Source organism: Lactuca saligna, chromosome 2, assembly GCF_052625555.1.
Source record: "Lactuca saligna cultivar CGN05327 chromosome 2, ASM5262555v1, whole genome shotgun sequence".
Lineage (NCBI taxonomy): Eukaryota > Viridiplantae > Streptophyta > Magnoliopsida > Asterales > Asteraceae > Lactuca > Lactuca saligna.
Window position 1 is genome coordinate 104682711 of NC_136418.1, and position 72089 is coordinate 104754799.

At 38.6% G+C, this 72089-nt stretch overlaps 1 pseudogene; it reads right to left on the reverse strand.

Moving 5' to 3' along the window:
* Window positions 1-21761: 21761 nt before the first annotated feature.
* Window positions 21762-23160, reverse strand: LOC145031273 (UDP-glycosyltransferase 75C1 pseudogene; annotated as a pseudogene).
* Between the last annotated feature and the right edge of the window lie 48929 nt (window positions 23161-72089).

Genomic DNA, 72089 nt, shown 5'->3' on the forward strand with positions numbered 1-72089 from the left:
GGCATTCACATGCCATGTGTCACCATCTGGTGGCAAGCTGCGGTGAAGAAGCAGTGGCTTAGATCGCATCACGTGTCACTCGTAGATTACTACAAAAAAAAATTATCTTCTAAAATTTGTGACCTTCGCATACGAGCTCTGTTTTTGAATTTCTTTATATCCACGCGTAGGTATCAACGGTATCTACAACTTTCTTTTAGACTCCATTGGCTAATGTTGACTTTCTTTTTAAAGTTATATTTTAACAAGCTTAGACAGTTAAAATTCGTTAAAAATTCATAACTTTTTCTTCCGACGTCCATTTTCGACTGTCTTTATATCATTGAGCTCCTATTAATGAGATCTACAATTCTCATTGAGTTTGTATTGGCTAAAAGTCGATCGATCTAAAGTTCGATTTCCGGGCTATGCACTACTATGCTAAATCGTAGAAAAATCATAACTTCCTCATTTAGGTGGTGTTGGCTAAAAATCGACCGATCACTTTTTGTACACTCTCGGTTTACACATGTACCACGACTTTAATTTAGATCACTAAGACTAAAAAGTAATTTATTAAAACTTCACTTTTTACATTACGCGGAGCCATGTCGGTTTTGTCGCAAAACCTAAATAGGTCATAACATCTTTGTTATAATTCGGATTTCAATGTTCTTTATATGACATATAATATAAGTTGTTTAAGATTATTTGTTCTTAATAATTTTTTATCAAAAAGTTTTTTTTAACGCTTATCATCTCTAAATTGACTATCTCGAATCTGCGGTCGTTACAATTATCTCTCATTTAGGATGATTATATCCTAGAATCATCAACGAGACAAGGCTTGTATAATGACTCAATATGTTATGTTTTCATCCTAGGTAATAACCGTAACTCTTACGTCTTTTGTAATGAGTTTCTAACCCTTTGACTTCTTGATTGTTGGTGGTGCTCAATTCTTATACCTGCTGTTTATACTATGTTGGAACTTCAATCGTAACCTTTGACTTACAAAATCGGTCCTTATTAGAGACTCCTGCTTCTTATTAAACAAACTTAAATTAAGATTAGTTCTTTAGTACGATTATCATAAAAGATCGATGGGTCATGTTCTAATGACCCCTCATCGTATGATGCAACGCTTAGACTCGGGTCTTTTGAGTTAGATTCCAGAATGGAATAAACCTTCCTTCATGTTCTAATGTGATATAATCACTTTGTAGCATGTAGCACTTCTAGATACAAGCTTCTTTCTTTAACAATGATCGCGATACTTCTATTGATTGCTTCGACTATCTTTCACTTCAATCTTATGACTTAAGTAAGATACTACGTCAAACTTGGTTCTCTGAACCACGTAACATACTCATTTTATTCGGACTCGATTTGATATGAACACTAGGGTCGGAAAAATAATCATCTTCTTAGTCATTACCGAAATAATGGTAACAACATGCATGAACAAAACGGAATTAATTACTAGTGCCTTGGTAACCTTGTAGCTTTCCCTGATCAAAATGCAAGTCCTGTGCTTCCGGTAGTATAGACCACTACTACCTTTCACAATTACTCATACTCATCCCAAGTATTGTCTCGCAACTCTCCAAGTTATTATAAAAAAACAATTTTAAAACATACAAATGTGTCCAAACAAGCATAAAATTTTCCCTAGACTCTACTAGGACTTCTTCCATGTGTATCTTTAATCATCAATTCTACTTCAACTCGGTTGGTGGTGGAAATGCCACATGATGATATTTATTCATGGATTATATAAAAAATATTTCTTTCTGAAAATGAAAGTCTACTTCTCCCATACTAGACATATTATTTATTAGACATATTCTAAAGGCAAGATACCGCTCTTATGATATCTTCCGATAGGTATTGTTCACAATCATAAGCCTTCTCATTTCCTCCATTATCTTAGTCTCACACGGTTCACATTATGCCTTTGTTATAGGTTTGGGTGCAGGTGCAATGACTACTGGTTGACCCATCATATGCTCACGTTCAGGTTGTTGACTTCCATTTCCTAATACGCTTCGAGTTCTCACCATGTCGATTTATACACCAAATCAGACGTTTGGTGTGCAGTGACGAGAATTAAGATAGGAAAGCATTATATACAATAGATGTATATATATATATATATATATATATATATATATATATATATATATATATATATATATCATCACTCCGAAAAGTTACATGCCACTTCTAAAATAAGCTAGTGCTCGTGTCTAAAATATAGCAAACACTCATCTCACAATCACCACTTAACATTCTATGTTTAAGTCTAGAAATTTCCTACAATATCTAGTTCGCTTAAACTAATGCTCTGATACCAACTATCACATCCCCATATGAACGGTCATTTCAATAATTTTATTTATGAATATTTGAAAATTAGAGTATTCATTTTAAAGAATAATATTACGGAATTTGTTCCTAAAAACATGATAAATATATTATCAAAGCATTTATGAAAAAATGTATTTTGTTTATATAACAACTTTGTGATGTCATCGTCAATACAGAAACATAAGCATAAATATACATCACATTCATTTACACTAGTGATTTACATCTCCTTTAATCTCTCGGTGTAACGTAGCTTCGTATCGACACTTGTGATACAAATACACTGAGTGATTTAGGTTGGGAAACCTGGTGAGTACATAGGATCCCACAATGTTATATCATACATACATTTTTTAGAACTCATAATATATAAAATTTCACCTCATATAAGCAATTTTACCCCACACCGTTAATCCTCATGATGATAAGATCTATACTATTGGATCTAAAATTAACCTTTTTACCTAATACATATTCCTGGATCAAGTATGTCTAATCCATACTCTCAGATCAATAACTATGCCCATTCCATACTCTCGGACTAGGGACAATTGACTATGTCTAATCCATGCTACAAGATTAATGATAATTCACTATGTCCTCTCCATACTCTCGGACTAAGGATAAATGACTATGCCTAATCCATGCTCTTGGATCAATGACAAGTTTTAAAACTCTACCCTCAGTGTATATGTCGCTCGTACCCATAAGAATATACTACCCGATATTCATCTTAATTAATTTTGGTTCATTTTGTATCCTAAATTATCTTATATTATAAAATATGCTCTTAACACATATTTCAGGTAAACAAATATTTCACACGCAAACATATATTTAATATGTTAATCAATACTTGTATTAGAATAATGTTCTTGAAAAGGACTATGCACTCACTTGTTAAAGTGATGATTCCAAACTCAGGCAGTGCTTCGCTTCTAACATTTACGTTTTCCTTCGACGAAACCTAGTATCATTACCGCTAGATTGTAGTCTAATATTTATCATGACTATTTACGAGTGATATTTTTTTTACAAGTGTTAAACAACACTTCTCAAGTACTATGTATAGACATGGACCAGACATGAAACACCGGAGGGCAGGACCATTTTGGCATTATATCACTTCTAAAAACCAACAACCACATGCAGCCTTTCAAACCAAATTCCCCGTACCTCGAGTACTCAAAATATATTATAAGAACAATTTTCATATTATATATATATATATATATATATATATATATATATATATATATATATATGTGCATTGTTTATAGGTTCATCATAATGATATTGAACATAAACATAAGCTATACATAAAGTAGGGTAATCATAACTCACTTACAAGAGGATTTAGCGAGGAATCGGGCTCTGTGCGGGCAGAACTACTAAGCCGAAACCTCTCCTTCATGGGGCTTTCCAGTGCTCCGGGACTCACTTTTAATACCTTGGAGGTTATATGGAAAAGCCTAGAGGGGTTGGGGGTGTTTGGGAGAGAATGGGTGAGAAAGGTGTGAAGAATAGAGTGATTTGCGCCTTCTATTTATAGGTGGTCTGATGGAAGAACGCAGGGTGTTCCCTAGCTAAACGCTCTGTGTTCCCATGCCACATTTCACCATCTATTGGCAGGTGGTGGTGAAGAATCAGTGGCTTAGATCGCGCCACATGTCACTCACAGATTACTCCAAAAACTAATTATGTTCTAAAATTCATAACTTTCGCATACGAGCTCCATTTTGACCTTCTTTTTATCCACGCATAGGTATCGATAGGATCTACAACTTTCGTTTAGACTTAGTAGGTGAATTTTGTATTTATTTTTAAAGTTATTTTATAACAGACTTACACGGTTAAAATTTGTTAAAAATTCATGACTTTTTTATTCGACATCCATTTTTTACTATCCTTATATTGTTGAGCTCCTATTAATAAGATATTCAATTCTCATTTAGGTTGTGTTGGCTAAAACTCGATCGATCAAAATATCGATTTCTGGGTTGTGCACTAGTATGCTAAATCATAAAAAAATCACAACTTCCTCAAACGAAGATAGATTTGGACGTTTTTTTATACGCTCTCGGTTTAACATTTACTACGAATTTTGTTTAAATTGCTAAGGATAAAAAGTATTTTATCAAAAATTCACTTTTTACATTATGCGGCGCCGTGTCATTTTTGTTGAAAAACTTCAACGAGTTATAACTTTTTCGTTATAAGTCGGATTTCAGCGTTCTCTATATGTACATAATCCTTTTGAAACATATTATAATTTGGTTAAGATTATTTATTCTAAATAATCTTCTTTCAAATAATCATTTTAATGCTTATTATCTCTAAATTGACTAGCCTGAATCTACAGGCGTTATAACGTACGCCCAGGGTACAAGGCCCCGCTCTTGTATGCCCTGCATAGGAAGCGTACACCCAATGTACTAAATCTTTAACCAAAATAACCAAAATTTAACTATGGGCCATTTTTCAATCCTCCTCATACATAAGGGCTAAAATATAATATTGTTCAGATATAGGGTTTAATTCGAAGTTACCTCATCATCGAGATGTTATAGTATATTTCTATTTCTTGCATGGAAGTTTCTAAAAATTGTACACATACATCTAAAATAAGTTTAAATGGAAATTAGGGGTTGACTAAAATAAGTAATAACACATTATTTTCTTTCAGTTCAATTGATATTTTTTTTGATGCATTGTATTTTCAAAGTACATGTAACATTCCAAAAATTTAAACCAATTTTAAAATTTTGAAACATTTCAAACCATTAAAAATCATTACAATTTTGTTCTCAAAATGTATAATATTAGAGTTTTCTCAGAGACATAGGTAAAGAAGGAGTAGTTGTACGATCACGCCTTTGCCTTGTAACAACCTAATTTTTTTTTGTCCAAAAATTTCATTTTTAATTAAACACCTTGCAAAACATTTGAAAATAAACAAAATTCGATCATATCGTTTCTTAAATCATGTTACATGTCTGAAAACAAATAGATGGAATCAACCATAGTGTCAGAGTACAAATCCCAGAACAATCTCATAATACGGAACAAGGGGTGAGTATGATGTGCTGCTACCGTGCCAGCTCCTTCCCCTTCGTTGAAGACGTACTTGAAACCAAAACTCTAAACTGTAAGCACGAAGCTTAGTGAGTTCCCCCATAATACCACATACCATACAATCATATAATGAACAACTAAGAGATACGAGCCTCGCCCACACTCCGCTAACTAGGAGATACGGGCCTCGCCCACACTCTGCTATCTAGGAGATACGAGCCTCTCCTACACTCCACTATCTGGGATATACGGGCATCGCCTACACTCTGCTATCTGGGAGATACGAGCTTCGCCCACACTCCGCTACTAAACCATAACATACAAGTATGACACAAACAACAAGTATAAACAATTCTACCACACTAGCATATATCATCATCAAACTCAACTATGATATATGGTCTCTACCCACATGCCGATACTATCATATCGTCTATACAGGCCGGACTTGGTTCCTTAGACTCGTTCCTACTGGTAGGAAACTCACCTCGAAAAGTAGCTACAAAAAGTCTGACTATTGGACGTCTGACTGCTGCACCGGAAATCCTTCGGCTACAAATCCATAAACATAGGTTAGCCACTCATAAATACCCTCAGATCAAATGACTGACCTACCCCTGGTCCAAGGTCAACTCCTTGGTCAAAGTTAACTTCTAGTTGACTGGACACGCCAAGTCATGGCACAGACTCGCCGAGTCCTTCTCCTACTAACCTGGTCATACACGCCAAGTCCCTCTTCCCGCTCACTGAGTCACCCTTAACTCACTACGTGGGACTATAGAACCGACTCACGATCCGACTCGCCGAGTCCAAGAACAACTCGTCGAGTTTGAAGAACAACTCGTTGACTTCCAGGCAATATTCAGATGACTCGCCGAGTTGTTCATCCAACTCGCCGAGTCTAAGGTTGCCTTCATAGAACTCGCCGAGTTCCACCTTGGGACTCACCGAGTCCCTATGACCCATTTCCCATACAGACCAAATCTGAGACATGCAACGCTTCCAAACCATAGATCCATGTTCCTTGGGCATGCTTATCACATAAAGTTGAAAACTTTACGTGCATGCATGGCCCTATAAGCTCAAAAAGGCAAAACCAAGCTCTTAATGACGTCATACATTCAATGGCGACCTCAATCACTTCAACCACATAAACTTTATACTTCTAATGTGCCCATAAGGTCCAAATCTGGAGTCCTTTCAGAACATAGAGAATTAACACATGGAGCTTGAGGTTTTAGGGCTTGAAAACCACTAATTTGGAACAAAAAGGGGATCTAATGAACTAGTTATCAAGGTAAGAACTTTTCTACTTGAATGGAAGCTTCTCACAGTGTAGATTCCGGATCTACCTCCCCTCCTTGCACACTTAAATCTCTTCCTTCTTCTTCTAAGCTCTAAACCTTCTTCACAAGGCCAAGAAAAACTCTCAAGAACAATATAGGGGCTAGGGTTTCGCTCAAAAGCTCTCTGGAAGTGTTAGGGACAAAGGAGGCCAAGTTAGAGCGTTTAAATAGGGTGTAAACACCCAGATTTGGGTTTTTGCCCAAGCAAGGTCTACTCGCCGAGTCTGGGGACCGACTCACCGAGTCCAAAGTTCAGTTCTTGCACCTTATCCTACTCCTACTCAGTGAGTTGGCCCATCAACTCGCCGAGTCCAAGGCAAAAATGCATTATTTAAAAAAATGTAAATTCCAAGGAGTACGTATCGGGAACCAGGTGCTACAAATTTCCCCCACTTATCTTAGATTTCGTCCTCAAAGTCTGCTGCTCGATCCCGAAACAGCTAGAGGTAGTGCTCCATCATCTCTTCCACCGACTCCCAAGTCCACTCCGATCTCTTCTGGTGCTGCCATTGCTCTTTCACGAGTTCCACCCTTTTGTTCCTTAGATCCTTCGAATTTCTATCAAGGATTACCACAGGCCGCTAGATTTAATTCAGGCTGTCGTCAACCTGAACATCCTCCAAAGGCACTATTGCCGAGTCGTCCACCAAACACTTCCGTAACTGAGAGAAGTGGAAGGTGCTGTGGATCTGGCTGAGTTCGGATGGCAGGTCCAACCTATACGCCAATGCGCCCACCTGGGTTACAACCCTGAATGGCCCGATGTACCTTGGGCCTAACTTTCCTCGCTTTCTGAATCGTATGACGCCTTTCCATGGCGACACCTTTAGAAGAACCATATTCCTGACTTGGAATTCCAATTCTGAATGGCGCTTGTCGGCATAACTATTCTGCCGACTCTAAGCAGTCTGAAGCCTGCTCCGGACCTGCTGAATCTTCTCTGTCATTTGGAGCACCACTTCAGTGCTTCCCATGACCCTCTGGCCAACCTCTCCCCAACATATCGGGGTCCTGCATCTTCGTCCGTACAATATCTCGAAGGGAGGATAGTCAATACTCGTGTGGTAGCTATTGTTGTATGAAAACTAAGCTATAGGAAGACAGGTATCCCAACTACCACCGAAATCTAGCACGCATGCCCGCAACATATCCTCAAGAGTCTGGATGGTCTGCTCACTCTAACCATCCATCTGCGGGTGGAAGGCAGTGCTAAAATGTTGACGAGTGCCCAGTTCATCATGAAACTTCTTACAAAACCTGGAAGTAAAAAGCACATCTCTGTCTAAAATCACTGATACTGGCACTCCGTGTCGCGCCATTATTTACCTGATATAGATGTCGGCCAACTTCTCGGCCGAGATTCTCTCCTGAATCGGGATAAAATGGGCGCTCTTGGACAAACGATGCATGATGACCCATATAGAATCCACTCCTCGCACGGTCCTGGGAAGCTTCGTGATAAAATCCATTGTAATATCCTCCCACTTCCACAACGGGATTTCCAACGGCTGCATCTTGTCGTGCGGTCTCTGATACTCGGCCTTGACCTTCCTGTAGGTCAAGCACCGCTCGACGAACCAAGCCACATCCCACTTCATGCAGGGCCACCAATAGTCCAGACGAAGATCCCTATACATCTTCATCGCATCAGGATGAATGGAGAACCGAGATTTGTGCGCTTCCTCCATCAGAACCTGACACACGCCACCAAGATAAGGGACCCACAACCTACGGTGAAGAGTCAATAACCCCCGACTATCATAGTCGAAGGAGGAAACCTGCCCCACAATCTACTCACTCTTCCGATGTTCCTCCTTCATAGCCTCCTGTTGAGCCTCCCGAATCCGCTCCAATAGCGGAGTCACTACTGTCATCCCTAGACAAATATCTCGGATCGGTGCTGCCTTACGGCTAAGCGTGTCGGCCACCACATTGGCCTTCCCGGGGTGATAAAGGATCTCACAATCATAATCCTTTACCACATCCAACCACCGCCGCTGCCTCATGTTTAGATTTTTCTGATCCATGAGGTACCTCAAACTCTTATGGTCCGTGTAAATGGTACAGCGAACCCTATAGTGGTAATGACGCCAAATCTTGAGGGCGAACACAACCGCCCCCACCTCCAAGTCATGTGTCGGGTAATTCGCCTTGTGAGGCTTCAACTGCCTCAACGCGTAGGCGATGACATGCCCTCTCTGCATCAATACCACGCCGAAACCTGAGATGGACGCATCCCAGCACACAATAAAATCCTCTATGCCCTCTGGCAGGGCTAAGATTGGCGCCTCACACAATCTCCGTCTTAGTGTCTCAAACGCTGCCTGCTATTCAGGCCCCTAACGAAATACCACAGCCTTCCTTGTTAGCCTGGTCAATGGTACGACTATCTTGGAGAAATCCTTGATGAATCTCCAAGAATAGCCTGCTAATCCCAAGAAACTCAGAATCTCGGATGGAGACTTCAGAACCTCCCATCTCATCACGACCTCCTCCTTGGCTGGATCTACTAAAATCCCATCCTGGTTGAGTAGGTGCCCCAGAAACTGCACCTCGCGTAACCAGAACTCACACTTGGAGAAATTGGCATACAAGCTCTCCCTCTTCAAAGTCTCTAGCACCTCGCGCATGTGCTCCTCATGCTCCTCCTGCATCTTAGAGTAAACCAAGATATCATTAATGTAAACTATCATAGACCAATCCAACATTAGTCTGCACACGCGGTTCATGAGGTCCATGAACGCGGCAGGAGCATTGGTGAGCCCAAACGGCATCAACACGAACTTATAATGGTCATAGCGCGTCTGAAACGCGGTCTTCTGCACATCCACCTCTCTAACCCTCATCTGATGGTAACCTAAATGCAAATCGATCTTGGAAAACCAGGATGCTCCCTGTAACTGGTCAAAGAGATCATCAATCCTCGGGAGCGGGTAACGGTTCTTCACCGTTACCTTGTTCAGCTCCCGATAGTCTATGCACATCCGATGCGACCCGTCCTTCTTCTTCACAAAGAAAATTGGGGTTCCTAGGGGGAACTTCTCGACCTGATAAATCCCTTATCTATCATCTCCGACAATTGTGTAGACAACTCCTGCATCTCGGGAGGAGCCAGCCGATAGGGTGCTTTGGCTATGGGAGCCACACCAGGGACTAGGTCAATCCTGAACTCCACCTGACGCTCCGGAGATATCCCAGGAAGCTCCTCGGGGAATACATCTGCGAACTCTCGTACTACAAGCACCTCTTCCACCATCGCTCTACCCGTCTCCCGGGCATCTGTAACATATGCGACATAATCTGCTCAACCCTGCTGGAGGTAGCGCCTTGCCCTCACCGCCGAACAATAGGCTAGCGCTCGCTGTGGTCTCTCTCCTTGAATCACCAACTCTCCCCCACTTGGGGCTCTGACTTGCACTAGCTGCTACGCGCAATCTATCACTACTCCATTAGGGCTCAACCAATCCATACCAATAATGACCTTGTTTTCCCTCAACAGAATGGGAACCAGGTCAACCAGATACCGCTCTTCAAACATTCTCAATATACAATCCTGGAAAACCTCTGATGCTCGAACTGATCGATCGTCAGCAATCTCCACCTCAAAAGGGCAATCCAACCTGCCCGAAGACTCAGGAAACTTCTTGCTAAGCGCAAGGGAAACAAATGATTGGGTGGCCCCCGAATCGAACAACACCTGAACTGGGATACCGTTCACATGGAACGATCCTAAGCAGAGCGCATACACATAACATATCAACATTACAACAACATAACATAAAAGCATAAATAAAGAATCACACCAGTCACCACATCGGGTGCGGCGCATGCCTCCTCGGTAGTCAACTGAAAGGCCCGGCTCCTCACCACTGGAGCCTCTGTCTTGCCCTGTCGACCATCTTTGATCCTCAGAGTCACTGGAGCCAGCGCCTTCACAGGTGCTGATGCTGCTGTCAACTGAGGGCAATTGTCCCTCTTATGGCCCCTCTGGTTGTGATGGAAACACAACAACTCAGATGTCTGAACAACCGAGGCAAGGGTAGTACAATCCCTACTAAAGTGTCCCATCTTGCCGTACTTTTAGTAGCCCGATGATCCCAATCTGCATGCTCCCTCGTGTGACCTGCCGCATTTCCCACAGCGGCCCGGTCCTCCTTGGCCTTTCGGCCTACCATCTGATCCCTTGGGATTCTTCCCCGAAGCCCCAACGACCCGCCCCGCCCCTGCCAACCTCTTCCGGATATGCTCCAGATCAATCTCCCTCTCCCTTGCCTTGGCAATCATGGACTCCAGGGTAGGGCAAGCTGAAAAGCTAACATGCTCTTTGATGTTAGTGCGGAGCATGTCATGGTAGCGAGTCCTCCTCATATCCTCATCTCCAGCATACTGGGGCACCAGTAATGCCCTCTCCTGGAACTTGGCGGTGATCTCCACCACAGTCTCCGTAGTTTGTCTCATGTCTAAGAACTCCCTGGCCAGCTACTGAAGCTCGACAGCCGGTGCAAACTCTGCCCTGAACCTTGTCACAAAGTCCGAACAAGTCATAGCCTCAACAGTCGAGGCTCCCAACGAGTCACCGACGGACTCCCACAAATCTCTATCTCTATCTCTCAAACACCCTGCTGCGTATCTCACCTTCGACCCCTCGGGGCAGAAGCTAGTCAGTTGTGCGGACTCAATGTCTGCAATCCATCGTCTGGCAGCAATAGGGTCCTTTGCCCCATGGAAATCCGGTGCACCACTACCCCTGAAGTCCTTAAAGGACAGTGTGCGAGATCCTGACTAGCCAGATGCCATGTAACTCCTGAATGCCTTGAGGCGGTCCTCCATCAACTCGACTATCCCTTCCTTAATCGACCCGAAAATGATGGGGGTCGACTCAACGATGCCTCTGGTGATCTCTGATGCGATGAACTCGCGTAGCCTCTCATCTACTGGCTCGAAACCTGATCCCGAACCCGATCCCTCTCCAGAACAGCCACCAGCTAGCCTCTGACGTAGTACCACCATTTTGTAGTAGGCACGACAACCATTAGTTATACTGATACTTCTAAAGGAATCACAACTATTTCAAGTTCCTTGGTATTGTCTCAACCTTCCTTATTTCGGGTATGGATCCTCTGCTTTCAGTAGTACGGGCCCATATTACCTTCCACATCTATCCGTACCTTCTTCAAGGACTGCCTCGACTCCACCAGATCCCTTTCACTACTGCCGATCACTGTTATTCTCATCCTAGGCTTGCCCTAGGGAAACCTCTGACTCCACCCTACCTAGTCCTTAACTGCTGAAGGCCTCCCTGTGATGCCAATTAACCATTACCTGAATACCATCACATGTGATGAGGCTCAGATAATCATTCAAGTAACCGACTCGTCCCTACAACGGTTAGACTCAAATGAGAGCTCCCGCAATAAGGCCAAATTCTGCACTCTAAGTTTATTCAACCCTGGTCACATGTGACGTGATGTATTCACCTAATGGCTAACTCCCATCACTCAGAGCCCCACAAAGCACAAAGCAAGAAACATTCAGACAAAAGGGAACAACCTCAAGCAATTCCGTCCTCATAGAGAGAAACGGGTCTAGCATACAATGCTAAACTCATACTATCAGGTATAACCTAAACAGGCTATCCTACTATTGTCTACTTAATCCTAGCATGCAATTCTCATAAGATGAAGCACATAAAGCAGGCACGTAAGGCATCACTTGTATGGGTATTTTGGGGAATACTTACTTGAGCTCGACCGGTCACGCACATCACACACTTCGTTCTTTCGTAAAACTCTTTACTTAATCCTTTAGAAAACTTTTTTTTTGAAACCCATTAATACCTTGATTTTAGTTCAAACATCCCTAAGCGTGTGTCCGAATCCCTCCAACCAGGGCTCTGATACCAACTTGTAACAACCCATTTTTTTTTTTCAAAAATTTCATTTTTAATTAAACACCATGCAAAACATTTGATAATAAACAACATTCGATCATATCGTTTCTTAAATCATGTTACATGTCTGGAAACCAATACATGGAATCAACCATAGTGTCAGAATACAAATCCCATAACAATCTCATAATGCGGAACAAGGGGTGAGTATGATGTGCCGCTACCGTGCCAACTCCTTCCCCTTCGCTGAAGACGTACCTGAAACCAAAACTCTAAACTGTAAGCACGAAGCTTAGTGAGTTCCCCCATAATACCACATAACATACAATCATATAATGAACAGCTAAGAGATACGAGCCTCGCCCACACTCATGGAGATACGGGCCTCGCCTACACTCCACTAACTAGGAGATACGGGCCTCGCCCGCACTCCGCTATCTAGGAGATACGGGCCTCACTCTCCGCTATCTGGGAGATACGGGCCTAGCCCACACTCCGCTAGTAAACCATAACATACAAGTATCACACTGAACACAAGTATAAACAATTCTACCACACTAGCATATATCATCATCAAACTCAACTATGAGAAACAGGCTCTACCCACACTTCGATACTATCATATCGTTATAGGGGCCGGCCTTGGTGCCTTAGACCCGTTCCTACTGGTAGGAAACTTACCTCGAAAAGTAGCTACCAAAAGTCTGACTGTCGGACATCTGACTGCTGCACCGGAATCATCGACTACAAATCCATAAACATAGATTAGCCACTCATAAATACCCTCATATCAAATGATTGACCTACCCCTGATCCAAGGTCAACTCCTTGGTCAAAGTCAACTTCTAGTTGACTAGACTCGCCGAGTCATGGTACAAACTCACTGAGTCCTTCTCCTACTAACCTGGTCCTACACGCCAAGTCCCTCTTCCCACTCACTGATTCACCCTTAACTCACTACTTGGGACTATAGAACCGACTCGCGATCCGACTCGTCGAGTGCAAGAACAACTTGCCGAGTTTGAAGAACAACTCATTGAGTTCCAGGCAATATTCATAAGACTCGCCGAGTTGTTCATCGAACTCGCCGAGTCTAAGGCCACCTTCATAGAACTCACTGAGTTCCATCTTGGGACTTGTCGAGCCCCTATGATCCATTTCCCATACAGACCAAATCTGAGACATGCAACGTTTCCAAACCATAGATGAGGTCATACACTAACGTAAAGTTTGCAACTTTGCGTGCATGCATGGCCCTATAAGCTCAAAAAGGCAAAAACCAAGCTCTTAATGAGGTCATACACTCAATGGGGACCTCAATCACTTCAACCAGATAAACTTTATACTTCTAATACGCCCATAAGGTCCAAATTTGGAGTCCTTTCAGAACATAGAGCATTAACACATGGAGCTTGAGGTTTTAGGGCTTGAAAACCACTAATTTGGAACAAAAAGGGTATCTAATGAACTTGTGATCAAGGTAAGAACTTTTCTACCTAAATGGAAGCTTCTCACAGTGTAGATTCCGGATCTACCTTCCCACCTTGCACACTTCAATCTCTTCCTTCTTCTTCTAAGCTCCACACCTTCTTCACAAGGCCAACAACATTCTCAAGAACAATATGGGGGCTAGGGTGTCGCTCAAAAGCTCTCTGGAAGTGTTCGGGACAAAGCCAAGTTAGAGTGTTCAAATAGGGTGAAAACACCCGTATTAGAGTTTTTGCCCAAACAGGGTCTACTCGTCGAGTCCAGGGACCAACTCGCCGAGTCCAAAGTTCAATCCTCGCGCCTTATCCCACTCCTACTCGGTGAGTTGGCCCATCAACTCGTCGAGTCCAAGGAAAAAATGAATTATTTAAAAAAATGTAAATTGCAAGGAGTACATATCGGGAACCAAGTGCTACATGCCTTCCCGCGTTCATCAGAAGTACCTGAAACAAAAATCAACAACTGTAAGCCCGAAGCTTAGTGAGTTTCCTAAAAATGCCAACGCCATACAGATATAAGCATATCGTATAAATATATAAGAAAAACAGCAAACAACATGTATAATGAGCCATCAGTTTGACTGGATCGATTCCCGATCCTCAGCCTATCTGGACCGCTCTACGAGCCATCGACACGTCTGGACCCCCCCCCCTCGGTGCCTTCAGCCTATCTGAACCGCACGTTGGGCCTTCGGCCTGACTAGATTTTCCCACCCCGGGCTTACAGTCTACCCGGTCCGCCTGGGGTGTCTTGGCACTACAGCATACAGCAGGACCTGCCTTAACCCTTCCCTATACCAATAAACATGTGCACATATTTATCGTACGCTAGCATACAATAACAAAGAGTCATACAGATCTAACCGATCTCTAGCATAGATAACTTCTTACAACCAGGAAGTAATCTAACATAGCAACCATCCTAAACCAGGATGTAATCATAAAGGTTCGGCCTTGGTGTCGTAGACCTTGTTGATATAGTGAGGATAACTCAAGTCGCAACTGATGTCTGAAACTAGAAACCTTCAACTGCCAGATCACCAACACGAACTTCACTACCTGTAAATACCATAAAATCCTCTTTCGTAAATCTAAAAATTACCAGAATACCCTAAGAATTCAGCTGGTCAACTCATGGTCAAAATCAGAGTCCACAGTCAAAGTCAACAGTCCATGTTGACTCGACTCGTCGAGTGCAGTTCACCTACTCGTCGAGTCCTACCTGAACTCGAGAAGTCGTTAAATCCTTGATCGGCTCATCGAGTTCTCCTTTAACTCGCTGTGTTCATATGTGTCGTAGAATTAGGAGAAACCCCAGCTGAATCGTCGAGTCTTCTAACGACTCACCGAGTGTAAGGCAAACTTCAACGGACTTGCCGAGTTATTCATCCAACTCGTCGAGTTCATGGCCATCTTCATCAGGCTCGCCGAGTTGTTCATTCAACTCACCGATTCCTTGCAGACCTTCATCCATGCAGATGCTTTTTAAGCCATGACAAGGCTCTAACTTACAGATCCAAGCTTCTAAGGCATTATTATCATGTAAAGTTGCAAACTTTATGCACATGAAAGGTTCTAAAGGCCCTAAATGACGAATCTATGCCTCCAATGGAGCTTTACACCTTAGGAGAGTCTCATTCTTGCACAAGCTGGAAACTTTATGTACTATGAAGCCCAAAGAAACTCAGTTCTGAAGTTACAACTTCAGATCTGAGATTGCAAAGAAGAAATGCTTCCAATCATACTATGAAAACCCTAGAATTTTACCAAAGAGGGGATCTAGAATGAATGAGGTTAGGGTAATGATTTATACCTTCTAGAAGATGTTAAATACAATAGATTTCAGGTCCTTCAAGCTCCTTTCTTTCGAATTCTTGATCTCCAAGCTCTTTTCTCCAAGAAAATCCTCCTCTAAGCTTAAGAATGCACAAAATGAGTACACACACACATACACACGATTAGGGCTTTAGAGGGACAAGAAGTAGTGAAGGGGAGGCTGGGGAAGGCCAATGATAATTTAAATAGGGTGAAATACCCCGAAATTTAGGGTTTCATATGCCAGCTCCTACTAGTCGAGTCCCTTCATGGACTCGACGAGTAGACCACTAACTTCGCGATCCCACCTCGCTGCTACTTGAAGAGTAGGGAAACCAACTCGTCGAGTAGATATTTCAACAAATAATATTTCATTTAATTCCGTACCTGAGAATCGGGGTTGTACAGTACAATGCCAAAGTGGGTGTATATTTAAATCAACTAATAATCCATGCAGGTTATGGAAATAAAGGTGCCTCTTTTGGGTTGCATAATATTTAGATTATGTTTTCTTGACATGGTCTACTTTGTAGTGAAATAATTTGAAAATGATTACTCAAAATAATTAGAAAATGAATGTATGGTTTTACTTTTGATTAAAAGGATTGGATTCTATTTTAACTTTTTGTTGGATTATTCAATTGGAACTTCTAAAGTTTAAAATCTGTAGCATGTTTTTGTTTTATCAAACACATACATACCTATGTGTCATACACCTAAGGATATAAGTTTCATACTATTACTGCTATTCTAATAAAACTTACATAATGAACAATTACATACCTCTTATGTAGCTATTGATCTCCATGCTTAAAAGCTTGTCCTTCGAAACTTTTATTTGATGAGAAGACCTAAACCAGAATCCTTCTGATAATATCATACCCAAGAAACCAAAGACAGACTCAAAATATAACTAGGAAGCGGATCAAAATTCTTAAATCCTAAATGAGGGTTAAGAATTTCATTCCAAGCAGAGGAAAAAAGGAATCGGTGAAAAATCAAGCCAAGGAACAAGGAATAATGAAATATTTAGCATCCTTTTTATAGCCTTAGATCATTAGTCAAGTTTCATCTCCTATCCCATGTGGGATGGAGTAAATTTCAAATTTTACCATCCATCCCATGTAGGATAGAGTGAATTTCGAATTTCGCTTTATCCTTAAGGGTTCTAGAACACTCCAATTATTCATTCTTTTAACTAATTAATATTCAACCCCTTCAATTAATTAATTCTAAAACAATTTCTAATTAATTTATTAAACATAATAAGATAATAAACTATTTTTTGTCCTTAATTCCTCAAATGTGTCATGAGGGCAATCCAAAAGGACCATGTTATTATTAGAAATATTACCAATGGTTAATGTCCTTGGTCACTCTTTCCAACAGTCTCTTACTTGGACCAGTCATAAACTATACAAAGTCTAATACTTCTTCAATAATTAACATAGAGTTAGCCATCCAAATCAACAATCGAACTCTACTTAGATAAGTGATCAACTAAACCTTTATTCTACAAGATACATGTATGAATTTGATACATAGATAAGGGTCAATCTGAGTGTTCAAGATTATGATTCCCAAAATCGATTTGTGAAGATTGCATCTGACTACAAAATTCAATACATCAGTTTCATTCAGGGCTCAACTAAGCACTTAGATGTCAGCACCAAATTATCGAGGGGCCATATATATCGCTTCTCGTTTTAAGGCAGAAGAAACAAATAAATTTATACTACATAGGTTTTATTTACTTCATAATGTCACACATGGACATAGCCTTTATTACTACCAGTTACAGATAATGTTAGAGTAAACCAATGCATAATTGAATTATAGAGAAAAACCTCATATGTGTCTCAGTTTGAAGAATAGAAGATATTATCATTATAGAATTACTTTTGATTATATCCATGAAGGAATCTCTATGTATGGGTTGTTCCAATAATTAAATCTCTTTTAAGTATTCGTAAGTGTTATCACAATCTATGTAATATCCCCAATCACCATGGACACTCAACTAATACCCATGCCAGTCTTAAATCCCTTACTTACTTCCAAGAGTATGACCAACTGTGGAGGTTTGAGTAAATTAATACTTTGGAAATGGGTTCCAAACATACAAAAAGAGAACATGGTGACAAGCTAAATGAAAGGAACGATCTCCACCATAATTCAAATATCTCTATTTAATAATCTCCAAACCAAATTAAGAATTATACTGCTTAAGCTCTTAAATTTAAAACAAACTAAACTAAAAGTGTTCAAGCTAATTTATTTGCAAATCTAATGTGTCTTGACTTTGTCGGATTGTCAGACTAGGTTAGTTACATTAGGTTAGGGAATAGATCGGCAAGATTATTGTCTGATATGATGTCTATACATTTGACCATCCATCAAATGTGATAGTACTTACTCAGTATGTGTCATTAAGCTTGTATGACTTGGGATCCATACTCAATGTAAATTCACCCTTAAAGAAACTTCAAAATGATCATTAATGATTGGATTCCAACACTAATGTCTTTACTCTTTAATGAATCTCCTTTGATCATATAGATTCTCTTTGTAGTCTAATTAGATACAATGTACTCTAAGTTTATTGTTAGATCCACTATGGTGAATTACTTAGTACTCTTCCAAGCTAATACTTCATTATTTAGTAAAATACCAATTCCGACTATGGATATAATCGTCTATATTAGCCTGGAACATAACATCAATGTAACTTTTACGATGATCTCTCCCATACTAATAAGATCATCTCATTTGTCCTCCTAGCACACTAAGGAATGTTCTTGATTTCAATTTATTTATTCTATCCAAATTGATTTGAACCTGATTTGGCATGCTCAAGGCATACGAGTCGTCAAATATAGTACATGCCATGACATATATAACTGATCCCATAGTAGAAACATGTGGAATACTACTCATTTCATCTAGCTCAATAGTAGAACTAGGATATTAGCAGTGTTTTAAAACTCGCCAAGTTGTCTGATTACTCCTCTGAGTATTTGCAACTCGACCCCTTTCCCATGCGAGTTGCAGAATCCCAAGTACTCCTCGATCAATCCCTTACTGAACTGAGCGGTGTTGTAAAACTCGATCAACTCAGTGATTAATATGTATAATATACTTAATGATTTATTATTTAACAAACACACATGTGATTATTACTACATATGTATCTTAAATTTTCAACAATTATTCACAAAGTGAGACCATTATGCGTTTTTATATTTTTGTGTATTAATGTGTATATATTTTGTTATATATTTCAATCAACTTTTAATTTCAACTTATGATTTTGACATATATAATTTCCATAAAAATATTTATACATGTATTACCAAATCCGACTACTCTCCGAGTACTCGTTACTTGGTAGTCAGTCGAACAGGTACCAAATAACGAGGTTTACAACCTTGGATATTAGCATCGCTCAATGTCATGCCATATTTTATTAAGCATGAAACCTTTTAGAGTTCTACGTGTCAAGTTTTGTCAATATTTCATGTATTTTGTCTTAATCCAATAATCACTTAGATCTATCTCGATAGGTCCTTATATTTTGTATGTGTGTTGTATCTCCCATATGTATCATAGTAAACGAATCTCCTTACCAAGCCAAGATTTTACATTTACTAAGTTAGAACATAGTTTCTTATGAATGTGTACATAATCAATGTACATTACAAAAGAGACAACAATGCTCATATTAGCATTGACATATATTTATGGCTCGTACTCGTTTCTTGAAGTTCAAACTCTTAAATTCTATCATTCAAACAAGGATTCTAATTGCTCCCACTAGCTTTGATATATATATATATATATATATATATATATATATATATATATATATATATATATATATATATATATATATATATATATATATATATATATATATATATATATTATAAAGCATATTAGTCATATATTTTGAATTTTAAGATGTATAAGTTATACAGTTTTTTGTACAAATTCGATATACATAAATAATTCATTAAAACTTGCTAAAAATTCGAAATCACAAATTAAGGAAAATAATTAAAATTTCAATTTGGAGCAAATGAAAATTTTAAAATATAAAATTCATTTATATAAATTAATTTGCATTTTTTAAACTAATCACCAATATTAACTAATTTACATCAATATATAAACATATAATATAAACATAAATATAAACATAAAGTCTAACCATAAATATTCTATTTAAAAATAGATTTTTTCTATTATATAAGGACTAATAATAAAATGTAACAATTATTTCCACATAGGAAACTATTCGCGAAAAAAAATTATTTATTATTATCATTTTGTGCGGGCACAAATCTAATATATATATATATATATATATATATATATATATATATATATATATATATATATATATATATATATATATATATATATATTCATTTCTCAAAACTCAAACTCTTTAAACTTTCTTATTGAAATAAAGATTCTAATTGCTTCTTCTAGCTTTGACATATATATGGTTCATATTCGTCTCTCGAAATTAAAGCTCTATCAACTTTCTTATTAAAAGTAAAGATTTCAATTACGAGGTGATCGTTTCAGTCCATAAATGAACTTCTTAAGAATAGACATCCTTTAAACCTATATTGGTTTGATTCTTAGTTTGTTGATATACATGCTTGTCTCTTCTTGAAGATCCGTTACACATAACCGTTAAGGCCATGTGCTTGATCAACCAAGTTTTAATATACATGGATTGAATCTCGCTCTCCATAACTTCTTTTTATTTTGCAACATTTAGGGCCTACCATAACTTTCAATAGCTGGGATACTTTGATTGTTGATATTCATCAGTAATATAGATTCTACATAACTAGGTGTACGTACCGTTTATGAGCACATTATAAACATGTGTACCTACCGTTTATGAGCACATTATAAACATGATCGTAGCACCATACCGTCTATAGATGAGGTTAAGGATTGCATGTGGAGAGTTCCACATTTGAGTGTTTTTGGAAGTCGCATATATGTTATGATATGCATTACACTTGATCTGGCCGATGAACTTAATGTGGTGGAGAAGACTTGCTGGGAGGCATTCAAATGGATTATATATATCGCTTGAAGAGAACATCTAATATCCATCTAATTTATGATGCTAGAAATATTGATGCTAGAAGTATTTTGACACTTAGAGTGTGTTATGTATCGCAAATAATTGAGTCTATCATTAGAAAGACTAAGGATACTGATGTGAGGTTGAATTTTATTATTGATGTTCTTGAAAAAGACATTTTCTTAATTGAGAAGATAACTACTTAAGAGAACCCACCTTAAGAGAACCCACCGAATGTAGAAGTTCATGTATTGCTTGGAATTGGTGAATGTTGGTACAAGTTAAGTTTGTTCGACGCCAACTAGGAGGAAGGAGATGACTCTTTGGAATGTTTGATTGTCAAAGACAAATCAAGTCAAAATGGAAATTGTTAGATTGCGATTTGATAATAAGAATAAATAACCCGATGTAAATGAAATGAAGAAACCCAAATACCAAATATTAGGAAGTATGCTATAGCAAATACTTGCTAGATTTTCAAACACTTTGTAATCGAAAAGTTCTGCAGGTCCTGTTGCAGAAGAGCTTAATGATAAAACCAACATATTGCATTAAGTAAGGAACGAAATCAAAGAAACGAATATTAGAACGACCACCTAAAATACATATCTCAAGTCTCAACATATAATAAATGCAAAAAATTTAGTCAAATTAAAAGTTTTGATAATGATTTACCTTTTTTTTTTTTTTTTAATAATGATTTACTAAATTATAAATATTCATTAGTTTTATAAAATGCTTTCCAAAAATACTTTTAGATTTATCTGTGACGAACCACCATCTTTGAGAGATTCCATGGCAACCTTTTTCCATTTCTCAACGCTCTTCTTTATTTCTTCCGCCCTCTCGCCGCCTCCCATCACCGCTTCCAAACACCTCTTCACCTCTTCTCTCCTCACCAACATTTTCTCATCCACCACCGCTCTGACACCATTCCCCCACACTTCCTCCACCATCTTTGCATTCGTCGGCTGATCGGAAAACTGTGGACACGCCACAACTGCCACTCCGGCCACCATACTTTCCAATGTCGAGTTCCACCCACAATGCGTAACAAAACACCCGACAGCACCGTGTCTCAAGACCTCCATTTGTGAACACCACCCCACCACCAGCCCATCGTCTCCTACTTTCTCCTTCAATTCCTTTATCTCTTCGTCTTCATCTTCACAGTTGTCACGTAAAACCAACAAAAATGGCCGACTCGATTCTATCAATCCATGTAGAATCTCTTCCTTTTGAGCTTTGCTTATCACAGCCTTGCTCCCAAATGACACGTATATCACCGAGTTTTCTGGTTTTGAATCTAGCCATCGAAAATATGAGCCATGATTGTCGGAGAAAGAAGAAGGAACCAATGGGCCGACGACAACGGCGTTCTTGATGGATTTTATGGAATCAGACTCCAGGTCATCCATAGTGTTCACCAGCACACGTGGATTAGGTTCTTCCTCAAGAAACTTAAGGTGTTCTTGACAAAGAGAAATCATTTCGGAAAAAGTCGGATCAGTTGGTAATAGATACGTTGGAAAATCACTACATTTCAACAAGGGTAATCCTGGTAACTGTAGAGAAATGGAGGTTTCGATATCTTTGTTTACAACAGCAATACCATCACGACTGTTGCAGAAATGGTTATAAATCGAAAAGCAAGTGGCGGTTTGGATGACGAGGATGGCAGAAGGCACGTTTAGCTCACGCGCCACCACCGCTGCCCAAGGTATGAAGAGGGTGTAAACTAGAAATGTAACCTGGTTGCCGCTTTCTGACAAAGTTTGAATAACACATGCAAGGCTCTCGGAGCCCACGCGCTCTAGGTCTTGAAAGTAGCCGGGGATCTTGTCTGGGTTGATGTCATCATCATGGCCGTCGGAGAAGGAAACACAAGAGATGTCATCGAAGAAAGGCAGAGATTTGAGCTTGTTGTTGAAACCGGTGACGGTGGTTGCAATGGTGACACGTGCACCGACGCGTCGCAGGTTCTTGGCGAGCTCAATGGTTGGGTTGAGATGGCCGTACGCGTGTTGAGAAACGAGCAGGACATGTGGGTGATTCATGGTGGTTCTGTGTTTACCAGTAAGAAGTCAGTGTTGGTGCACACTTAGTCTTTAGTTTATGTGATTAATTATATTTAGAGGATCACCATTGAAACTGATTCGGTTGTTTTCGATATGACACATAGGGTTTGCCGTTTCAATCCGTGAAACCTTTAAAAAAGATTAAATTTATATTTGAACAAGATTACATACGAGTACAGTTGATTACAAAAATTAAATAGGAAAAAATAAATATCAAAGATTTTAAAAACTAAAAGGGTGTTTTAACTTTAAACTTTGTGGATATAGGTGACGATGGGTAGAAAAATTAGATAGTTGAGTGTTAGGTGCTGTTTGTTTTTTCTGAGGCAAAATATCTGCAGTCTGCGGACCACATCTGTAGACCTCTGCAGTAGAAGAGGTGGACCAAACGTCTGCAGTCTGAAAATAGAAGACTGTTTGTTTTTTTAATATCTGCGGGCTATTAAAATAAATTGAAATCTAAATAAACTGATTTTTTAAAACTTCAAAGCGAATTTTTTATATATTTCTACGACTTTATTATAAATATATAACGAATCTAGATCAACTTTTATGTATTATTATATAAAAAATAAAAATAAAAATGGTATTAATTCATATACATATTTGATAAAAACCAACAACTTTGATTGCAAAGTTATAACTAAACATTATAATTAGTGATCAAAGAATTTGATGATACTCTATTAAATAAAGTTTTACAAAATTTTGGCAAAAAAATATAAGAATATATTATGAGTTTTTTTTCATATTTATATAAACAACTTCAACGAATATTATTATAATAAATTTTTATTTATAAATTTGTTAAAAATATCATGTTTGTATCGTCAAATGTTTTTTTTTAAGTTTTGTAATTTTTTTTCATATTGTTTATCATTAATAAAGTTGGAAAAAATATAAATTAAAAAAAAAAAAACTTTAAAAAAATAAAGATATATATGTTTTTTTAAGCTAGAAGATGTCTGAAGATGTTACAAGACTCTGGTCCACATCTTCGCCAAGAAGAGGGCGCGCAGATATTTTTAGGTCTGCAGTCTTCAAAAAAACAAACAGTCTGCGAAGACTAATGTCTGCGCGTGGTCTGCGCGGCGCAGACAGAAGACGTCTCGCAGATCTGCAGACAAAAAACAAACACTACCTTAGTGTATATTATATGTGTATAAGTATAACCTAGGTCTTAAGCAAAATGATAGCGGCTCATGTTGTATGCACCAAAGAGTATTGCATTTTGTATGAATATGTGTGATGTGTTGTTTAAAAAGAAATGAAATCCCATTTAATAATATGGTATTAGAGCTTCACTCTTAAAACCTCTCCTAATATCCTCCACTGTCAACCTTTCTCACGATTGTTATCCTTCACTCTTAAAACCTCTCCTAATATCCTCCACTGTCAACCTTTCTCACGATTGTTATCCTCCACTGTCAACCTTTCTCACGATTGTTAAGATCAGAGAAAATGAACAAAAAAGATGAATTGATTTGAAAGATATCTTCTCATTACTTTATTATAGTCTATGATTATTACATATATATGCATGAATAACATTACATAAAAGAGTATCTAACTACTACTAACTAACACAAACAAAATTCTAACTTGAAAAGACAATACTACCCTTGGTAGTTAGAAATGGTTATAACAACTATATTGGCTAGGATGATCTAGCTAATAGCGCCCCCACACCCCCCCTCGCGGCAAGGTTGGATCCATATAAAAAAAATCCAAACTTGGATGTTACATCTATATGTTTAGAGCTAGAGAGAGATTTTGTAAGAATATATGTCCTCTGTTCATTAGTTCAAACATGAGACAAACAAATTAATCCTGATTGTACTCTCTCACGAACAAAATGACAATCCATTTCCATGTGTTTAGTTCGCTCATGGAAAACATGATTTGTTGCAATGGATATAACATTCATATTATCACACTTGAAAGGAACATGATTGATATTAGGAATCTCAAATTCTAAATAAAGGCGATTGACCCATGCAAGCTCTGTTGTGACTCTTCTCATAAAACGATACTATACTTCTGCAGAAGACAAAGAAATAGTGACTTGCTTCTTAAATTTCCATGAGATAGGCGATCTGCCAAACATGATTAAGAACCCACTGGTAAACTGTCTAGTAACTAAACACGCAGCCCAATCGGAATCACAATAGGCCTCTAATCAATAAGATGAATAGTTATTAAACAGAAGAGCTTGATCAATTGTTCCTTTGAGATACTTAAGAACATGAAAAACAGTTTGATAATGAGCTTGACAAGGTGTTTTGTTAAATTGACTCAAATCCTAATGCTGAAAGCAAGATTAGGTCGTGTATGTAACAAAAAATAGAACTTCCCCACAAGTTGTCAATAGTTAGTAGCATCATAAAGGGGATTATCCATGACCTGTAACAACTTGAGATTGGATAGTAGGGGAGTTGTTGATGAAGATGAGTCCAACAATTCATAAGAAGCTAACAACTTTTTAATAATTTTGGTTTGATGAACTACCATTCCTTTGTCTATTGAGTAAAATTTAATTCCTAGAAAATAATGAAGGAATCCTAAATCCTTGATTTTGAACTGTTCCTCATGAAAGGTTTTGCAACTTTGTAATATCTTCAAGATTATTCCACGTATTAATATGTCATCGACATATATAGCAACAATAAAATTTGTAGAACCAAACTTCTTGAGAAATAGAGAGTAATCATTATAAGAATGTGAATATCCTTTAATTCGTAAGGCAAAAGACAACTTGGCATACTATTACTGACTGCTTCAAACCGTATAGAGATTTCTTTCATTGACAAACAAGAGATGATGATCATGTTTCATATCAAGGTGGAAGGTTCATGTAAACTTATTCATTTAATTCTCCATGAAAAAAGGGGTTATTCTAGCCAAATTGATGTATATTCCACTAATTTTTCACTGCCAATGCTACAAGACTATGTATAGTGCTTAACTTGACTACTAGTGAAAACGTCTCATGGTAGTCAATGCCTTCCTTCTAAGTGAAACCTTTGTCAACTAAATGTGCCTTGTGATATTCAATTGGTCAATCATAACAGTATTTAACTCTATACCCACCTACATGCAATTGGTCATTTTCCTTTTGGTAGCTTGACAATATCTCATGTACTATTAGCTTGTAAGGCATCCAATTCATGCTTCGTAGCATCTTCTTGTTGGATTATGTGTAACATACACGTTTTGAAATCGTGTTTCGTAATAAATAAAATTGTGAAATACTATGTGAAATTGAGTGTTGAGTTCTAACAGATGAGTTTTACTAAAAATGAAGTAAAACTATGTTTAGAATCACTCAGAAAATATTAGAAGTCTTATGAGATTCCAATTAAAAGCCAAATAGTGAAATTTAGCGAAAATATAAAATTTTAAATAAGTAAAATTTTATTATTTGATGTTGTAGAGAATCTCGTTAGAAACTTGTAGGCGAAAACCTCGTCGAAATCCGAGTTATAACGAACAAGTTATGATCAACTGAAGATCCGCGATAAAACCGGCACGGCACCGAATGACGTAAAAAGTGAGTTTTTCATAAACTATTTTTTAGCCTTAGTAATCTAAATGAAAGTTGTAGTATTCGTTAAACCGAGAAATTTGATAAAAAGAACGCCAAAATCTGACTTCGTATGAGGAAGTTATGATTTTTCGAAGTTTCAACTTAGTAGTAGACAGCTAAAAACTCGAGTTTAGATCGAGTGATCTTTAACCGATACATCCTAAACAAGAATTGAAGGTCTCTTCATATGTATTACAACGATAAAAAGTCTGACGAAAACGGATGTTGGATGAAGAAGTTATGAATTTTTAACGGATTTTCCTGTCCCGGTCTGTTAAAAATAATAATATTAAAAATAAAGCTAAAATTAGCCAACGAAGTCTAAAAGGTAGTTGTAGAACATAATTGTAGCTACACGTGCATATAAAGAACGTTAAAAACGGAGCTCGTATGCGAAAGTTATGGATTTTAGAAGTTCGGGGCCCGAAAACCAAGAATTTTCGCATGAACAGTGTTCGAACACGTCACCTCGCACGAAGCAGCAGCATCACCGGAGACGTGGCCATTGCGAGAAGCAACACGTGTCGCATGCTGATTCGACCAAAGTGTGGTCCAAGGGAATTCCGACACTTGCCCCAATCCGAAGCAGCCACGAGCCCCCTAACGCGCCTTCACATCGCCTCCACATCCGAGCATCGCAGCAGGCCTCATGGCCTTCGCTTCTTGCTGCTGATGCCACCAAGCTGCTTCGCATCTGCTTCTGGACCGAGCCTCGCTGGTGCGACGTGGACATCACCCAGCCACTAGGTCTCAGCCCTCTCACCCTATATAAAGGGAGGTTGCGAGCCTTCCCGGGTAACTTTGAAAAATTGACACTTTTTCACCCTAATTTCATATATTCACTATTTTGACTTTTCCCGAAGCCCTGGTATCAATTTTAGTACCCGAAACACGCCCCGAGACCCCCGAGAAGCCCGAAAATTTTATCTTTTCGGTTTTGAAGTCCTAGCTTCACAGAATGCGGTTTTCAATTAAGCTCCCGGTTTTCAACATAGAAAGTCATATTTAAAGCCGAAGTGCCGCCCAAATTACTATTTTAAGCCCCGGTTAACTTAAGGTGAGTTTAATATATAGGAACAATTGTATGTTATGTGTTATACGTGCTATGTGCTTTTCATTGTTATTATTCTGAGTTATTTTCCCGTGTGATTTTATTCGCTATGTTTATAACAATTGTAATACCTTTGACCATGTGATCAGTGTCACACCCCCAAACCGGAACGGCGGAAACGTTCGGGGGCGGATGACTTCATGTGGTAACGTAACAAATGAATACATAGTAAATAAAGCAATACAACCATCATTTATATAATTGAAAATTTACATTATTTAAAAGAGTACATGTTCAAAACCAATTTCAATATGATGTCAAAATATGAATTTAAACTAGTGCTGCAACATTCCTTCTTCAAAAGCTGTTTAGTACCTTTAATTACTGAGTCCCTGGGACATACAAGTAGTTTTGAAAGAGTAGATCAACATTTAAGCTGGTGAGTTACATAAGCATTTAATGATAGTATTTGTATGAAAATGAAATGGTTCGTTTTTGTTCGTTAGTCTCTAGAAAATCCCATATTTCCTACTGGTATAAATGTAGCCTTAATTCAAGACCAATATATGATAAAAAGTTGATGTTTGTCCATCTATGAGTAGTGGTTAGAAGTTCCAAACATATATCACAATTGGGTTTTTCATGCATAAAATAGATGAACTTATGTATGTATAAAACCTCCATTATATTTGAAAACCCCTGTAAATCAATGTGTTTTTAATACTCTATATGAGTTTTATAGCCATGCTATTGACAAGGAATGCCTATACACAACGTTCTTCAGGCGTTGGAATGTTCTGACGTTTGTCACCCCAAATGGTGTACTGTAGGTAATAGTCAGGGCGCGGGATTGTCAAGCCCGTATAGATCTATACACAAACACCATGCTCCCCCTCCAAGGGATTCTGGTATATAATACAAGACTTGAAATGTGTACTTGTGCGTACGTGAAGTTTAATGTCTCACAAAACTTAGTATAAAACAGATTTACGTGTGAAAATGTTCGTTTGTTATTGTATATGAAAGTAGCTTCTTGAAATAGTATTTCCATGTATGTAAAAGTTCGTAGTATTCTCATAAAACTATACCTATTATAGTTTCCTAAAAGCGTGTTTCGTTTGTATAATAAACCTTTAGTGAAAATGCTCACTTGTTATGAAAAATATAGTTTTTGTAGTGGTAAAACCAACACACATAAATATAGTATAAGCAAAGTGTCTGATTTATATAAATACATAAATCATTTCTCATTTCAAAAGATAAAATGTTGTCGTGGTATAATTTGCATATAAAAGTTTCCCTATAATAGTTATAAATCACATATGATTCCGTTGATAAAACGCGTATAGTGAAAGTTTATATAACACACAATAATAATCGAGTGTTTTACTTGTATTCCCCACCCTTAAAAGCATATAAAAGTACTCATAAAACATTTAAAAGTGTTAATTATAGGTGTATGAACTCACTTGAAAGATCGGAGGAGGCGAGATGAAAACCGGACAGAATTTCGACTCGAGAAAGCAGATTTTCTCGGGATTCTCGGGAATCTCGGGAGCACAAACGACCTTCGGGACTTGAGCAAAGTGATCGGGGCTTCGGGGTAGCACAGGCACGGAAAACGAGGCAAGAACGCAAGATAAATGAGAGAAATGGAGCTCTTTCTTCGGAACCCTCGCATCCCTTTTATAGGGGTTGGGAACCGCGTCGGTATGCTGGGCGTACGCGGGTACGCTGGGCGTACACATGCGTCACGCATGACCGAAACCTCGACTGCCTCGGAGCTCGGATGGGACGGGGCATAGCCTCGCATAGGACGCGACTTGGACGATCTGAGGCCAAGGCCTTGAGCACGCTGGGCGTACTCGCGTGGCCTTCGGATAATACCGAAGATTTCAATAAAAAAATATATATTTAATATTTAATAAACTTCAAAAATTCATATCTTCTTCATACGAACTCCGTTTTCGACGTTCTCTATATCCACGCATAGGTGATACCATACTCTACAACTTTCGTTTAGATACCGTCGGCAAATTTTGAAATTATTTTTATTATTTATTTTTAAAAGGTCGCGGTAAGAAAATTTCTTTAAAAATTCATAACTTCATTATCTGACGTCTATTTTTGCCAGACTTTTTACCGTTGAAAAACCATTGTCGAACCTTCGATTCTCGTTTAGGTCATTCCGGCCAAAAGTCGCTCGATCTCCGATTCGAGTTTTTAGCTGTCCGTTGCTAAGCCGAACTTGGAAAATTCCTAACTTTGTTATACGAAGTCGGATTTGGGCGTTCTTTTCACGTACGATCACGGTTTAATGACATCTAACATAATAGGTAATTTAATTAGTGATTTTTGGATATTTTATTTTCGAAGTTAATTTTATTATAACGAACGTGGTTATAATACTTGACTTTTTAGGTCGTTTACATATAGTTGAAATATCGGGTTGTCACAATTAGTGAAAGGATTAGATTCACATTGGTACTGGTACGTAACCTCTGGCCATGTAAAGCATGTCTCCGTAAGAGATTGACTTCTATTCTATGGCATTGGCAAATGGTTAGACAGGACTATAAGCCTGAAATCTAAGAAGATGTTAATCAGAAATTGCATGTCTTCTATGCCATTTGGGTCAAAGCTTTATTGATGTATATAGAGAATTAAAAAGTATATCTTTGAATAAATTCTTTGATTGATATGAATGCTTGTCACATGATCTCACATATGTCTTGTTACTCTTATTTTCCTTTACCAAATTGAAGTATATACATGGCATAACGTTATATTGTATCTATTATTGAACTCATTAAGCATCGCCGCTTACCCTATCAATGTTTAACAATTGCAGGTGATAAGTAACTAGTATGTTCACATACTATTGTAACATTTAGAATAGTTTGTAATAGTACTTTTGTACTACAGTTTATGTTTGTATGAATTACAATATCCTGGGTAGTTATGTAATATATATAACACTTTGTAATAGACGGTTTGTATCCAATAGTTTGTAATTCCCTTTATCAATGTAAAATATTGCTTTTATGAATATGCAAATAACATGTTTTGGAGTAATGATATTGTGAAGTACGAAAGTTTGGGTCTTTCAAAAAATACGAAAGTTGGGGTCTTTCAACCATGGTATTAGAGCAGTAGTTTAAGCGAACTAAATTCCACGGATTGGTATTTAGACTTAAACTATAGGAAGTTCAATATATGAACTTAATCATTATAAGTATAGGGATACAATCCATAGGAAATATATAAGTAAAATTATTAGGTAATAATAAACCCTAATATTCTAAAATATTGTCTTACTCCGTATTTCAGATCGATGGCTGAACAAGTAAGTAGCCGTACCCCTGACGTTGGTGGAGATCCTCAACCCGAGGAAGTGAATACTCCAGTATCTCCTCGTGAGGAGCAACTCTTGGTTAAACTTACCGGTGTTATTCGACAGACTCTGGAAGAACACAAAAAGAATGATAATAAAGGAAAAGAGAAAGTCGCTAGATAATCTTCAAACGGAAAGGTGAAGCGTCCGTCGTTCAAAGATTTCAAGAGTAGTGGTGCTACGGAGTTTTCTGGTGTCCTTAATCCTATAATTGTTCTAACTTGGATTCAGAACACTGAGAAAGTATTTCGTGTTTCTCATGTGGATGATCAAGACAAGGCTATTTATCCTTCTGCAATGCTCATTGGAGAAGCCTTAGTCTGGTGGGAAGAAACATATGAAACTCTCGATGGATGTGACCAGGAGAACTTATCCGAGGAGTTGTTCAAGACTCATGTGCTAGAGAAGTATTGTCCTCTAGATATGAGGAGAAGATTGGAGAAGGAATTCCTCGAGCTTAAACAAGGAGGAATGACTGTGAATGAGTATGAAACTCAATTTAATCAAAGAGCAAGGTTTGCTACGAAGTATATTCCAAGTGAAGATGAGAAAATTTAGTTATTCATGGAGGGACTACGACACGAAATCCCTGATTTCATTGTGAATCAGGATGTTCTGTCATTTGATAAAGCCGTTGAGTATGCTTGAAGACATGAGCATGACTTAGCGATACGTGGTGCCACTCTTACTGTTCCAAAGCATCCACTTACTGAAAGAACTACTCCTACTTCCACTATTCCACCAACTCAATCTATTCGAACTGATTCTAGCAAGAAAGCACAATCTCAGAGTGCTTTCCGTGCCCACGGTAGGTCATAATATTTTTCTATTCAATCACCTTCATGTTGCGTTTGTGGAAGGAATCATCCGGGTCAATGCAAAATAAACAAGGAATCCATTGTCTGTTATGGGTGTGGAGAAACAGGTTATATAAAGCCAGCTTGCCCAAGGAAGGATGTGACTTGTTATGCATGTGATATTACTGGCCACAAGAAGCGTTTTTTCCCTACTCTTACCAGCCAAGAGACGGGAAGTCAAGCTTCTGTTCAACAACCGGCGAGAAGTTAAGTCCCTGTCCAACAACCGAAGAGTACTCCAGCTAAAAAGGAGGAGGTGCCAAAAGCTAAGAGTCGTGCATTCCAGATTACTGCAGAGGAAGCACGTGAGGACCAGAATGTCGTGACAAGTACATTTCTTGTCAACTATAGACCTGCTCACATCTTATTTGATTCTGTTGCCTTGGATTCTTTCGTACCTTATGAATCTGCGCATTCTTTTCAAACTGTTTGCTATGCACTCACGCAACCATTTCACATAGATACTGCAGGAAGTATATCATTACTTTCTGATAAAATCTATAAGGATTGTGTCATAGAAATTAAAGGCTATAATTTTCTTGCTAACCTAATCCCTATCTCCTTGCCCAATTTCGATATTATTCTCGGCATGGATTGGTTGTCAAAGAACCATGCAGAACTCTTGTGTTACGAAAAGATTGTACGCATTCCTATTGCAGGGGAAGATCCTATTCATGTCTACAGTGAACAAAGGATCTTAAAAATAATCTCTTTCCTCAAAGCTCGTAAATTCATATCGAAAGGTTGTCCTATCTATTTGGCCTATACAGTTGACATCTCAAGAAAGGAGAATAAAACTGTAAATGATATTCCCATTGTTAACGAATATCCCGATGTTTTCCCTGATGATTTGCCTGGACTTCCTCCGGACATACAAGTAGAATTCCGAATTGACCTTGTGTCTGGTGCTGCTCCGATTGCAAAGACTCCTTATCGTCTTGCGCCAGCCGAGACGAAAGAAATGATGATCCAACTGCTGGAATTACTTGACAAAGGCTTTATTCGATCGAGTAACTCTCCCTGGCTTGCTCCAGTATTGTTTGTCAAGAAGAAGGACGGATCGATGCGAATGTGCATGGATTATTGTGAACTGAATAAGGTGACTATCAAGAACAAGTACCCGCTACCTCGCTTGATCAACTTCAGGGTGTTAGCTATTTCTCAAAAATTGATTTAAGATCTGGCTATCATTAGTTGAAACTACAAGAGCAAGATGTACCGAAGACTGCTTTCCGTACTCGTTATGGGCATTTTGAATTCCTTGTCATGCCATTTGGTTTGACAAATGCTCTTGCCGTATTCATGGATATGATTAATCGAGTATGCTGCCCAATGCTCGATAAGTCTGTCATCGTATTCATTGACGATATTCTAATCTATTCCAATTTTGAAGTCGATCATGCTGTTCATATTGGTGAAATCTCAGAACTTCTTCGAAAGGAGAAACTTTATGCTAAATTCTTCAAATGTGAATTTTGGCTTCGTCAAGTTCAATTTCTCGACCATATTATTTCTAGCGACGGTGTATCTGTAGATCCTATCAAAATCGAAGCCATTCAAAATTGGGAAGTGCCCCGTAATGCTTCCGAAATTCGAAGTTTCTTAGGTCTCGCGGGATATTACGGGAGATTCATTAAAGACTTTTCTCGTGTAGCCGTACCTCTCACAAGTCTTACACAGAAGGAAGTGAAGTTCGAATGGGGTGAAGCTCAAAAAAAATCTTTCTCAACTCTAAAAGATCTTTTGACTCATGCTCCCATCTTATCACTCCCAGAAGGTGATGATGATTTCTCCGTATATAGAGATGCTTCAAGATTGGGAATCGGTTGTGTGTTGATGCAGCGTGGTAAAGTGATAGCCTACGCCTCAATACAACTAAAAGATTATGAAAAGAATTATCCCACCCATGATCTTGAACTTGCTGCAGTAGTATTTGCCGTAGAACTTTGGAGACATTACCTTTTTGTTACGAAATGCCAATTATTTACCGACTACAAGAGTCTCAAGTATATATTCAGTCAGCAAACTCTGAATATGAGACAATAACGAGCCATATAGCTGATCAAGAACTATGATTGCGAAATCTTGTACCATCCTGGAAAGGCTAATGTGGTTGCATATGTACTTAGCAGGAAAGTTTATCGTAATAGTATGTGTTATACTATTACTCACACTACGGTGAAGTTCACTATTCTTGATGACTAGAGAAGTGGCAAGTTGAGGCCTTAAAGCCAGAAAATGTGAAGAAGGAAGGAATGGTACATTATGCTGATGTTTTACTTGATGATCCACGAGGATTAAAACTATTTAAGAATCGGCTATGGATTCCAAAGATTGGTGGATTAAGATAGAAAATTTTAGATGAAGCTCATAAGTCTAAGCTGTCAATACATCCTGGTACAAGTAAAATGTACTATGATGTAAGAGCTGATTATTGGTGGCCTGGATTAAAGACAGACACTGGAAAATATTTACAGGAATGCTTAGTATTCTTACAAGTCAAAACAGAGCACCAAAAGCCTTATGGAACCCCAGAAAGTCTTAGTGTTCCTGTATGGAAGTGGGAAGAGTTGTCCATGGATTTTATTACCGAATTGCCGAAGACTGCAAGACAATATGATAGCATTTGGGTAATCATTGACCGCTTGACTAAGAGTGCACATTTTCTCGCCATGTGTGAAACGGCTCCAATGGAGATATGTGCACAAGTATACTTGGATGAAATTGTTTGAAGACATGGTGTGCCACTAAAGATCATTTTCGATCGCGATACTCGCTTCACTTCTCACGTTTGGGCGAGTATGCAACGCGAATTGGGATCTCGATTTGCTCTCAACATCGCTTATCATCCCCAGGCATTATCTTTTTGGTACAAAATGCCAATTGTTTACCGACCACAAAAGTCTCAAGTACATATTAAGTAAGTAAACTTTGAATATGAGACAACAACGAGCCATGGAGCTGATCAAAGATTATCATTGTGAAATCCTATATCATCGTAGAAAAGCCAACATAGTTGCCGATGCACTTAGCAGAAAGGTTTATCGCAATAGTATGTGTTATGTTATTACTCATACTACACTAAAATTCACTATTTTAGATGAATTATATAAATGGCAAGAAGAGGCTCTAAAGCTAGAAAATGTGAAGAAAGAAGGGATGATACATTATAACGATTCTTTACTTGATCCGCGAGGATTAAAAGTATTCAAGAATCGGCTGTGGATTCCAAAGATTGATGGATTGAGACAGAAGATTTTAGATGAAGCCCATAAATCTAAACTGTCAATCCATCCTAGTATAAGTAAAATGTACTATGATGTAAGAGCTGATTATTGGTGGCCTAGATTAAAGAGAGACATTGGAAGATATGTACAAGAATGCTTATTATGCTTACAAGTGAAAGCAAAGCACCAAAAGCCTTATGGAACCCCAGAAAGTCTTAGTGTTCCTGTATGGAAATGGGAAGAACTGTCCATGGATTTCATTACCAAATTGCCAAAGACTTCTAGACAGCATGATAGCATTTGGGTAATCGTCGACCGCCTAACTAAAAGCGCCTCATTTTCTTGCCATGCGTGAAACGATTGCAATGGAGAAATACACACATGTATACTTAGATGAAATTGTTGCAAGACACAGTGTGCCATTAAAGATCATTTCTGATCGTGATACTCGTTTCACTTCTCACTTTTGGGCGAGTATGCAACGTGAATTAGGATCTCGAGTTGCTCTCAGCGCAGCTTATCATCCCCAGATAGATGGTCAGACAGAGAGAACAATCCAAACAATAGAAGATATGCTTCGTGCATGTGTCTTGGAGTTCGGTGGTAACTGGGATAAGTACTTACCGTTTGTCGAATTTTCGTATAATAACAGTTACCACACTTCAATCAAAGTGCCACCATATTAAGCATTATATGGTCACAAATGCCGTACACCGTTATGTTGGCGCGATGTAGGACAAAAGATCCTTGGAGGCCCTGAAATGATTCAAGACACCACCGACAAGATTCAAATCGTACGAGAAAGAATGAAAGTGGCCAAGGATCGATAGAAGTTCTATATGGAAAAGAGAAGACGACCTATAGGATTCCAAGTGGGTGATTTCGTGATGCTGAAGGTATCCCCATGGAATGGCCTTATGCGATTTGGGAAGAAAGGAAAGTTGAGTCCTAGATTTATTGGTCCTTTCAAAATTATCCAGAGAATTGGAAAGCAAGCATACCGCTTAGAATTGCCTGAAGATTTGGCAAGTATTCATGATGTGTTTCATGTAAGTTATCTGCGCAAATGCTTGAGCATCTACGATGATACAATTCCATTATCCGAGGTGAAATTGGATAATAAGTTAAGATATGTCGAAGAGCCTGAAGAAATCGTGAATGAAAGAACAACTAAGCTACGCAATAAAGAAGTAGAATTGGTGCTTGTCAAGTGGAATCATCATCGAGGCCCAAACTATACTTGGGAGAATAAGAATGAGATAAAAGCAAAATATCCCTATTTATTTTAATCGATGTAATTTCGGGGATGAAATCCTAAAAAGAGGAGGTATTTGTAACATACACATTTTGAAATCGTGTTTCGTAATAAATAAAATTGTGAAATACTATGTGAAATTGAGTGTTGAGATCTAACAGATGGGTTTTACTAGAAATGAAGTAAAACTATGTTTAGAATCACTCAGAAAATATTTGATGTCTTATGAGATTCCAATTAAAAGCCAAATAGTGAAATTTAGTAAAAATATAAACTTTTAAATAAGTAAAATTTTATTATTTGATGTTGTAGAGAATCTTGTTAGAAACTTGTGGGCGAAAACCTTGTCGAAATCCGAGTAGTAACGAATAAGTTATGACTAACCGAAGATCCGCAACAAAACCGGCACAACGCCAAATGACGTAAAAAGTAAGTTTTTGATAAACTACGTTTTAGCCTTAGTAATCTAAATGAAAGTCATATTATTTGTTAAATCGAGAAATTCGATAAGAAGAACGCCAAAATCTGAATTCGTATGAGGAAGTTATGATTTTTCGAAGTTTCAACTTAGCAGTACACAACTAAAAACTCAAATTTTAGATCGAGAGATATTTAACCGATACATCCTAAACGAGAATCAAAGGTCTCATCATATGTAGTACAACGGTAAAAAGTCTGACGAAAATGGATGTCGGATGAAGAAGTTATGAATTTTTAACGGATTTTCCTGTCCCGGTCTGTTAAAAATAATAATATTAAAAATAAATTCAAAATTAGCCAACGAAGTCTAAATGAAAGCTGTAGAGCATAATTTTAGCTACGCGTTCATATAAAGAACGTAAAAAACGGAGCTCGTATGCGAAAGTTATGGATTTTAGAAGTTTCGGGCCCGAAAACCGAGAATTTTTGCATGAACAGTGTTCGGACATGTCACCTTGCACGAAGCAGCAGCATCACCAGAGACGTGGCCATTCCGAGAAGCAACGCGTGTCGCATGCTGATTTCACCAAAGTGTGGTCCAAGGGAATTCCGACGCTTTCCCCAATCCAAAGCAGCCACGAGCCCCCTGACGCGCCTTCGCATCGCCTCCACGTCCGAGCCTCGCAGTAGGCCTCGTGGCCTTCGCTTCTCGTGCCACCTTCCCCTCGTTGCTGTTGCCACCGAGCTGCTTTGCATATGCTTCCAGACTGAGCCTCGATGGTGCGACGTGGACATGTCCCAACCACTAGGTCCTAGCCCTCTTACCTTAATTGAAACTTTTCACCCTAATTCCATATATTCACTATTTTGACTTTTCTCGAAGCCCCAATATTAATTTTAGCACCCGAAACACACCCCGATCCACCGAGAAGCCCTAAAATTTTATATTTTCGGTTTTGAACCCCTACCTTCGCAGAGCCCGGTTTTCAATTAAGCTCCCGGTTTTCAACATAGAAAGTCATATTTAAAGCCGAAGTGCTGCCCAAATTACTATTTTAACCCCCGGTTAACTTAAGGTGAGTTCAATATATAGGAACAATTGTATTTTATGTGTTATATGTGCTATGTTCTTTTTATTGTTATTATTCTGAGTTATTTTCCCGTGTGATTTTATTCGCTATCTTTATAGCAGTTGTAATACCTTTGACCATGTGATCAGTGAAAGGACTTATTTTCACATTGGTATTGGTATGTAGCCTTTAGCCATGTAGAGCATGTCTCCATAATAGAATGACTTCTATTCTATAGGATTAGCAAATGGTTAGACACGACTGTAAGCCTGAAATCTAACAAGATGTTAATCATAAATTTCATGTCTTCTATGCCATTTGGGTCAAATCTTTATTGATGTAAATCAAGAATTAAAAAGTATATCTTTAAATAAAGTCTTTGATTGATATGAACGCTTGTCACATGATCTCACATATCTCTTGTTACTCTTCTTTGCCTTTACCACATTGAAGTATATATATGGCATAACGTTATATTGTATCTATTATTGAACTCACTAAGCCACCGCTTACCCTATCAATGTTTAACAATTGCAGGTGATAAGTAACTAGTATGTTCACATACTATTGAAAGATTTAGAATAGTTTGTAATAGTACTTTTGTACTACAGTTTATGTTTGTATGAATTACAATATCCTGGGTAGTTATGTAGTATATATATATATATATATATATGTGTGTGTGTGTGTGTGTGTGTAACACTTTGTAATAGACGGTTTGTATCCAATAGTTTCTAAATCCCTTTATCAATGTAAAATATTGCTTTTATGAATATGCAGATAGCATGTTTTGGAGTAATGATATTCTGAAGTATGAAAGTTTGGGTCTTTCCAAAAATACGAAAGTTGGGGTCTTTCATTAGGTATCTAAGCCCATAACTATTATTGGTATGTAGTTGACCCAAGAGTACCATGGTCCATTTAGGTTGCATGACATCGGAACAATTTGGATAGACTTTTGTGAGAAGCTGATATTTATGATTTATTAATATATTATAAGTTCTAATATATTAATATGAAATCATATTATTTAATTATTATTGATCAAGAATTAGTTTGGAATTAATTTTGTGATAAAAAAACACTAATTAAATGAATGGGGATTGATTTGTTAAATCATTCATTCTTATAAAGTGGGCTTATGATCCATAGTTCTTCACGTTTGTAACATCCGGGTTCCAAGGTGAATTATATTATTCTTTTATTTTAAGTTTTGTGTAGGAACTCGGCGAGTTGATGCTTAGACTCACCGAGTAGCATCGCGAGTTCTTATACGGATTAATGACCGGACTCGACTAGTTGACTCATGGGCTCGGCGAGTCCATGCTGTTAAGTGAAACCCTAATTTCCAGGGTATGGGACCTATTTAAAGGCCCTTATGGCCATCATTTGTGGCCACTACACCCTGAGAAAACCCTAGAGAGCAGAGAGATCGTTGTGGTGCAAAAAGGAAGGCTAACTCACTAGTTCTTGTGTGTTTTAGCAAGAAGGAAGAAGATAGAGCAAGCTAAGTAGATTGAAGATCTTGGATCCACTCCTATTTGATCAGAGGGAGCGGTTGGAGGTAACCATCTATGCCATTCTTGTGATTTTATGATTCTAATAGAATCTAGGGTTTCTTTATGCATCTTTTAGCTTGAGCATGGAGTATGAGAGGTCCCAAGCCTAAATGGTTCATGGATTCGGACCTCAAGAGGCCTAGAGAGTTCTTATCAGATTGCTTTTTTCCATGACTTTTGTGTTTGGAGTCTAGAAGTCCATTTTTGGGGTTATTTCGCCAAAAGGGAGCTTGGAGGCATTGCATGTGTGCTAAGATCCAACCTTTACGTGATTATCATGCTTGGGGAGGTCAAATCTATAGATTAGAGGAATAGATCTGACCTCAGGACGTCATTTCAGTATGAGCATGGCATGAACTCACCGCATCCAAGGACAGACTCGACGAGTAGGGATAGGTTTCCCTGATAACCACATAGTTGGTGACTCACTGAGTTGGGGAAGTGACTCGGTGAGTCATTGGGGATTTAGAGGACTTGAGTTCATGACTGAACTCGCCGAGTCACAATTGTGCACTCGACGAGTCTAGTCAAGATTTGACTGTTGACTTTTGTTGACTTTTAGGGTTTGATAAAAAATCGGACTTGGGGACCGTTTGAAGGGTAAAATGGTCTTTTAGCCTTGTTAGAGGACATGTAAGAGTCTAGTCTAGCCTGGATACCTGTTAGTGATTGAGATGATTGTTATGTGTTTAGGCATAAGCTAGATCAGTGTATACGCGAGCTAGGTATTACCCGAGACATCCGAGGTGAGTCTTCTCACTATATTTTACCTTGAGTAGGTATCCAGATTTATGTGATAGAGTATCTTGTATGCTATCTATGTGATGTGTTGCACTACATTATTTCTATGCGATTTATGCTGTGTGTATATCAGAGTTTGGACCAGAAGGTCCACAAAGCTAGGACCAGGGGGTCCATAGAGTTAGGGCCCAAGGGCCCACAAGAGTTATAGCCTTGAGTGGCTAATATGAGTTATATGTGGTATTTTGGGGAACTCACTAAGCTTCGTGCTTACAGTGCTTTGTGTTATGTGTTTCACGTACTAGTGAGGATCGCGGGAAGGCATCAGCATGATCAGTACACACACACACGGAGTTTTATTTCTATGTTATAATCTTGGGATTTTAACTTATGTCCTAATATATGAAATAATGAGTTTTATAATATTGTGAAATAAAGTGTTTTTAAAATGTGGAAATTTATTTGAAATTTTACGGTGTTAAAACGTTTGGCTAAACCCATGTGGTGACCCATGGATACTCCATGGAGGTTAAAATCCATGGATAATGAGGAATGTGGAAAGTCATGAGTTAGATGGTGTAACCCTAATGTGCACAGTATACAAAGAAGCCTCATACTAGCAAAATTCACACTTATGATACACAACTGAGGGCTAGTCGATTTTGGTGCAATATAACCTTCTCTCTAGTTATTTCAATTGTTAGTGGTGTTGTGTGCTTCCATTTGAGATGCAACACTTGGGGCACTAAGTTCTTAAATGTCCAAGGTTTCCAACTACAAGAAACGGTATGTTATCTAACTTGTTTTGTTACACAAGTATCAATATTTTGAATGCTAGTTAGGGATTACCTTGGAAAGTTCAAGTTTGCATGTATAATAGAGAAAACATAGATCCAAGGTATTTAGGGTTGTATGTACACCTTAGAATGTGCTAAAATGTTCAAAACCCAATACTTGTATCAGAGCCTAGGTTTGTTTTCAATTATACTTGATGCTACTTGTAGGAAAAGTCGATTTTTTGCTCACTGTTTAGTGAACTCGCCGAGTCCACTGGGGTACTCGATAAGTCCATGTTGAAATTCATACAACTCTTCGAGTTGTTTCTTGCACTCGACGAGTTGGAGGCCCTGAGTGCAGAATTTTGAGTTTCAATGTTGGAATTGGACTACGATCGTTACCCTAAACTGTTTTTAGATTGTTAAACTTGTTTTTGATGTGGTAATGATTGTGCCTTTCCAATTTCAAAGATTATTGTCAAGGTTTCAAGATTTATATTAAGTTTATATGATTATTGAAAATTGTTGATGTAAATTATGGATGCTTATGAGTTTTGTTAGATCATAGAAATTATTTGACATGTTTGTTAGTTTAATTGTTGATCTAAATGCTTTTTAATGGACTCCATAACTTGTCCTCAAGTTATAGAATTCCAAGAGTCTTTTCCATTAAAATCATTAACACTCATCAGTTATAAAAATGAAAGATGTTGAATATTTTCAAAACTTGCCCACAAATTTTGGAATTTGTAAAGTCACTTTAAAATATTTAAATTGCAAACCTAGAATTTTAAAAGTTTCATAATAAATCCTTATACTATTATATTATTAAAAGTCTAATAGTTATATATATATATATATATATATATATATGTATATATATATATATATATATATATATATATATATATATATATATATAAGAATAAGTCAGTCTTTCCCTTAGTAGGCCTAATTCACGAAGTCAGCCTATAAGGGGGGGGGGGGGGGGTGTAAGGATGCTGCCTATAAAATGGCAGTTTAATGGGTGTCCACTTTCACCCACCGCTTCCTTGATTGGTGGAGGGTTATTAGCCGAACGGGTAGGATAGTGTCACAATTGGCAAAAATTAGGTTAAGATGTGAATTCCTTAACAATATAATCTTTTTGACTATGCCCAAATATTGATCTAATAAGGCAAATTCAATCATTTCGGACATGAGCCTAAGAATTCTCAACCCAAAACCTTAATTGGACCAAAACCCTTGCATAGAGTATTAGTGGGGGTGAAAACTCTTGTGGGCCAAGCTAAAAATCGAACACCCCTATTTTTGGGCCATGAATTGGGCCGAGAACCTCCTTGGTTCAGTTGGCACATATAAAGCGAAAAAAGAAAGGAATAAAGGATAATAAATGTGCCACCTCACAATTATACCACATGTAACAATGATATTATTTTGCATGCATCTATGAAGTGAGGTTAAAGTCCAACATGTATCAAAGCTACCAAGATCCAATCTGTTTTCCTCCCTCTCTTATCTCTCGGCCCATACACATACAAATACTTCACACTTTCAGTCCACTCACTTTTATTCAAGAACATCCTTCCATTTCCTCCTCTAAAAAATCCAAATTTCTCTCATTCCTTCTTCTCAAATTTTATGGTTGTGTGGGTTCTTGAGAGAGGTCTTCTTCAAGCTTCATAAGTTTGGAAAGTTTTTGGTTAAACTCTCTTGTTTTGTTCGATTTTACACTAAAATCCTTCCTCTTACACTTCATTTTCGTGATTTTGGACCTTAGAACCACCTCCATTTCGAGATCTCACCAAAAACTCAAGCTACGTTCAAGGTTTAATCTTCTTCTTCATCTACATCTTCAAAACCCCAAGGTCAGATTCATAGCCCCATATCTTTCATATTTTTCATGTTTTCGGGGGAGGATACAAGTCAAATCTCGTTTAACCATTGGATATTTGCATGTACCATTGTGTTATGTGTTTAACTTTTAGATCTTTACTTGAACATGAAGTTAATCACTTAGATCTTCATAAAAACCATGAAAAACGTCTAATTACAGACTGTTTTTACCACTTTGATGGTTTTATTTTTCAAAACTGTTTTACATGAAAGAATATCAGGTAAATACCTTTAAAATGACTACTCTCACACGTTCATACAATTTTTATACAATTTTTGGCGATTTTTACAAAACCGCCTATCATTTCAGGAATGATTTTGGACCATTTGGTGAAGATGAACATTTTTGCACTAGTTTGAGGCCATTAAAATATTAATAAAAATTATAAATAAAGTAGACTGATTTTCCAAAATTTTAGAGTTTACGGATCCAAATTTTGAGTTACGATGATTTTTCTATAATTTTTCTAAAAACAGGGATAGAAAGGTCAAAAACACGAAATTATTTTTATCATGCCAAAAGCTCTTATACTTGTGTTAGATGCAAGTTTGTATAACTTATATATACTTACAAAACATCTAGACATGTTAACATATATATATATATATATATATATATATATATATATATATATATATACATACATACATACACACGTACAGACACGCACACACACACACACACACACACACACATATATATATATATATATATATATATATATATATATATATATATATATATATATATATATATTCATATTCATATTCATATTCCTTTCGAGCCAGGAAATAATATACATGTTTAGTGGGTCCTAGTTGTCCACTTACATGTTTATTGGGCCTGCAATGTAACTTATATGTTTCTTTTCGCGTAAATTCGATTAAGGATCTAGTAAGATGTGTCGGTTGATACCTATTGAGTGTGTATAATCGTAGCATGTGGTTATAACAAGAGTCTCTTGGAGGGAGAGCTAAAGTTTGTGTATAGATCTATACGGGGGTGACTCCCCACATTAGAGCCGTTCGCTACAATTAGAGTAGGCCAGTCTAGGGTGACAAAAAACTTACCTTATTCTGTCGGTGTCCGAAAAATGCCATGATAGACAAAATTGTCATTATCTAGTATGGTTATACCGGCTCACTTAGATGAGCTAACGTTATAAAATTTATGATAAACCATTCTCTTTTTTTTTTGGATAAAACGGTAACCTATACGTGTTGGTACTCAACCTCGAGGGTTGAGATTCCAACATTCTCTTACGTAGACAACATCGGGTTGTCTGGAATCATTCTGTTTCTATTCTCGCAAATATTAACACATATGCATTAATATAAGATCGTACACAAATATTTCAAACCATTTCTTTTTAGAAAATATCGGATTTTCTGGGAATATTCGCTTCACTTTTGCAAACAAAAGATAACCTAGGACAGGCATGCATATTCACAGTTTTAGAACGAGACTTACAAATTATTTTTATAGAAATATTAGATTTTTGAAAGTACTATGAGAACTAATCTAAACAAGTACAAAACCATTTTATACAAAAATGCTTATGAACTCACCAACTTTTTAATTGACGCTTTCCAAAACGACTTGTATTCTCAGGGATCCAGTAACAGGTAATAAGCTCGGCTATGAGATCAAGTGGTGTGACTTCAAGAAAATTTACTTTATTAATTTTATGTAATCGATGAAGAAGTTCAATAGGTAAACTATGTAAGTGTGTATTTCTAATATATGATGTTTGGTTGCAATGTTTCATTCATAATCAATTTCTATGATACTATACTTGAAGTCATCCGCCCCTGGACGTTTCCACCGTCCCGGTTCGGAGGTGAGATAGATTGGTATCAGAGCATTGTTTACAGTGAACTATTATATCAAACCATACAAGATATGCAAATAATGGGATGTAATGCCCCATTCCTGGTGTGTATTTATTTTGATTAAATGTTTCTTTTTTGAAGAGCTACACGGCAAGTTGTAGCCCTAACTCGCCGAGTAGATGTCAAGTTGGATGCGGGATTTAAGTGATCTACTATGCGAGTCCACGCGTGGACTCAGCGAGTAGGCCGGTTAGGAGGAAACTCTAATCCCTAGGGTTTGCACCCTACTTAAACGTCCTTATAGCCCATCTCAGCCTCCATCACCCTCAGAGCATTCCTTATCGACACCCTTGCCTCCATTGGTAAGTTTGAGTGATTGGTGCCTTGTGAACGGACTTTTGGTGCACATTGGAGCAAGTGGAAGAAGGGAGAGGTTGAAGAGGTCAAGGAAGGGGACTTAGATCCAGAACACATTCGTTCATGGTCATCCATTCTGGTAATAAAGTTTCCATCTTGATTATTGATCTATTAGATGTTGTTTGTCCCTAAATTGTTGCTTTTAAGCCCTAAAACCCCAAATCCTTTGTAGAGAAACCTTATGGTTGGGTTATACTTCAAATATGGACTCTCATTACCTTCTAGAAGTGTTAAGTTTCAATAATATTTGTGATTAAGGTCCCTGTTGAGCTTAGAACCCCATTAAGAGCTTAGTTTGGACATTTGAAGCCCCTAAAGCTATGCATGCACGTAAAGTTTGCAAGTTTACGTGATAAGCATGCCCTAGAAGCGTAGATCTGTGGTTTGGAGCCGCTGCACAGATCAAATCAGGTCTGTATGGAAAAAGGACTGAAGGAACTCGGCGAGTAGAATATTGGACTCGGCGAGTCCGATGAAGATAGCCGTGAACTCGGCGAGTTGGATGAGCAACTCGCCGAGTCCGATGAAGATTGTCTTAGACTCGACGAGTTGTTCTTCAACTCGACGAGTCGGATGAACTTGGACTCAGTATATGTGCATCGAAGAACAACACATCGAGTCTTCGCTAAGCTCGACGAGTAGAAACGGGTATAAAACTAGAACAGATGGAAGGGACTCGGCGAGTTGGCGAGCTAACTCGGCTAGTCCGGTCAACCAGGAAGTTGACTTTTACCAGGAAGTTGACTTTGACCAGGGGGTAAAATAGTCATTTTACCCTAAGATTAGTTATCAGTATTTAACTTAGTGTTTATGGAAATTGTAGTCGGGGAGTTCCGGTTCAGCAGTCAGGCGCTCAGCAAGCAAACTTTCAGCAGCTACTTCGAGGTTTCTTACCTTCTAGTAGCAGTGGGTTTAAGGCCACAATGTCAGCCCACTAGTAGGAATTGTATGATTAGATGATTGTCTCTATGATATTTATCTAGGGTTGCCAGTAAGTGTGTTATGTTTATGTGTTTGTATGATATAATGCTATGTGCTAGTGATAGTAAGGGAGATAGTCCCCAAGTTACCGGTCGATAGGGACGAAGGGGCAGTCATGCCCAGCCATGCTAAATAGATTTTGTGATACGTGTTATGTGGTAGTGGTAGGGGTGAAATAGTCCCCAACATCTGGTTGAAATGACCGAAGGGGAGACCAGCACCCATATATGCTAGTCAGTATCCAGTCGAGATGACTGAAGGGGAGAGTAGCACCCAGATATGCTAGTCAGTATCCGATCGAAAGGAACGAAAGGGAGACCAGCACCCAAAAATGCTAGTTAGTATCCAGTCGAGAGGACCGAAGGGGAGACCAGCACCCAGATATGCTAGTCAGTGTCCAGTCGAGAGGACCGAAGGGGTTGGTCGGGCACCCAGATATACCTGACAATATTTGTATGTTATGTGGTTATTTGGTATGCGGTACGATGGGGGAAATCACTAAGGTTCGTGCTTACGGTTTTTAGTTGTTTCAGGTACCTCTTCAGCAAAGGGGAAGGAGCTGGCGCGGTAGCGACAAATGACACACACGCTCTTCTTTTTTCGCACTATGAGACATTCTGGGATTGGTACTTTGATTTTATTATGATTCACGTTCTGGTTTACAAACGCGAGGCATGTTTTATTAAATGATATGGTCGAAAGATATTTTGTTACGAACATTTTGCGAATCACTTAATTAAAAATGAAATTTTTGGCCCATAATTTTTGGGATGTTATAAGTTGGTATTAGAGCCCTGGTTTGAGGGATTCGGACACACATTTAGGGGTGTCTAAAATCAAATCAAGGGATTAAAAGATTTTGAAAAAGAAAAATGTTTTCTAAAAGGTTAATTAAAGAGTTTTAAGAAGGAACAAAGTGTGTGATGTGCGCGACCGACCGAGCTCAAGTAAGTATTCCCCAATGTACCCATACAAGTTTATGTATGTTTACCAGTTTTAGTAGAACAACATGCTAGAATAGGTCTAAGGATCTAGGAGTGATGCCTTATGTGCCTACTTTATGTGCTTCAGTATATGAAAATTGCATGCTAGGATTGAGTAGACAGTAGTAGGATAGTCTGTTTAGGTTATGCCTGATAACATGAGCTTAGCATTGTATGCTAGTACAGTTTCCCTATTATGAGGATAGAATTGCTTGAGTAGTCTCCTATGTCTGAATGTTGCTTGCTTTGCGCTTTGTGGGACTCTAAGTGATGGGAGTTAGCCATTAGGTGAATGCGTCACGTCATATGCAAACAGGGTTGAATAATCTGAGAGTGCTAGACTTGGCCCTATTGCACAGCTCTTGTCCGAGTCTAACCGTTGTAGAGACGAGCCTTTCACTTGAAGGATTATCTGAGCCTCGCCGCATGTGATGGTATTCAGGTGATGGCTAACTAGCATCATAAGGAGGCTTTCAGCAGTTGAGGACTGGATCGGGTATAGTCAGAGAATTCCCTAGGGCAAGCCTAGGATGGGAATAGCAGAGATTAGTAATAGTGATTTGGTAGAGTCAAGGCAGTACTTGAGGAAAGTACGGATAGATGTGGAAGGTAGTATGGGCCCGTACTACTGGAAGTAGAGGATCCGTACTTGAATCAAGGAAAGCTGAGATGAGATCTGGAAACTTATGGTAGTAGTGATTCCTCAAGATATATCAGTGTTCCTGACGTTTATTATGTTGTGTTTCAGGATGGTGGTATTACAGCCTAGACCAGTAGTTGGAAGTTCAGGAGAGGGATCGGGTTCGGGATCAGGTTCCGAGCCGGTGGATGAGGGGCTACGCGATTTTATCACATCAGAGATCACCAGGGGCATCCTTGAGTCGACCCCCATTATCTTCGGTTCGATCAAGGAAGGGATAGTTGAGCTGTTGGAGGACCGCCTTTGGGCATTTAGGAGTGACATGGCATCTGTCCAGTTGGGATCTCGCACACTATCCTTTAAGGACTTCAGGGGTAGTGGTGCGCCGGATTTTCATGGGGCGAAGGACCCCATAGCTGCCAGGCGATGGATTGTAGACATTGAGTCTGTGCAGTTGACTAGCTTCTATCCTGAGGCGTCGACGGTGAGATTTGCAGCAGGATGTTTGAGGGATCGAGCTAGGGATTGGTGGGAGTCCGTTGGTGACTCGTTGGGATCCTCGAATGTCGAGGCTATGACCTGGTCGGACTTCGTGACCAGGTTCAGGGTAGAGTCTGCACTAGTTGTCGAGCTTCAGCAACTGGCCAAGGAATTTTTAGATATGAGGCAGATGACGGAGACTGTGGTGGAGATCACCGCCAAGTTCCGATAGAGGGCGTTGTTGGTGCCCCAGTACGCGGGTGATGAGGATATGAGGAGGACACGATATCATGACATGTTACGAGCAGATATTCGGGAACATGTTAGTTTTTCAGCTTGCCCTACCCTGGACTCTATGATTGTTAGGGCAAGGGAGAGGGAGATAGATTTGGAACACATCCAGAAGAGGAAGGCGGAAGAGGGTCATGTTATTGGGGCTTCAGGGAAGAAGCCCAAGGGTCGCTGCGGGAAAAGCGGCAAGGCGCACGAGGGAGCGTGCAAGTTGGGATCGCAAGCTTGCTATAAGTGTGGAAAGTCAGGGCACTTCAACAGGGATTATACCGCCCCTATACCTGTGATATAGACGTCTGAGTTGCTATGTTTCCATTGAAACCAAAGGGGCCACATGAAGGCCAGTTGCCTCCAGTTGACAGCAGCATCGGTGCCAGTAAAAGCACCAGCTCCAGCGACCCTGTGGATCACTGATGACCGGCAGGGCAAGGTAGAGGCTCAAGTGGTGAGGAGTCGGGAGTTTCAGCTGACTACCGAGGAGGCACGTGCCGCAACCGATGTGGTGACGGGTATGGTTCTTTTCCCTCTATTTTATTTATATGATGTTATGATATTGATGTGTGCTCTGTGTATATGCATTAGGATCGCTCCATGTGAACAGTATCCCAGTTCAGGTATTGTTTGACTCGGGTGCCACCCGATCGTTTGTTTCTCTTGCGCTTAGCAAGAAGTTTTCTTAGTCTTCAGGCATGTTGCATTGCCCTATGGAGGTAGAGATTACCGATGATCGATCGGTGCAAGCATCAACAGTGTTCAGGGATTGTGTTCAAAGGTTGTTGGAGGAGCACTTTTTGGTGGACTTGGTTCCCATTTCGTTGCGTGGGAACAAGGTGATCATAGGCATGGATTGGTTGAGCCCTAATGGGGCGGTGATAGATTGCGCATAGTAGCTGGTGCGGATCAGGACCCCAAGTGGGGGAGAGTTTGTGATCCACAGCGAGAGGCCACAACGTGGACCCATAGTATGTTCAACAACGAGAGCTAGGCGCTACCTTCAGCAGGGTTGCGTGGGATATGTCGTGTATGTTATGGATACCCGGGAGGCGGGTAGGGCGACGGTGAGCGAGGTTCTAGTGGTACGATACTATGCAAATGTGTTCCAAGAGGAGCTTCCTGGGATACCTTAGAGCGTCAGGTAGAGTTCAGGATCGACCTAGTCCTTGGTGTGGCTCCGATAGCCAAGGCACCATACCGGTTGGCTCCTCCCGAGATGCAGGAGTTGTCTATGCAGTTGCAGGAGCTGCTAGACAAGGGATTTATCAGGCCGAGCAGTTCTCCCTGTGGAGCCCCGATTTTGTTTGTAAAGAAGAACGAGTCACATCGGATGTGTATAGACTATCGGGACCTGAACAAGGTAACGGTGAAGAATCGTTACCCACACCCGAGGATTGATGATCTCCTTGACCAGTTACAGGGAGCATCCTGGTTCTCCATGTTTGATTTGCGTTCAGGTTACCATCAGATGAGGGTCAGAGAGGGGGATATACAGAAGACCTCATTTTGGACACGTTATGGACATTATGAGTTTGTGGTGATGCTGTTTGGGCTCACCAATGCTCCTGTCGTGTTCATGGACCTCATGAACCGCATGTGCAGACCGATGCTGGATCGGTCTGTGATAGTTTTCATCGATGATATCTTGGTTTACTCCAAGACGCAGGAGGAGCACGAGGGGAATCTGAGAGAGGTTTTGGAAACCCTAAGGAGCGAGATCTTGTACGCCAAGTTCTCCAAGTGCAAATTTTGGTTGCTCGAGGTGCAATTCCTAGGGCACCTTATCATGCGGAATCGTATACTGGTTGACCCGGAGAAAATAGAGGCCGTGATGAGATGGGAGATTCCGAAGTCTCCATCTGAGATTCGTAGTTTCTTGGGTTTATCAGGCTACTATCGGAGATTCATTCAGGACTTCTCCAAGATAGTCGTACCCCTGACACGGTTGACTGTGAAAGCTGTAGTCTTTCGATGTGGGACTGAGCAGCAAGCAGAATTCGAGGTTCTCAGACAGAGATTGTCCGAGGCGCCAATCTTAGCCCTACCAGAGGGCGTAGAGGATTTTGTGGTATATTGTGACGCGTCCATTTCGGGGTTGGGCGTGGTATTGATGTAGAGAAGGCATGTCATTGCCTACGCTACGAGGAAGCTGAAGCCTCACGAGGCGAACTACCCGACGCATGATTTAGAGTTAGGGGCGGTGGTCTTTGTCCTCAAGATTTGGCGACATTACCTCTACGGGGTTCGGTGTACTATTTACACGGACCACAAGAGTTTGAGGTACCTCATGGATTAGCCAAATCTGAACATGAGGTAGCGTCGGTGGCTTGATGTGGTGAAGGATTATGATTATGAGATCCTTTAACACCCGGGGAAGGTCAATGTGGGAGGATATTACGATGGATTTTATCACGAAGCTTCCCAGGACCACATGAGGAGTGGATTCTATATGGGTCATCGTGGATCGATTTACCAAGAGCGCCCATTTTATTCCGAATTAGGAGAGCATCTCGGCCAAGAAGTTGGCCGACATCTATATCAGGGAGATAGTGGCGCGGCACGGGGTGCCAGTGTTAGTGATTTTAGACATAGATGTGCGTTTTACTTCCAGGTTTTGGAAGAAGTTTCATGATGAGTTGGGCACTCGTCTGCATTTTAGCATTGCCTTCCACCCACAGACGGATGGTCAGAGTGAGCGGACCATCCATAATCTTGAGGATATGTTGTGGGCATGCATGCTAGATTTCGGTGGCAGTTGGGATACGTATCTTCCGTTAGCGGAATTTTCGTATAACAACAGTTACCATGCGAGTGTTGACCGCCATGCTTTCAAGATGCTCTATGGGAGGAAATGCAGGACCTCGATTTGTTGGGCGAGGTCGGTCGGTGTGTCATTGGGAGCACCGAAGTGGTGCTTAAGATGACAGGGTTGATCCAGGAAGGTTCGTAGTAGACTGCAGACTGCGTAGAGTCGGCAGTAGAGTTATGCCGACAGAAGGCATTCAGACTTGGAGTTTCAGGTGGGTGACATGGTCCTCCTGATGGTATCACCCTGGAAGGGTGTCATTAGGTTCCGGAAGAAGGGCAAGTTGGGCCCCAGGTTCATTGGTCCTTTTAGGGTTTTTTCCCGGGTGGGTCGGGCCGCCTATCGATTGGATCTTCTAGCAGATCGTAGCCAGATCCACATCATTTTTCATGTTTCTCAGTTGAGAAAGTGTTTGGTGGACGAGTCAACAGTTGTACCCTTGGAGGATATTCAGGTTGATAGCAACCTGAATTATATCGAGAGACCAGTTGCAATCTTAGATAAAAAGGCGAAGACCTTGAGGAACAAGGTGGTTCAGTTGGTGAAGGTGTAGTGGCAGCACCAGAGGGGTTCAAAGTGAACATGGGAGGCGAATGAGGAGATAAGGGAGCACTACCGAAAGTTTTTTCTAGAGACAGAAGACTTTGAGGACGAAGTCTAAGATAAGTTGGGGAGAATTGTAACGCCCCATTCCTGGTACGTATTTATTTTGATTAAATGTTTCTTTTTGGAAGAGCTACTCGGCAAGTTGTAGCCCTAACTCGCTGAGTAGATGTCGAGTTGGATGCATGCTTTAAGTGATCTACTTGGCGAGTAGGCCAGTCAGGAGGAAACTCTAATCCTTAGGGTTTGCACCCTAGTTAAACGTCCTTATAGCCACATCTCAGCCTCCATCACCCTCAGAGCATTCCTTATCGATGCCCTAGCCTCCATTGGTAAGTTTGAGTGACTGTTGCCTTGTGAAGGGACTTTTGTTGCACATTAGAGCAAGTGGAAGAACGGAGAGGTTGAAGAGGTCAAGGAATGGGACTTAGATCTAGAACACATTCGTTTGTGGTCATCCATTCTGGTAACAAAGTTTCCATCTTGATTATTGATCTATTAGATCTTGTTTGTCCCTAAATTTTTGCTTTTAAACCCTAAAACCCCAAATCCTTTTTTATAGAAACCTTATGGTTGGGTTATACTTCAGATCTGGACTCTCATTACCTTCTAGAAGTGTTAAGTTTCAGTCATTTTGTGATTAAGGTTCTTATTGACCTTTGAACACCATTAAGAGCTTCGTTTGGACATTTGAAGCCGCTAAAGCTATGCATGCACGTAAAGTTTGCAACTTTATATGACAAGCATGCCCTAGAAGCCTAGATCTGTGTTTTAGAGCCGATGCATGGATCAAATCAGGTCTGTATGGAAAAAGGACTGAATGAACTCGGCGAGTAGAATGTTGGATTCGGCGAGTCCTATGAAGATAGTCGTGAACTCGGTGGGTTGGATGAGCAACTCGGTGAGTCCGATGTAGAATGCCTTAGACTTGACGAGTTATTCTTCAACTCGGCGAGTCGGATGAACTTGGACTCAATATGTGTGCATCGAAGAAGAATGCGTCGAGTCTTTGCTATGCTCGACGAGTAGAAACGAGTATAAAACTAAAACCGACGGAAGGGACTCGGCGAGTTGGCGAGCCAACTCGGCGAGTCTGGTCAACCAGTAAGTTGACTTTGACCAGAGGTAAATAGTCATTTTAACCTAAGATTAGTTATCAGTATTTGACTTAGTGTTTATGGAAATTGTAGCCGGGGAGTTCCGGTTCAGCAGTCAGGCGCTCAGCATGCAGACTTTCAGCAGCTACTTCGAGGTGAGTTACCTTCTACTAGTAGTGGGTCTAAGGCCACAATGCCAGCCCACTACTACGAATTGTATGATTAGATGATTGTCTCTGTGATATTCATCTAGGGTTGCCACTACCTGTGTTATGTTTATGTGTTTGTATGATATGATGCTATGTGCTAGTGATAGTAAGGGATATAGTCCCCAGGTTACCGGTCGATATGGCCAAAGGGGCAATCATGCCCAACCATGAAATAGATTATGTGATACGTGTTATGTGGTAGGGGTAGGGGTTAAGTAGACCCTAGTATCCGGTCGAACGGACCGAAGGGGAGACCAGCACCCAGATATGCTAGTCAGTATCCGATCGAGAGGACCGAAGGGGAGACTAGCACCCAGATATACTAGTCAGTATCCGGTCGAAAGGACCGAAGGGAAGACCAGCACCCAGATATGCTAGTCAGTATCCGGTCGAGAGGACCGAAGGGGAGACCAGCACCCAAATATGCTAGTTAGTATCCGGTTGAGAGGACCGAAGGGGTAGGTCGGGCACCTAGATATGCCTAACAATATTTGTATGTTATGTGGTTATTTGGTATGCAGTACGATGGGGGAGCTCACTAAGCTTTGTGCTTACGGTTTTTAGTTGTTGTTTCAGGTACCTCTTCAGCCAACGGGAAGGAGCTGGCGCGGTAGCGGCATATCATACACACACTCTTGTTTTTCCGCACTATGAAACATTCTGGGATTTGTCCTCTGGTTTTATTATGATTCACGTTCTGGTTTACAAATGCGATGCATGTTTTATTAAATGATATGGTTGAATGATATTTTGTTACAAACGTTTTGCAAATCACTTAATTAAAAATGAAATTTTTGGCCCATAATTTTTGGGATGTTACATGGGACTAAAAACACTCTGACTAAAAGTATACCTTAAGAATGTAAGTATCTTCTAAAGGTATACATACTTGCTAGAACCGTATCATAATAAGAACAAAACAAAAGTATTTAGATGCTGAACATTACAGTCAAAACTGGGCAGTTATGTAATCATATCTAGGATAAATATAGCCTAATCAAATATATTTATTTGAGATACGACCAACATGTGCTTGGGAGTGAGTGAAGCGTTGCAACGAGCCTAAAACTTACCGACCTAACATGCAAACGATCATTAGAATCAAATCTAGAGTTCCAAATACTATAGGGATATTCTATGATAGTAAACAATAACAAAAAGTCTAAAAACTTATCAATTTTGTACATCAGGAAGCCTAGGATCAAACATGTGATACTATAGTAGCATTTTAGAATATCATATGACCTCCACACTTAAATCTTCTACATATATCTCATACCTCCACTCTTGCGAAGCAAACATGATTGAGCTTCAACTCAAATACCCCTACTACCGTGCGGTAATAGCCAACGAATGGGTCGAGGGAGAACCAGAGGAAGTTCAAGGGGAGAACCTAGAAGTACGCCCCGAGGAACACCAAGTAACTGACTACGAGAGAGAAAGAGAGGACTCTAATGAGGGAACATATATGAGAGAAGACGCTGAAGAGATGCCTAGAAAGTCTCACCATTTGGAAGCAATACCGAACCAGCAAGCAACACAGGAGGACCTTCCCAATAGACTACGCCCTCTAGAGGAAGAGGTGATCACCCTAAGGCGATAGCTCTATAGCCGAGGATAAGGCAGCCTTAGCAGAGCAGAGAGCAGAAGAATCCACTCATGAAATGAGCGAAAGGGTTGGACACATTGTACACTGTTTAGGTATATGAGAGTCATTACACTGTTCGTAATAAGTCCTAGGTTTATCATGTAATTCGTTACCACTAGTAGTAGTACATCAAGAGAGGTATGTCCTCCAAGAACTCGTGTAACCTGAGCCAACTTAAGGATAGGATATCTATAATCTTTTAGTATAACTTAACATTCGTGTGATACGTATTTCTACATACTACCATTAATACATCATAGGGATGTAGGTCGAAACAACGAGATTCGTACAACAAAATATGTGATTTATATGTGTACATGCATAAGTTCATATCTATAATCATAGATTAGATACGACTAGAAATAACCATAGCTACTCACGAACCTATATCTCATCATACAACAAAATCATGTCTTCACATGGAAACAACTAGCTAGCCGGCTAAACACTAGTTTTGCAGATGGACCCCGTAACCTTCCAAGTCGCTGTAACTACTGTCGTGACAGCTATCATCGCACAACTTAATGCAAAAAACCCAAATGGAAATGGAAATGGTGTCCTCAATTCCAACAATAGTAACAAACAAGGAAACAAACAAGGGACAACTTGCCAAGACACCCCAAACTCCAAACCTAAGGGGATGAAGCGAAAGCTAGGGAACAAGAAAGCAAGTAGTAGTCTATACTCCCACAGGCCCCCCTACCCCAGCATCGAGAAGACCATATCATCGAAACCTCCCGCTCTACCGCAAGTGCAACTACCATCATCAGGTAATCTACCTGGAAATTCATTGCCAAAGGTGCAACAAGAAGGGGCACACCTCCGGCTACTGTAGGGCCCTGACCCCATGCGTCACTCCAACCCTAAACCCAGAAATAAGTCCAGTATGCCACACATCTGGTGAAACAGGACACTTAAAGAGGAATTGTCCAACAGAGAAGCATGACGGAGGACTAGGAGAAGTTTTTGGTACGTTCCCAATTCACTCAGTCTAACTTAGTATAAACGTAAGGCCGTGTGTAATTAAGATTCTATAGGCTTAGAGAGCGTAGTTCCGCGTTAATTCCTATTTCTTCCCTAACTGTGTATTTAGGGCATGACCACTCAGTGTACAATCTCTTCAATCATAAATTATGTATGACTTGGCTACATTAAACCATCATAGAGAGGTCTAATAGAAATCATACTACAAAATCACATCATTTATACTAAGGTACTCGTATTGCTAGGACACCCAAAATTTCAAAACGAGGTAGGCACATTAGGAATACCAAGGATGAAATTTGTAACAATACAAATGTATAGAGAGAACACACTATCATATTGAACAACCATCCCTTTCAGATCAATCCAACATATATTACAATAAGGAGCTCAATGGTGTCAATTGACATGGGCTAACTTGATCCCCACCATACGAAATTCATGTACCAACGAGACTCATCACTTAACCAATCAATTAACGAAACCCCTACAACTTACAACGACAATCCTCAAATTATCTCGGACATCTACACCCTTAGGTACCCGTGCAAGTAGTACCACACTCTTTCCTAGCCCTTAATATGTATAAGTAACAAGGAGAAAAGGATACCGAGGGTAACCTAGAGATTTATAACCCCCTAAGATGTTTCCAAAGCCCTTTTAGAAATATCATCTACTTGCCAAGTTGAATTCAAAGATCGAATCAACTCATGGACCCATTGTCGTAGCCAGACCACCAAGACCACTTTGCACCAACATAAACACCAAAGGTATCCGGTCGATGGAACGACCCAATAAGTATGAGGTTATCAAACCAAGACTTCAAACTTAGAGAACGCCTATCTAACTCGTAAATAGGAAAGGTTAAATATCCATAGGACCACTGACTATTAAGAATCAAACGAAACCTTCCTTAATGATCGATATCCCCTATCCAGAATCAAAGACTTAATCAACCTTCCCTCGGGAACAAGTAAAAGTCAACCTCCCACTAGTTCAGTATCATGCAGTAGGAAACTCCCATGCCAACTTAGGATGTATGCGGCCAACTATATCGCACGACACTTTAAATTTAGTAATAATAGTGTTCGCCCTAAGGTTTAGAGGCACTACTTTTGGGGCGTCAAATACGTGATCCTCATTAATTGTGAGCATCCTTTCACTTCACCATATAGGACGAAAAGGCAGAATACCTCTATGTTGGGCTGAGATGAGCAACACCCAACTACCCAAAGGAGCAAGGTCAAGGGCTGGTAGCAAAGGTCTACTAGATAATTAAGTAAGGACATAAAATATCCTAGGAAAGAAGATATTAGACAGAACCAAGATACCCACATCTTCTCCTTAGTATTTCAGAGCAGCCTTAGAAACAAATTTCAGGAAGAATTTCCCTCTAACGGGGGGATGATGTCACAATTGGAAAAAAATAGGTTAATATGTGAATTCCTAAACAATATAATCTCCTTGTATAAGCCCAAATCTCGATACAATAACCCAAATTCAATCATTTCGGGACTGAGCCTAAGAATTCGCAACCCAAAACCTTAATTGGACCAAAACCCTTGTATAGAATATTAGTGGGGCGAAAAGTCTTGTGGGCCAAGCTAAAAGTTGAACACCCCTATTTTGGGCCAACAATTGGGACGAGAAGCTCCTTGGTTCGGTTGAACCATATAAAACAAAAAAAAATTAATAAGTGATAATACATGTGCCACTTCACAATTACACCACATGTAACAATGATATTATTTTGCATGCATCTAGGAAGTGAGGTTAATGTCTAACATGTATCAAAGCTACCAAGATCCAATATATTTTCCTCCCTCTCTTATCTCTCAGCCCATACACACACACAAATACTTCAACTTTCACTCCACCGACTTATACTCAAGAACATGATTCCATTTCCTCCTCTCCAAAACCCAAATTTCACTCATTCCTTCTAGTCAAAATTTATGGTTGTGTTGGTTCTTGAAGGAGGTATTCTTCAAGCTTCATAAGTTTGGTAAGTTCTTGGTTAAATTCTCTTGTTTTGTCCGAGTTTACACTAAAATCCTTCATCTTACACTTCATTTTCGTGGTTTTGGACCTTAGAACCACCTCTATTTCGAGATCACACCAAAAACTCAAGCTAGGTTCAAAGTTTAATCATCTTCTTCATCTACATCTTGAAAACCCCAAGGTGAGATTCATACCCCCATATCTTTCGAATTTTTCATTTTTCGGGGGAGGATACAAGTCAACTCTCGTTTAACCATTGGATATTTGCATGTATCATTGTGTTATGTGTTTAACTTTTAGATCTTTACTTGAACATGAAGTTTATCACTTAGATCTTCATAAAAACCATGAGAAAAGTATGTGTTGTCATATATATTACATGTAAACTTTTAGATTTGAGATTATACACTAAAATAGTAAAAATAAGTGTTGAGTTCAAACATGTATAACCTAAACTCAAAAATCAGTTTTTAACAGAAACGTTTTGTGTCTAATTACGAATTGTTTTGACCACCTTGTTGGTTTTATTTTTCAAAAATGTTTTACATAAAATGGTTTCCGGTTTATACCTCTAAAATGACTACTCTCACACATTCATACGATTTTTCTACAATTTTTGGCGATTTTTACAAAACTGCCTATTCTTTCAGGAATGATTTCGGACCAGTCCGTGAAGATAAACATTTTCACACTAGTTTGTGGCCATTAAAAAAATTAATAAAAACTATAAATATAGTAGACTCATTTTCCAAACTCTCAGAGTTTACGGATCCAAATTTCAACTTACGATGACATTTCTATAATTTTACTAAAAACAGGGACCGAAAGGTCAAAGACACGAAATTATTTTTATCATGTTAAAAGCTCTTATACTTGTGTTAGATGCATGTTTTATAACTTCTATATACTTTTAAAACATCTAGACATGTTAACTCATATATATATATATATATATATAATATATATATATATATATATATATATATATATATATATATATATATATATATATATATATGTATTCATACTCCTTTCGAACCTGGAAATAATATACATGTTTAGTGGGCCTTAGTTGTCCACTTACATGTTCATTAGGCTTGGAATGCACTTTATATGTTTATTTTCGTGTAAATTCGATTAAGGATCTAGTAAGATATGCCGGTTGATACTTATTGTGTTTGTATAATCGTAGCTTATAGTTATAACCAAAGTCTTTTGGAGGGAGAGCGGGTGTTTGTGTATAGATCTATACAGGGGTGACACCCCACACATGAGCTGTTCTCTACAGTTACACTAGGCCAGTCTAGGGTGACCAAACCTTACCTTATTCCGTCGGCGTCCAAAAAACGCCATGACAGACGAAATTGTCATTATCTAGTATGGTTATAACGACTCACTTAGACAAATTAACGTTATCAAATTTATAGGAAACCATTCTTTTTTCTTTTTGAATAAAACAGTAACCTATACGCGCTGTTCCTCAACCTCGGTGGTTGAGATTCCAGTGTACTCTTACGCGGACAACATCGGGTTGTCTTGGATCATTCTCTTTTTATTCTCGCACATATTAACACACATGCATTAATATAAGATCGGACACAAATATTTCAAACCATTTCTTTTTAGAAAATATCAGATTTTCTTGGAATATTTGTTTCACTTTTGCAAAAAAAAAAAAAAAAAAAAAAGAAGGTAACTTGGACTAGCATGCATATATTCACTGTTTTAGAATGAGACATAGAAATTATTTTTATTAACATATCGTAATTCTGAAAGTACAATGAGAACTACTTTAAACAAATACAAAACCATTTTATACAAAAATTCTTATGAACACACCAACTTTTTAGTTCACACTTTTCAAAACGACTTGTATTCACAAGGATCCAGTAACAGGTAATAAGCTCGGCTATGAGATCAAGTGGTGCGACTTCAAGACATTTTACTTTCTTACTTTTATGTAAACTGTTGAAGAAGTTCAATATGTAAACTAAGTAAGTGTGTATTTCCAATGTATGATGTTTTGTTGCTATGTTTCATTCATATTTAACTGTTATGATACTGTACCTGAAATCATCCACCCCCGGACGTTTCCTTCGTCCCTGTTTGGGGGTATTACAGATAGGAATCTAATTCTCCCTTCAATAAAAGTATAATGATAAATATAAGGTAACTAAACACTTATAAATTTCCAAATCTTAGTTTCTTAGGAAAATGTGAATGTGGTGCTAACCCATGAAATTGCACTTTGCACCTTATTAAGCCGTTAGTGGAGCGTGTGCGATTAACTGACACACTCATCTGGACTGACAGTGCATGTCAAAGGGTAGCCTGATTTTAATCATAGATCATTGGAGTGCATGTGGTTAAACGGGACATTAATTAGGTGGTTGTAACCTTTGGTGTACCAAGTTAATTTGCATAGTTATTCACACCTTGTTTGTGATCTTCGGCATCCCAATCAGAAACTTGAAGGGAACACTCAAGATTTAAACATGGCATTGAATTGATTAATGAATCTCAAAGTATCTAGGAGTTTCAATTCACTTAAAACCTAATATTCTTTTTCCTTTTTCGTGGTGGAAATTGGTAAATCATCATTTACCTACTTTCAATTATTTTGCAATTTAGATTACAACATCCCTCTTCCAAATTGTAAAATATTGGGTTGGGTCCTAGAGTTAATATTTCATTTAGGTGTTATATTAAGGACTTAAATCAACCAACTTGAATTTATCCCATTGTAGATGTCTAGTTCGGATAACTATGGTCTTCCCAAATCCTTTGGAACAATCTTTCCTCTTGAAGATGATGATGTCCTGCAGTTGGATTGTTGTGGGCATACTTCACTTCCTCCACCTCCTCCAATAATTCTCCCTAACCCACAAGTTCAAATACTTGAAAATTTCAAGGTCACTCAAGCCCTACTTGCAATGAAACATCAAGATGAAAGGCTTGTGTGTATTCATGTCTTTGAGTTGAAGTCATATATTGACAGACTGAGAGTATTGGGTGCCAGTGTCCCAAGGAAGTTGGTGGTTGACTGTGTTCTTCAGTCACTTCCTGAGTCGTATAATGAGTTCATTAAGGACTACTTCTGACAGACCATGACATGACCCTTATTGATTTTACCTATTTGCTTGTTGTTGCTGAATCAACAATGACTTGGCACACTGGAAAAGAAAATTTAATGGGAAGATCTACTTCGAAAACTTCCATGGACATTGACAATGGAAACATTAGAAGTCTAGAAAAGATTTCTCTTTCCAAGGAAAAGAGAAATACTATGTCTGAGATTGTCCTGGTTACCATCCCTAAAGATTCTAAATGTGACATCCCTATTTTCACAGCCAGAAAAGACCGATTTTGTTTATGCTTTATTTAAAAATCAGAGTAACATTTTTAGGAAGTGTGTTGTGGAATTTGTTCCCAGAAAAGATGATAAATGTATTATAATCATTTCCGAAGAAATGTATTTTATTCTTTTTAAAACATTTGGGATGTCATCGCCAATACAGAAACATAAGCATAAACAAAAATTACATTCATTATCACTAGTGATTTATATCTCCTTAGTCTCTTAGTGTAATATAACTTCGTATCGTCACCTATGATACAAATGAGTTTGAGTGGGTCAGGTTGGGAATCCTGGTGAGTACATAGGGATTTCAATCCCACAATATTATATCCTACATATAATTTAGAACTTACAAAATATATAATTTCCTTATATGTATAATCAACTCTTACCCTACCCCGTTAATCCTCACAACGAGACTATCCATACTCTCGGACTTTAGATTTTACCTCTTACTCCCGGATCTAATCCATATTCTTGGATCAATAATTGTGCCCATTCCATACTCTCAAATTAGGGACAAGTGTCTTTGTCTAAATCCATACTTCCGAATTAGTGAAGTATAACTATGTCCTATCCATACTCCCGGACTAAGGCCAACTGACCATGTCTTAATCCATATTCTCGGATTAATGACATTTGATTATGTCCGATCCATACTCTCGGACTAGGGACAATGAGTATGTCTAATCCATGCTCACGGATCATTGACATATATTAAAGTTCTATTCTCTGAGTATAACTCATTCGTACTTGTAAGAAGATACTACCCAATATTCCTCATAATTAATTTAGGTTTACTCTTGATCCTAAATCATCATATATAATCAGGTATGTTCTTTAACACGTATTTCTAGCAACATCAATAATTCACACATAAACATATATTTAATACTTCAATTAATACTTGTATTAAAATCATGTTCATGAAAGGGACTATGCACTCACTTGGTAAAGTGGTGATTCCAAAGTCAGATAGCGCTTCGCTTTTTAAAAATAATTTCCTTTGACGAAAACTAGAATTATTACCATTAGATTTTAGTCTAATATTTACTGTGACTAATTATTAGTCTTATTATCGTTATTATTATATAAGTGTTTAAACAATACTTTTCACAAACTATGTACAGACAAGAGCTAGGCATAAAACACCGGATGGCAGAACCATTTTGGCATATAACACTTCTAAAATCCAGCAACCCTATGCGGCCCGTTAAACCAGATTCCCCGTACCTCGAGTAGTTAAAAAGATATTATAACGACACTTATACAAGTCCTAATATTAGCCCAAATAATTATTATAAGTTCATAACAACAAAACTAATTTTAAATATAAGCTATATTTAACATATGGTAAACATAACATACTTACAAGGGGGTTTTAGCTAGGAGATGAGCTCTGTAGGGGTAGAACTTCGTCGCTAAATCTTTCAAAGAAAGATTCGTTTAACGCTTCAGTGCTCACCTTACTATACTAAAACTACAGAAAGAGAAGTCGAATCACGAGGGACCGAAATGCTCGGGGGATATGAAGAGAAAGACTGTTGAATCAAGATAATGGTGCAAGAAATATGATAGCTACATGCTCTTATTTATAGTAATTGAATTTTCAAAAACTACCCGCCTTGTATTCTTGCGTGGCGGCATCTTTAACTATACGTTTAAAAGATGATGATATGGATAAGAATAAGTGACAAATGTATGTGTCTCATGAACCAAATCGCCATGGTTCAACAACAGATGATAGCATAAAAATGAAAGTTATTTGTAAGACTGAAAGTATGAAACAAGTATTTGGTTTCTCGATGACTTTTCAAGGTTTGAACGAAATACTCAACGTAGTGATAATAGTGTCACTTATATTAATATAAAATTTGATACAACGATCATGAAAATTTGACCCTTATAAGGGTCTCCGATTACAAAGTTCGAGAAGTTTAAATACTTTTAGCCAAGGTCCTAAGTTATAACAAAATTTGAGGATTTTCACAAGTACTACTTGCGACGGGTGTTGCGCTTGGAGCTCGATTCTGCATCTGATTGCTTCGACTCCACAAGACGCCTATCAAGGGCGGCTTGTTGTTCCCTCAATTCTGCAAAGGCTGCATTCGCTTGTGCTTGGAATGCCTCGACGCGGATGTGGATGTCGTTCTGCAACATCACTAGGCGGTTGATATCGGCCGTGTGGATTTGTACTTCCACATTTACCTCTCGGTTTCGGTTTGCTTGAACCCCCGATTGGTAGGACTGATTGGCGAGTTTGCCCACCATAACCGGGAGTGCCCGATCGGCTGAACCTCTACCTCAGATATCGTAGAAATCTTGGCACATGCCATAGGGAGAGCGTATACTTTGTTGTTGGCTCCAGTGGACGAGGTGACTTCCCCTGACGGGAGTCGGTCCTTGAAAGTTCCTCCTAATGGGTGGAGGGTTGACTATTTCCGGTTCTGAGTCTATCCCGGAGTCGTCCCCGCCATCCAACTCAATGGGCTCCTCGTCCTCCTCCGGATCCTCTTCAATCCATCCTTCGTTGCCTTGTTGTGGGTAGTAGTGGTCTCCATGTGGGTGAAATCAATCCATTTGACTATAGGAGAATAGGGTTATAAGATTTGAATAAAACTTGAGACATGTAGTACTAATTAATCTAGCTATGCACCAAATACTCCTATAGTATTTAAATTCTTGTGTTCGATCTTTGTGATGTTTTTGGTAAGTTTTGACTCATTGCTCACTACGAGCGTTCTTCGATATACATTGGTCCGATCTCGGGCAAATATAGTTGATCATGCTATATTTGTCCCAAATCTGATTACATATATCGAGTCTTAATCGTAGTGTCCAACTTGTCTAAATACTTGTTGTATAGTTAATAAGCATGAAAATAATGTGTTGTATGCATGTATTTGTACTTGAATGAACTAACATTTTTAAGTTATATGAAACGCGGCTTAGGCGTAAAAAAAATCGTTTTGTGATAGAGTATTAGTCCCTTAAGCATTTATAGTTTGTATATCTTATGTGGTTCGATATACTTAGTTCACTATAAACATTTCTCTGATACCAATCTGTCACACCCCCAAACCGGAACGACGGAAACGTTCGGGGGCGGATGACTTCATGTGGTAGCATAACAAGTGAATACATAGTAATGAAAGCAATACAACCATCATATATATATATATATATATATATATATATATATATATATATATATATATATATATATATATATATATAATTGAAAGTTTACATTTGTCAAACGTTACATGTTCAAAATCAATTACAAATATGATGTCAAAATATGAGATTAAACTGGCGCCGCAGCATCTCTTCATCAAAAGCATAATGATACCTGTAGTTACTGAATCCCTGGGACATACAAGTAATTTTAAAAGAGTAGATCAACATTTAAGCTGGTGAGTGTCATAAGTATTTAATGACAATGTTTGTATGAAACGAAATATCTTGTCCTTGTTTGTTTGTGTTTAGAAAATCCTGTATTTTCTACTAGTATAAAAGTAGTCTTCCTTCCAGACCAAAGTTTGTTTCCAAAATGTTTGTAAGTGTAAAAGTAACCAATATGTTTGAAAACCTCGTAAATAAATGTATTTTTAATACCTCCTGTGAGCTTTATAACCATGCTATTGATTCGGATTGTCTATACACAACGTTCTTCAGGCGTTGGAATGTTATGACGTTTTTCACCCCAAACGGTGGACTATAGCTAACAGTCAGGGCGCGGGTTGTCAAGCCCGTATAGATCTATACACAAACACCATGCTCCCCCTCCAAGGGATTCTGGTATATAATACAGGACTTGAAGTGTGTACTCGAACGTACGTGAAGTAAATGTCTCACAGAACCGTAGTATAAAAACAGATTTACGTGTTGAAATGTTCGTTTGTTATTGTACATGAAAGTGATTTCTCGAAAATCGTGTTTCTAGTATGTAAAAGTTAACAATGTCCTCATAAAACTATACCTATTATAGTTTTCTAAAAGTGTGCCTCGTTTGTTTTTAGAATATCTAGAAAAGAATCACTTGTTATGAAAGCATAGATTTTTGTAACGTCTAAGATAGACACAACATACTTTAAATCTAAGAAAATGTTTAGTTTATACATGCATTACAACCATTTATAGGTTTTAAAGATAGCAATTATTGTAATATATTTTTGTATACGGGAGTTCCCTATAAATTTTGTAAATCACACATGATTCCACTTAATGAAAGTGTATAAAAATCTTTATATATAACACCCGATAGTAGTCGTGTGTTTTACTCGTATTCCCCCCTAGAAAGCATATAAAAGCGTTTAGAATATTAAAAGGATTAATTAAGGGGTATGAACTCACTTGAAAGTTTGAAGATAGCGAGATGGAAAACCGGGTAGAGTTTCGTCTCGGGAAACGGATTTTTCTCGGGATTCTTGGGAATCTCGGGAGTAAAATCGACCTTCGGGACTTGCACAAAATGACCAGGGCTTCGGGGTAGTGCGGGCACGGAAAACAAGGTAAAATGCAAGAAAGGTGAGAGAGAATGAGCAAATTTTCCAGGAACCCTCGCATCCTATTTATAGGAGGCTAGAACCGCATCCATACGTGGGGCGTACGCGTACGTCACGCATGACCGAGTCCTCGACTGCCTAGCACTTTGGATGAGACGGGGGGTAGGCTCGCATAGGGGCGACATGGACGATCCGAGGCCCTGGCCTCGAGTACGCTGGGCGTACTCGTGTACGCGGGGCGTACTTGCGTGACTCAGACTTCGGATAATACCGAAGTTTTCAATAAAAATTATATGTAAATTAATTATCAAACTTCAAAAATTCATATCTCCTTCATACGAACTCCGTTTTCAACGTTCTTTATATCCCCGCGAAGGTGAGACTACGATCTACAACTTTTGTTTAGATTCCATTGGCAAATTCCGAAATTATTTTTTTATTATTTATTTATTAAAATGACGTGATTAAGGAATTTCTTTAAAAATTTATAACTTCTTTATCTGACGTCGGTTTCTGCCAGACTTTTTACCGCTGAACAACCATTGTCGAGACCTTCGATTCTCGTTTAGGTCATTCCGGCGAAAAGTTGCTCGATCTTTGATTCGAGTTTTCAGTTGACTGTTGTTAAGCCGAATTTGGAAAAATCTTAACTTCAATATACGAAGTCGAGTTTGGGCATTCTCTTTTACGTACGATCCCGGTTTAATGATATAAAACATAGTAGGTAGTTAAATAGAAACTTTTTGGACATTTTATTATCAACGTTTATTTTGATTAACTCAAAAATGGTTACAATACTTGACCTATTAGGCCATTACATAGAGTTGAAATACCGGGTTGTCACAGATACAAACTTTGGAAGATATGCTGAGAGTCTGTGTGATTGACTTTGGAAAGGCATGGGATATCCATTTACCCCTTGTCAAATTTACATACAACAATAGTTATCATACGAGCATAAAGGCTGCTCCATTTGAAGCCCTCTATGGCTGTAAGTGCAGGTCCCCTCTGTGCTGGATTGAAGTTGGCAACACATAGTTAGTTAAAGGACGTGATCCTGAAAGCACTCTCACCGGTCCGGAAATCATACGGGAAACGACATAGAAGATTGTTCAGATTCGTGAACGGTTGAAAGCCTCTAGAGACCGACATAATAGCTATGCTGACCAAAGGAGGAAAGCTTTGGAATTCCAAGTAGGAGACTGCGTTCTATTGAAGGTCTCACCATGGAAAAGCTTAATACGCTTTGGAAAGTGTGGAAAGCTAAATCCAAGATACGTAGGGTCATTCGAGATTCTCGCCAGAATCGGCCATGTAGCTTACAAACTGAATCTACCACGTGAACTTAGTAACATACATCCAACCTTCCATGTATCGAACTTGAAAAAGTGTTGGTCTGATAAGACTCTTGTTATCCCACTCGAAGAGATCGAGATAACCGAGAGCCTCAACTTCGTGGATGAACCGGTAGAAATCATGGACCGAGAGGTCAAACAAACGAAAGAAAGTCGCATACCCATCGTGAAAGTTCGTTGAAACGCCAAGCGAGGACCTAAATTCACATGGGAATGTGAAGATCAGATGAAACAAAAGTACCCACGTTTGATATAATGAAATTCCCTCTAACAGGGGGATGATGTGACAACCCGATATTTCAACTTTATGTAACCACCTAAAAAGTCAAGTATTGTAACCACGTTTGATATAATGAAATTAACTTCGAAAACAAAATGTCCAAAAATCACTAATTAAATTACCTATTATGTTAGATGTCATTAAACCGTTATCGTACGTAAAAAGAACGCCCAAATCTGACTTCGTATAAGGACGTTATGAATTTTCCAAGTTCAGCTTAGCAACGGACAGCTAAAAACTCGAAACGGAGATCAAGCGAATTTTGACCGGAATGACCTAAATGAGAATCGAAGGTCTCGACAATGGTTTTTCAATGGTAAAAAGTCTGGCAAAAATAGATTTCAGATAATGAAGTTAGGAATTTCTAACGAAATTTTGTTACCGCGACCTTTTAAAAATAAATAATAAAAATAATTTCAAAATTTGTCGACGAAATCTAAACGAAAATTGTAGAGTATAGACTCACCTACGCGTGGATATAAAGAACATCGAAAACGGAGTTCGTATGAAGAAGATATGAATTTTTGAATTTTATTAAATATTAAAATTATTATTTTTAAATTTAATTTCGGTATTATCCGAGGGGTGAGTCACGGGCCGATCTGAGTTACGCCCATCGTACACTCGTACGCCCAGCGTACTCGAGGCCTAGGCCTCGGATCGTCCACGTCGCCCCTATGCGAGGCTATACCCCATCCCATCCGAAGTCCGAGGCAGTCGAGGATGCGGTCACACATGACGCACGAGTACGCCCAGCGTACCGAGGCGGTTCCCACACCGTATAAAAGGGATGCGAGGGGAAAATGCTCAATTTCTCTCATCTTTCTTGCCGTTTGCCTTGTTTTCCATGCACGTGCTATCCCGAAGTCCCGGTTTCCTTGCTCAAGTCCTGAAGGTCGTTTGTGCTCCCGAGATTCCCGAGAATCACGAGAAAATCCACTTTCTCGAGTAAAACTTCTGCTCGGTTTTCATCTTGCCTTCTTCGATCTTTCAGGTGAGTTCATACCCCTATAATCCACACTTTTAAATGTTTTATAAACACTTTTATATGCTTTTAAGGGGGGAATACAAGTAAAACACACGATTATTACCATGTGTTATATGGAGTTTCATTATACACTTTTTATCAATGGAATCATATGTGATTTATAACTATCATACGGAAACTCTCGTATGCAAAATAGACCACGATATTATCTTATCTTTGAAATAAAAATTGATTTATGTATATATGTAAATCAAACACTCTGCTTATACTATAGGTATATGTGTCCATTTTTGGCACTACAAAAATTATACTTTTCATAACAAGTGAGTATTTCACCAGGGATTTCTATACAAACGAAACACACTTTTAGAAAACTATAATAGGTATCGTTTTTTGAGAAGATTACGAACTCTTACATACTAGAAATACTATTTCAAGGAGTTACTCTCATATACAAGAACAAACGAACATTTTCCCACATAAATCAGTTTTATACTAAGTTTTGTGAGACATCAAACTTCACGTACAATCGAGTACACATTTCAAGTTCTGTATTATATACCAGAATCCCTTGGAGGGGGAGCATGGTGTTTGTGTATAGATCTATATGGGATTGACAACCCCGCGCCCTGACTGTTAGCTATAGTACACCATTTGGGGTGACAAACGTCAGAACATTCCAACGCTTGAAGAACGTTGTGTATAGGCATTTCTAGTCAATAACATGGTTATAAAATTCACATGGAGTATTAAAAACACATTGATTACAGGGTTTTTCAGATGTATTGGAGATTTTATACTTACATAAATTAAGTACTTTAGGCATGAAAAACCTAATTGTGATACAAGTTTGGAACTTCTAAACCACTACCCACAGATGGGAAAACATCAACTTTCTAGAAAGAAACATTTGTCTTGATTTAAGGCTACATTTATACCAGTAGGAAATATGGGATTTTCTAGGATCTAACAAACGAAAACAAACCATTTCATCTTAGTTCATAAAAACATTATCATTTAATACTTATGAAACTCACCAGCTTAAATGCTAATCTACTCTTTCAAAACTACTTGTATGTCCCAGGGACTTAGTAATTCCAGGTACCAAACAGCTTTTTGAAGAAGGAACACTGCAGCGCCAGTTTAAATTCATATTTTTTTGCATCATATTGTAATTGGTTTTGAACATGTACCGTTTCACAATGTAAACTTTCAATTATATATATGATGGTTGTATTGCTTTCTTTACTATGTATTTATTTGTTATGTTACCACATGAAGTCATCTACCCCCGAACGTTTCCGCCCTTCCGGTTTGGGGGTATGACATGTTATCTCTATATCTAGTATGTATAGTAATGTACTATATGTACTACTCGTCCTGACTAACGAATGAACTGACTTATTGTATGTTTCATTGTTCTAGTAATAGTAATTGTATCTTCCTGTGCAACCCCTATGGTAGCTTACTAGTAATGTAACTGGTACGTATGAACATGGGACTATACCCTTACTACCCAGGGTATTGAATTGAATGGAGGAACCTTTATGACTATATATATACACATGATATTTAATTAATAGTTAAACGACCTTCGGACAGATACCCGATATCCTACGAGACCACATCCCAACGGTGAAAAGGAAATAAGGCGGGTTAGCCTTCCTAAGCCCATCAAACATTACTTATATAACTATACATATCTAAGCATGACATTTATAATATAAAAGTATAAAAGAAGTTTCGTAAAAGCATTGGATATGTAAAAGAGTTTTCAAGACAGTTTGAAGTAAAACAGTTTAATAAAATAGTTTGAAAGTAAGAGATTCACTTGTTGATAGTTATTAATCACATGTGATTGAGATAATAACTATTGTTACTTTACTTGTATTCCCCCCCCCCCCATAAAAGGATTTATAAACATTTAAAAACATTTAAAAGGTTAATTAAGGGTATGAACTCACATGTAGTGAGTGGATTAGATTAAAGTGTCGGATATGATGCTAGGTGACAAGTAGAGACTTGTACACACACAACGAGCCTAGTTATCATATAATCAATATATAAATAAATTATTAAGCCTTTTATCTCTAATAAATTAAGTTAAGACACTCTAGAATATTGGAACACTTTGTTTCAAGTGTTAAAGATCACAAGGGTTGCAACCAAGTGTTCTAGGGCATAGCTAGTGAGTGTAGGGTTCAAGGAAAACTCCCTAAGGGAGTTCACGGCCCTAAGGTCCTCAACAAATGATTTTAAAGTTGTAAACTCATTGGTTTACGGCCGTAAGCTCATAATTCCATGACGATTTGATCTTTTGAGGCCTTACAAGACCCTAACAAGCATTTCTACTTGATGGTCAAGTCTTTGGAAGAGATTAGGGCACTCTTGATTGGGGTTCATGGTCCAAGAACTTCTTGGGCCGTGAACACCTTACTCATGGTGTTCTTGGGGTTTTTTCTTGATGTTCAGTAAGGTAGTAAGCTTTACAATACACTAGGGTTAGAGTACTTACTAGTTCGAAGCTTGAAAAGGTGCTAAGGGCCCAAGAACACTAGTGTGTCTTCTTGGTGTACTTGGTGTTTTGGAAATCTAATCAAAACACAAAAATGGATGGATGAAAAGATGTATAATCACTAGTTGTTATGATATATCAACTAATCAAGTCGAGAAAGACGTACGTTTTCGGGAAATCGGGCGAAAACCGGGATGATAGTTGAGATTGTTAGGGAGTTGTTCTTGAGAGTGGAAATGAGAAGTGAAGTGTTTTGGGGAGTAAACTTATGCTTAAGCATGAGTTTACGGTTTTTGGGGTAACTTAAGGCTCAAACATAAAAGTTTGGCCACGAACTTCTAAGCTCCGTGGTATTCGCAGTTTTGAAATTTCAAGACTCGAGATGGCACATCCTTTTACTCGTTCGTTTAAAGAATAATTATTATAATAGTCAAACGAACTTTGAATTTGTTAAAATCAAATAGAAATGAAATTGACTTATAATATGAGGTGATTGACTTTTAGGGTTTGACTGAATGAAAATTTCGGGCTATCACAATATGTCACCCCCGACTTGTCGGCCGTGCTGTTGTAAGAAGCCTGAGTATGGGTTGTCAATCCCAATATTGGTCTACACACAACTATCATGCTTTCCCTACAAAAGACTCTAGTTATAACTACATGATTTTAACCAGTACTCAAAGAGTACAATGAAATAGTGCCTCACAACTGGATTTAACGAGTTTACATGTAGTGTAATTGAAAAACCTTTTTGTAGTAGGAGTATAACCCTCCTTAGTAAGTTTGTAGAGTTCATGTAACATCAACTATACCTATTATAGCTTATCATGAATGTACTTAGTAATGAAAAACGCATTTGTAGTTCGAATTAAACGTTTTCCTAGGAAATGGTAATATAGCAAAATCTTGACTATACTTATTAAACTTCATCATGTGTATTTGTAATGACCAAAAATCCTTGTAATGAAAGAGTATTTATGTTATTTATGTGTATCTTAACTGAAAATGAAAGTAAATATGTAGTCATCATAGATAAACACTTTGTTCAACACACTACAAAGTGTTAATAACTTGTAAAATCTTTGTATCTAGTTTTATCTTTCTATCACTGTTTTTATAAAAATCACCCAAAAATC